The sequence below is a fragment of the Carcharodon carcharias genome, chromosome 39 (assembly GCF_017639515.1).
Source record: "Carcharodon carcharias isolate sCarCar2 chromosome 39, sCarCar2.pri, whole genome shotgun sequence".
NCBI lineage: Eukaryota > Metazoa > Chordata > Chondrichthyes > Lamniformes > Lamnidae > Carcharodon > Carcharodon carcharias.
Genome location: NC_054505.1, coordinates 270 through 65520, shown reverse-complemented (window position 1 = coordinate 65520; position 65251 = coordinate 270).

Sequence of the window (65251 nt, the reverse complement as noted above, 5' to 3'; positions counted from 1 at the left end):
AAATTATAAAGTTGTGGTGAGATTCCTCGCAAAGTGACTATATCTCCATCCCAATTTTCCACATCCCATTTTGCGCAGTTCCCCTGTGATAGTCTACTGCAACCCTTTGTTTGACCCCAAGATGAGCTTTTGACATAACATCACCTGATTCTGCCCCCCCCGGCCCCCAACCTCCCACCCCCGCCCTCCTCCGGCCCAAGCTTAGCTCATCCGCTGCTAAAACTCTCATCTTCACCTTTGTCCCCGCTAGTCTCGACCATTCCAATGCCCTCCCCCCCAGCCTCCCATCTCCCTCCCTCTGTAAACTTCACCTTGTCCGTAACTCTGCTGCCCCCATGTCCTGACTCACGCTGGGACTAGTTCTCTCCCTCTGTAACCCTCCTCCAGCCCCTACAGCTCTCCTCATCTCTCTAACCTCCTCCATTCCCTACAACCCTCCCTATCTCTCTAACCTCTTGCAACCCTCCGAGATCTCTGTGCTCCTCCGAATCCAGCCTCTCAAGCTTTCCAATGCTGTGCCATTGGAGGCCGTGCCTTCAGCTGCCTGGGGAGGGGGTGCGGCATAAGCTCTGGAATTCCCTCCCTAAACCTCTCTGCCTTGCTCTCCTTTCAGAGGGTGGAAGGCTTCTGAGGTTAAGCAGGTGTGTGTCACCCTGGGAGCCTTTCCTTCTGCAAAGCATTCCCATCCCACCACCCCCACCCATACCACACCAAGGAGGTAACTATGACACTTAGACGATGGGGTTCAGGCTAAATCTAACATTGGGATTTATTTACACGTAAGATAGACACGGAGTCAGGAACAATCGTAACTGTCTTCGAAGCAGTGAAGGAGGGAGACTGGAGTGCGCGTAGATCCTTCCAGCAGATGTTCTGATTTTTATTTGTGAGGCGGGTCTTTGAGAGCACAGCCTGAAGCAGCAAACAGACGGGAGGTCTGCAGGGAGAATCCGATAAACAGATCTGTCTGGAGACAGCCATAGGTCAAAAAGAGGGACTATGTTGTTTTATTCAGCCCTGTCGCCATTATTTGCACGGGGAACGTGTGGGACAGACATTATCTGAAGATATCTATCGTATCAAGAAGGAGTTAGATATCGCTCTTGGGAGTGAAAGGGTTAGAAGGGCATGGGAGAGAAAGCGGGAGCAGGGTATTGAGTTGGATGATCAGCCATGATCATAACATATGGGGGAGCAGTATCGAGGGGCTGAATGGCCTCCTCCTGCTCCTAATTTCTATGTTTCTATATTGAGGAGGGAGCAAGAGTTTGTGATATATGTTCTGAGAATCCATGTATAGTTGTGTGTGCTTCCTGGAGAGAGATTTTACACAGCCTCTGTCAGGCATTTTCCTGTCTGTCTGAGTGTCTGTCTGTCTATCTCTCTAAAACTCCCTCCCTCTATCTCTCTCTCTCTCTAAATACCCCTCCCTCTTTCTGTCTGTCTGTCTGTCTCTAAAACTCCCTCCTTCTATCTCTCTCTCTCTAAATACCCCTCCCTCTTTCTGTCTGTCTGTCTCTCTCTAAAACTCCCTCCTTCTATCTCTCTCTCTCTCACTAAATACCCCTCCCTCTTTCTGTATGTCTGTCTGTCTCTCTCTAAAACTCCATCCTTCTATCTCTCTCTCTCTAAATACCCCTCCCTCTTTCTGTATTTCTGTCTCTCTCTCTCTCTCTAAAACTCCCTCCCTCTATCTCTCTCTCTCTCTCTCTCTAAATACCCCTCCCTCTTTCTGTCTGTCTGTCTCTCTCTCTCTAAAACTCCCTCCCTCTATCTCTCTCTCTCTAAATACCCCTCCCTCTTTCTGTCTGTCTGTCTCTCTCTCTCTAAAACTCCCTCCCTCTATCTCTCTCTCTCTAAATACCCCTCCCTCTTTCTGTATGTCTGTCTCTCTCTCTCTAAAACTCCCTCCCTCTATCTCTCTCTCTCTCTCTCTAAATACCCCTCCCTCTTTCTGTATGTCTGTCTCTCTCTCTCTAAAACTCCCTCCTTCTATATCTCTCTCTCTCTCTCTAACTACTCCTCCCTCTTTCTGTATGTCTGTCTCTCTCTCTCTCTAAAACTCCCTCCCTCTCTCTCTCTCTCTCTCTCTCTAAATACCCCTCCCTCTTTCTGTCTGTCTGTCTCTTTCTCTAAAACTCCCTCCCTCTATCTCTCTCTCTCTCTCTAAATACCCCCCCCTCTTTCTGTCTGTCTGTCTCTCTCTAAAACTCCCTCCTTCTATCTCTCTCTCTCTCTCTCTAAAACTCCCTCCCTCTTTCTGTCTATTTCTTTCTAACTCTTCCTCCCTAGACCTCTGTCTCTGTCTCCCTCTCTCTAAATATCCCTCCCTCTATCTGTCTCTCTCTGTCTCCTCTTTGTCTCTCTCCCTCTATCATGCTCGATCTGTCTTTCTCCATCTCACCATCTTGCCATCTCTCCCCCTGTCCCTCTGCCCCTCCACCTCTATCTCTCACACTCTCTCTCTATCTTTCTCTGCATCTCTACCTTTCTGTCTCTCTCACTCTTTCTCTCTCTATCTCTCTCTATCATTCTGTCTCTCTCTTTCTGTCTATTTGTCTCTCTTTATATCAGTCTCTCTATCTATCATTCAATTGCTCCCCCTCTGTCTCTCACTCTCTTTCTATCTCTATCTCTCTGTATCCCTTTCTACCTCTCTCTCTGTCTCTGTCTCTATCTCACTGTCTCGCTCCCTCTTTGTATATCACGGTCTGTTTCAGTGTGTTTGCCTCTCTAATTAGCTGCCTCTGAGTGAGTGAGTGTGTCTGTGTGTGTGTGTGTGTGAATGAGGGTGAGTGAGTGTGTCTGTATGTGAGTGTGTGTGAATGAGGGTGAGTGAGTGTGTCTGTGTGTGAGTGTGTGTGAATGAGGGTGTGAGTGTGTGTCTGTGAGTGTGTGTGAATGAGGGTGAGTATATGTGTGTGAATGAGGGGGAGTGAGTGTCTGTGTGTGTGAGGGTGAGTGAGTAGGTGTGAGTGAGTGTGCCTGTGTGTGAGTGTGTGTGAATGAGGGTGAGTATGTGTGTGTGAATGAGGGTGAGTGAGTGTGTCTGTGTGTGAGTGTGTGTGAATGAGAGTGAGCGAGTGTGTCAGTGTGTGTGTGTGTGAATGAGTGAGTGAGTGAATCTGTGTGAATGAGGGTGAGTGACTGTGTCTGTGTGTGTGTGAATGAGAGTGAGCGAGTGTGTCTGTGTGTGAGTGTGTGTGAATGAGGGTGAGTATGGGTGTGTGAATGAGGGTGAGTGAGTGTGTGTGTGTGTGAATGAGGGTGACTGGGTGTCTCTTGTGTGAGTGAGGGTGAGTGAGTAGGTGTGAGTGAGTGTGTCTGTATGTGAGTGTGTGTGAATGAAGGTGAATATGTGTGTGAATGAGGGTGAGTGAGTGTGTCTGTGTGAGTGAGGGTGAGTGAGTAGGTGTGAGTGAGTGTGTCTGTGTGTGTGTGTCTGTGGGTGAGTGAGTAGGTGTGAGTGAGAGTGTCTGTGTGTGAGTGAGGGTGAGTGAGTAGCTGTGATTGAGTGTGTGTGTGTGTGTGTGTGAATGAGGGTGAGTAAGTGTGTGTGTGTGTGTGTGTGTGTGTGAATGAGGGTGAGCGAGTGTGTCTGTGTGTGTGTGAATGAGGGTGTGAGTGTGTCTGTGTGTGTGTGTGTATGAATGAGGGTGATTGAGTGTGTCTGTGTGTGTGAGTGAATGAGCGTGAGCGAGTGTGTCTGTGTGTGAATGAGGGTGGTTGAGTGTGTCTGTGTGTGTGTGTGAATGAGGGTGAGTGAGTGTGTCTGTGTGTGTGTGTGAATGAGGGTGATTGAGTCTGTGTGTGTGTGTGTATGAATGAGGGTGATTGAGTCTGTGTGTGTGTGTGTATGAATGAGGGTGATTGAGTCTGTGTGTGTGTGTGTATGAATGAGGGTGATTGAGTGTGTCTGTGTGTGTGTGTGTGTGTGTGAATGAGTGTGAGTGTGTGTGTATGAGTGTGTGTGAATTAGGATGAGTGAGTGTGTCTGTGTGTGTGTGTGTGTGTGTGTGTGTGTGTGTGTGAATGAGGGTGAGCGAGTGTGTGTGTGAGTGTGTGTGAATGAGGGTGATTGAGTGTGTCTGTGTGCATGTGTATGAATGAGGGTGATTGAGTGTGTCTGTGTGTGTGAGTGAATGAGGGTGAGCGAGTGTGTCTGTGTGTGAATGAGGGTGGTTGAGTGTGTCTGTGTGTGTGTGTGTGAATGAGGGTGAGTGAGTGTGTCTGTGTGTGTGTGAATGAGGGTGATTGAGTCTGTGTGTGTGTGTATGAATGAGGGTGATTGAGTGTGTCTGTGTGTGTGTGTGTGAATGAGTGTGAGTGAGTGAGTGTGTGTGTGTGTGAATGAGGGTGTGTGTGTGAATGAGGGTGAGTGAGCGTGTATTAGTGTGTGAATGAGGGTGAGTGAGTGAGTGTGTCTGTGTGTGAGTGTGTGTGAATGAGGGTGAGTATATGTGTGTGAATGAGGGTATGTGTGTGAATGAGGGTGAGTGAGCGTGTATTAGTGTGTGAATGAGGGTGTGTGATTGTGTGTGTGAATGAGGGTGAGTGAGTGTGTCTGTGTGTGTGTGTGTGAATGAGGGTGAGTGAGTGTGTCTGTGTGTGTGTGAATGAGGGTGATTGAGTCTGTGTGTGTGTGTGTATGAATGAGGGTGATTGAGTGTGTGTGTGTGTGTGTGTGTGTGAATGAGTGAGTGTGTCTGTGTGTGAATGAGGGTATGTGTGTGAATGAGGGTGAGTGAGTGAGTGTGTCTGTGTGTGAGTGTGTGTGAATGAGGGTGAGTATATGTGTGTGAATGAGGGTATGTGTGTGAATGAGGGTGAGTGAGCGTGTATTAGTGTGTGAATGAGGGTGTGTGATTGTGTGTGAATGAGAGTGAGTGAGTGTGTCTGTGTGTGTGTGAATGAGGGTGTGTGTCTGTGTATGTATGTGTGTGAATGAGGGTATGTGCGTGAATGATGGTGAGTGAGAGTGTGAGTGTGTGTGAATGAGGGTGAGTGGGAGTGTGAATGTGTGTGAATGAGGGTGAGTGGGAGTGTGAATGAGGGTGAGTGGGAGTGTGAATGTGTGTAAGGGTGAGTGGAAGTGTGAATGTGTGTGAATGAGGGTGAGTGGGAGTGTGAATATGTGTGAGTGAGGGTGAGTGGGAGTGTGAATATGTGTGAGTGAGGGTGAGTGGGAGTGTGAATATGTGTGAGTGAGGGTGAGTGGGCGTGTGAATGTGTGTGAATGAGAGTGAGTGAGTAGGTGTGAGGGTGTGTGAATGAGGGTGAGTGAGTAGGTCTGTGTGTGTGAATGAGGGTGTGAGTAGGTATGAGTGTGTGTGACTGAGGGTGTGAGTAGATGTGAGTGTGTGTGAGTGAGGGTGAGTGAGCAGGTGTGTGTGTGTGTGGGTGAGGGTGAGTACGTGTGAGTGGGTGTGAGGGTGAGTGAGTAGGTGTGAGTGTGTGTGTGTCAGGGTGAGTGAGTAGGTGCGAGTGAGGGTGAGTGAGTAGGTGTGTGTGTATGTGAGGGTGAGTGAGTAGGTGTGAGTGTGTGTGGGTGAGGGTGAGTAGGTGTGAGTGAGGGTGAGTGAGTAGCTGTGAGTGTGTGAGTGAGGGTGAGTGAGTAGGTGTGAGTGTGTGTGTGAGGGTGAGTGAGAGTGTGTGTGTGTGTGAGGGAGGGTGAGTGAGTAGGTGTGAGTGTGTGTGAATGTGGGTGAGTGAATAGGTGTGAGTGTGTGTGAATGAGGGTGGGTGAGTGAGTAGGTGTGAGTGAGGGTGAGTGAGTAGGTGTGAGTGTGTGTGAATGAGGGTGAGTGAGTAGGTGTGAGGTAGTGTGAGTGAGGGTGAGTGAGTAGGTGTGAGTGTGTGTGTGAGGGTGTGAGTAGGTGTGTGTGTGTGTGTGAGGGTGTGAGTAGGTGTGAGTGTGTGTGAGTGAGGGTGAGCAAGTGTGTGTGGGAGTGAGAGTGAGTGTGTGTGCGAGTGAGGGTGAGTGAGTAGGTGTGAGTGTGTGTGAATGAGGGTGTGAGTAGGTGTGAGTGTGTGTGTGTGAGGGTGAGTGAGTGTGTGGGTATGAGTAAGGGTGTGAGTAGGTGTGAGTGTGTGTGAGTGAGGGTGTGAGTAGGTGTGAGTGTGTGTGAGTGAGGGTGTGAGTAGGTGTGAGTGTGTGTGTGAGGGTGAGTGAGTAGGTGTGAGTGTATGTGAGAGTGTGAGAAGGTGTGTGTGTGTGTGTGAGGGTGAGTGAGAGTGTGTGTGTGAGTGAGGGTGAGTGAGTAGGTGTGTGTGTGTGGTTGAGGGTGAGTGAGTAGGTGTGAGTGTGTGTGTGAGGGTATGAGTAGGTGTGAGTGTGTGTGAGTGAGGGTGAGTGAGTAGGTGTGAGTGTGTGTGAATGAGGGTGAGTGAGTAGGTGTGAGTGTGTGTGAATGAGGGTGGGTGAGTGAATAGGTGTGAGTGTGTGTGAGTGAGTAGGTGTGAGTGAGGGTGAGTGAGTAGGTGTGAGTGTGTGTGAATGAGGGTGAGTGAGTAGGTGTGAGTGTGTGTGTGAGGGTGAGTGAGTAGGTGTGAGTGTGTGTTTGTGAGGGTGAGTGAGTAGGTGTGAGTGTGTGTGTGTGAGGGTGAGTGAGTTGGTGTGAGTGTGTGTGAGTGAGGGTGAGTGAGTAGGTGTGTGTGAGTGAGGGTGAGTGAGTGTGAGTGAGGAGGTATGTGTGAGTGTGGGTGAGGGTGAGTGAGTTGGTGTGAGTGTGTGTGAATGAGGGTGTGAGTAGGTGTGAGTGTGTGTGAATGAGGGTGAGTGAGTAGGTGTGAGTGTGTGTGAATGAGGGTGGGTGAGTGAGTAGGGGTGAGTGTGTGTGAGTGAGTAGGTGTGAGTGAGGGTGAGTGAGTAGGTGTGAGTGTGTGTGAATGAGGGTGAGTGAGTAGGTGTGAGTGAGGGTGAGTGAGTAGGTGTGAGTGTGTGTGTGTGAGGGTGAGTGAGTAGGTGTGAGTGTGTGTGTGTGTGAGGGTGAGTGAGTAGGTGTGAGTGTGTGTGAGTGAGGGTGAGTGAGTAGGTGTGAGTGAGGTTGAGTGAGTGTGTGTGTGAGTGAGGGTGAGTGAGTGTGTGTGTGAATGAGGGTGAGTGAGTAGGTGTGATTGTGTGTGAATGAGGGTGAGTGAGTAGGTGTGTGTGTGTGTGTGAGGGTGAGTGAGTGTGTGGGTGTGAGTGAGGGTGTGAGTAGGTGTGAGTGTGTGTGTGTGAGGGTGAGTGAGTGTGTGGGTGTCAGTGAAGGTGAGTGAGTAGGTGAGAGTGTGTGTGAGGTTGTGAGTAGGTGTGTGTGTGTGAGGGTGTGAGTAGGTGAGTGTGTGTGTGAGGTGTTAGTAGGTGTGAGTGTGTGTGTGAGGGTTGTTAGTAGGTGTGAATGTGTGTGTGAGGGTGAGTAAGTAGGTGTGAGTGTGTGTGAATGAGGGTGAGCGAATAGGTGTGAGTATGAGTGAGGGTGAGTGAGTAGGTGAGTGTGTGTGTGTGAGGTTGTGAGTAGGTGTGAGTGTGTGTGAATGAGGTTCTGAGTAGGTGAGTGTGTGTGTGTGAGGTTGTGAGTAGGTGTGAGTGTGTGTGTGAGGGTGTGAGTAGGTGTGAGTGTGTGTGAGTGAGGGTGAATGAGTAGGTGAGTGTGTGTGTGTGAGGTTGTGAGTAGGTGTGAGTGTGTGTGAGTGAGGGTGTGATTAGGTGAGTGTGTGTGTGTGAGGTTGTGAGTAGGTGTGAGTGTGTGTGAGTGAGGGTGTGAGTAGGTAAGTGTGTGTGTGTGAGATTGTGAGTTGGTGTGAGTGTGTGTGAGTGAGGGTGTGAGTAGGTGAGTGTGTGTGTGAGGTTGTGAGTAGATGTGAGTGTGTGTGTGAGGGTGAAAGTAGGTGAGTGTGTGTGTGTGAGGTTGTGAGTAGGTGTTAGTGCGTGTGAGTGATGGTGTGAGTAGGTGAGTGTGTGTGTGTGAGGTTGTGAGTAGGTGAAAGTGTGTGTGAGTGATGGTGTGAGTAGGTGTGAGTGTGTGTGAGTGAGGGTGAGTGAGTAGGTGTGTGCGTGTGTGAGTGAGTAGGTGTGAGTGTGTGTGTGTGAGGCTGTGAGTAGGTGTGTGTGTGTGTGACTGAGGGTGAGTGAGCTGGTGTGAGTGTGTGTGAGTGAGGGTGAGTGAGTAGGTGTGTGTGTGAGTGAGGGTGTGAATAAGTGTGAGTGTGTGTGACTGAGGGTGTGAGTAGGTGTGAGTGTGTGTGAGGGTGTGAGTAGGTGTGAGTGTGAGTGAGGGTGAGTGAGTAGGTGTGAGTGAGGGTGTGTGAGTAGGTGTGTGTGTGTGTGTGAGGGTGAGTGAGTAGGTGTGAGGGAGTGTGAGTGAGGGTGAGTGAGTAGGTGTGAGTGTGTGTGTGTGAGGTTGTGAGTAGATGTGAGGGAGTGTGAGTGAGCGTGAGTGAGTAGGTGTGAGTGTGTGTGAATGAGGGTGAGTGAGTAGGTGTGAGTGTGTGTGTGAGGGTATGAGTAGGTGTGAGTGTGTGTGAGTGAGGGTGAGTGAGTAGGTGTGAGTGTGTGTGAGTGAGTAGGTGTGAGTGAGGGTGAGTGAGTAGGTGTGAGTGTGTGTGAATGAGGGTGAGTGAGTAGGTGTGAGTGTGTGTGTGAGGGTGAGTGAGTAGGTGTGAGTGGGTGTTTGTGAGGGTGAGTGAGTAGGTGTGAGTGTGTGTGTGTGTGTGAGGGTGAGTGATTAGGTGTGAGTGTGTGTGAATGAGGGTGGGTGAGTGAGTAGGTGTGAGTGTGTGTGAGTGAGTAGGTGTGAGTGAGGGTGAGTAGGTGTGAGTGTGTGTGAATGAGGGTGAGTGAGTAGGTGTGAGTGTGTGTGAATGAGGGTGGGTGAGTGAGTAGGTGTGAGTGTGTGTGAGTGAGTAGGTGTGAGTGAGGGTGAGTGAGTAGGTGTGAGTGTGTGTGAATGAGGGTGAGTGAGTAGGTGTGAGTGTGTGAGTGAGGGTGAGTGAGTGTGAGTGAGGAGGTATGTGTGAGTGTGGTTGAGGGTGAGTGAGTTGGTGTGAGTGTGTGTGAATGAGGGTGTGAGTAGGTGTGTGTGTGTGAATGAGGGTGTGAGTAGGTGTGAGTGAGGGTGAGTGAGTAGGTGTGAGTGTGTGTGAATGAGTGTGAGTGAGTAGGTGTGAGTGTGTGTGAATGAGGGTGGGTGAGTGAGTAGGTGTGAGTGTGTGTGAGTGAGTAGGTGTGAGTGAGGGTGAGTGAGTAGGTGTGAGTGTGTGTGAATGAGGGTGAGTGAGTAGGTGTGAGTGTGTGAGTGAGGGTGAGTGAGTGTGAGTGAGGAGGTATGTGTGAGTGTGGGTGAGGGTGAGTGAGTTGGTGTGAGTGTGTGTGAATGAGGGTGTGAGTAGGTGTGAGTGTGTGTGAATGAGGGTGAGAGTAGGTGTGAGTGTGTGTGTGAGGGTATGAGTAGATGTGAGTGTGTGTGAGTGAGGGTGAGTGAGTAGGTGTGAGTGTGTGTGAATGAGGGTGTGAGTAGGGGTGAGTGTGTGTGAGTGAGTAGGTGCGAGTGTGTGTGAGTGAGTAGGTGTGAGTGTGTGTGAGGGTGAGTGAGTAGATGTGAGTGAGGGTGAGTGAGTAGGTGTGAGTGTGTGTGTGAGGGTGAGTGAGTAGGTGTGAGGGTGTGTGTGTGAGGGTGAGTGAGTTGGTGTGAGGGTGAGTGAGTAGGTGTGTGTGAGTGAGGGTGAGTGAGTGTGAGTGAGGAGGTATGTGTGAGTGTGGGTGAGGGTGAGTGAGTTGGTGTGAGTGTGTGTGAATGAGGGTGTGAGTAGGTGTGAGTGTGTGTGAATGAGGGTGAGTGAGTAGGTGTGAGTGTGTGTGAATGAGGGTGAGTGAGTAGGTGTGAGTGTGTGTGAATGAGGGTGGGTGAGTGAGTAGGGGTGAGTGTGTGTGAGTGAGTAGGTGTGAGTGAGGGTGAGTGAGTAGGTGTGAGTGTGTGTGAATGAGGGTGAGTGAGTAGGTGTGAGTGAGGGTGAGTGAGTAGGTGTGAGTGTGTGTGTGAGGGTGAGTGAGTAGGTGTGAGTGTGTGTGTGTGAGGGTGAGTGAGTAGGTGTGAGTGAGGGTGAGTGAGTAGGTGTGAGTGAGGATGAGTGAGTGTGTGTGTGTGAGTGAGGGTGAGTGAGTGTGTGTGTGAATGAGGGTGAGTGAGTAGGTGTGATTGTGTGTGAATGAGGGTGAGTGAGTAGGTGTGAGTGTGTGTGAGTGAGGGTGTGAGTAGGTGAGTGTGTGTGTGAGGTTGTGAGTAGATGTGAGTGTGTGTGTGAGGGTGAAAGTAGGTGAGTGTGTGTGTGTGAGGTTGTGAGTAGGTGTTAGTGCGTGTGAGTGATGGTGTGAGTAGGTGAGTGTGTGTGTGTGAGGTTGTGAGTAGGTGAAAGTGTGTGTGAGTGATGGTGTGAGTAGGTGTGAGTGTGTGTGAGTGAGGGTGAGTGAGTAGGTGTGTGCGTGTGTGAGTGAGTAGGTGTGAGTGTGTGTGTGTGAGGCTGTGAGTAGGTGTGTGTGTGTGTGACTGAGGGTGAGTGAGCTGGTGTGAGTGTGTGTGAGTGAGGGTGAGTGAGTAGGTGTGTGTGTGAGTGAGGGTGTGAATAAGTGTGAGTGTGTGTGACTGAGGGTGTGAGTAGGTGTGAGTGTGTGTGAGGGTGTGAGTAGGTGTGAGTGTGAGTGAGGGTGAGTGAGTAGGTGTGAGTGAGGGTGTGTGAGTAGGTGTGTGTGTGTGTGAGGGTGAGTGAGTAGGTGTGAGGGAGTGTGAGTGAGCGTGAGTGAGTAGGTGTGAGTGTGTGTGAATGAGGGTGAGTGAGTAGGTGTGAGTGTGTGTGTGAGGGTATGAGTAGGTGTGAGTGTGTGTGAGTGAGGGTGAGTGAGTAGGTGTGAGTGTGTGTGAGTGAGTAGGTGTGAGTGAGGGTGAGTGAGTAGGTGTGAGTGTGTGTGAATGAGGGTGAGTGAGTAGGTGTGAGTGTGTGTGTGAGGGTGAGTGAGTAGGTGTGAGTGGGTGTTTGTGAGGGTGAGTGAGTAGGTGTGAGTGTGTGTGTGTGTGTGAGGGTGAGTGAGTAGGTGTGAGTGTGTGTGAATGAGGGTGGGTGAGTGAGTAGGTGTGAGTGTGTGTGAGTGAGTAGGTGTGAGTGAGGGTGAGTAGGTGTGAGTGTGTGTGAATGAGGGTGAGTGAGTAGGTGTGAGTGTGTGTGAATGAGGGTGGGTGAGTGAGTAGGTGTGAGTGTGTGTGAGTGAGTAGGTGTGAGTGAGGGTGAGTGAGTAGGTGTGAGTGTGTGTGAATGAGGGTGAGTGAGTAGGTGTGAGTGTGTGAGTGAGGGTGAGTGAGTGTGAGTGAGGAGGTATGTGTGAGTGTGGTTGAGGGTGAGTGAGTTGGTGTGAGTGTGTGTGAATGAGGGTGTGAGTAGGTGTGTGTGTGTGAATGAGGGTGTGAGTAGGTGTGAGTGAGGGTGAGTGAGTAGGTGTGAGTGTGTGTGAATGAGTGTGAGTGAGTAGGTGTGAGTGTGTGTGAATGAGGGTGGGTGAGTGAGTAGGTGTGAGTGTGTGTGAGTGAGTAGGTGTGAGTGAGGGTGAGTGAGTAGGTGTGAGTGTGTGTGAATGAGGGTGAGTGAGTAGGTGTGAGTGTGTGAGTGAGGGTGAGTGAGTGTGAGTGAGGAGGTATGTGTGAGTGTGGGTGAGGGTGAGTGAGTTGGTGTGAGTGTGTGTGAATGAGGGTGTGAGTAGGTGTGAGTGTGTGTGAATGAGGGTGAGAGTAGGTGTGAGTGTGTGTGTGAGGGTATGAGTAGATGTGAGTGTGTGTGAGTGAGGGTGAGTGAGTAGGTGTGAGTGTGTGTGAATGAGGGTGTGAGTAGGGGTGAGTGTGTGTGAGTGAGTAGGTGCGAGTGTGTGTGAGTGAGTAGGTGTGAGTGTGTGTGAGGGTGAGTGAGTAGATGTGAGTGAGGGTGAGTGAGTAGGTGTGAGTGTGTGTGTGAGGGTGAGTGAGTAGGTGTGAGGGTGTGTGTGTGAGGGTGAGTGAGTTGGTGTGAGGGTGAGTGAGTAGGTGTGTGTGAGTGAGGGTGAGTGAGTGTGAGTGAGGAGGTATGTGTGAGTGTGGGTGAGGGTGAGTGAGTTGGTGTGAGTGTGTGTGAATGAGGGTGTGAGTAGGTGTGAGTGTGTGTGAATGAGGGTGAGTGAGTAGGTGTGAGTGTGTGTGAATGAGGGTGAGTGAGTAGGTGTGAGTGTGTGTGAATGAGGGTGGGTGAGTGAGTAGGGGTGAGTGTGTGTGAGTGAGTAGGTGTGAGTGAGGGTGAGTGAGTAGGTGTGAGTGTGTGTGAATGAGGGTGAGTGAGTAGGTGTGAGTGAGGGTGAGTGAGTAGGTGTGAGTGTGTGTGTGAGGGTGAGTGAGTAGGTGTGAGTGTGTGTGTGTGAGGGTGAGTGAGTAGGTGTGAGTGAGGGTGAGTGAGTAGGTGTGAGTGAGGATGAGTGAGTGTGTGTGTGAGTGAGGGTGAGTGAGTGTGTGTGTGAATGAGGGTGAGTGAGTAGGTGTGATTGTGTGTGAATGAGGGTGAGTGAGTAGGTGTGAGTGTGTGTGTGTGAGGGTGAGTGAGTGTGTGGGTGTGAGTGAGGGTGAGTGAGTAGGTGTGAGTGTGTGTGTGTGAGGGTGAGTGAGTGTGTGGGTGTCAGTGAAGGTGAGTGAGTAGGTGTGAGTGTGTGTGAGTGAAGGTGAGTGAGTAGGTGTGAGTGTGTGTGAGTGAGGGTGAGTGAGTAGGTGAGAGTGTGTGTGAGGTTGTGAGTAGGTGTGTGTGTGTGAGGGTGTGAGTAGGTGAGTGTGTGTGTGTGAGGTTGTTAGTAGGTGTGAATGTGTGTGTGTGAGGGTGTGAGTAGGTGTGAGTGTGTGTGAATGAGGGTGAGCGAATAGGTGTTAGTGTGAGCGAGGGTGAGTGAGTAGGTGAGTGTGTGTGTGTGAGGTTGTGAGTAGGTGTGAGTGTGTGTGAATGAGGTTCTGAGTAGGTGTGAGTGTGTGTGAGTGAGGGTGTGAGTAGGTGAGTGTGTGTGTGTGAGGTTGTGAGTAGGTGTGAGTGTGTGTGTGAGGGTGTGAGTAGGTGTGAGTGTGTGTGAGTGAGGGTGAATGAGTAGGTGAGTGTGTGTGTGTGAGGTTGTGAGTAGGTGTGAGTGTGTGTGAGTGAGGGTGTGATTAGGTGAGTGTGTGTGTGTGAGGTTGTGAGTAGGTGTGAGTGTGTGTGAGTGAGGGTGTGAGTAGGTAAGTGTGTGTGTGTGAGATTGTGAGTTGGTGTGAGTGTGTGTGAGTGAGGGTGTGAGTAGGTGAGTGTGTGTGTGAGGTTGTGAGTAGATGTGAGTGTGTGTGTGAGGGTGAAAGTAGGTGAGTGTGTGTGTGTGAGGTTGTGAGTAGGTGTTAGTGCGTGTGAGTGATGGTGTGAGTAGGTGAGTGTGTGTGTGTGAGGTTGTGAGTAGGTGTGAGTGTGTGTGTGAGGGTGTGAGTAGGTGTGAGTGTGTGTGAGTGAGGGTGAATGAGTAGGTGAGTGTGTGTGTGTGAGGTTGTGAGTAGGTGTGAGTGTGTGTGAGTGAGGGTGTGATTAGGTGAGTGTGTGTGTGTGAGGTTGTGAGTAGGTGTGAGTGTGTGTGAGTGAGGGTGTGAGTAGGTAAGTGTGTGTGTGTGAGATTGTGAGTTGGTGTGAGTGTGTGTGAGTGAGGGTGTGAGTAGGTGAGTGTGTGTGTGAGGTTGTGAGTAGATGTGAGTGTGTGTGTGAGGGTGAGAGTAGGTGAGTGTGTGTGTGTGAGGTTGTGAGTAGGTGTTAGTGCGTGTGAGTGATGTTGTGAGTAGGTGAGTGTGTGTGTGTGAGGTTGTGAGTAGGTGAAAGTGTGTGTGAGTGATGGTGTGAGTAGGTGTGAGTGTGTGTGAGTGAGGGTGAGTGAGTAGGTGTGTGTGTGTGTGAGTGAGTAGGTGTGAGTGTGTGTGTGTGAGGCTGTGAGTAGGTGTGTGTGTGTGTGACTGAGGGTGAGTGAGCTGGTGTGAGTGTGTGTGAGTGAGGGTGAGTGAGTAGGTGTGTGTGTGAGTGAGGGTGTGAATAAGTGTGAGTGTGTGTGACTGAGGGTGTGAGTAGGTGTGAGTGTGTGTGAAGGTGTGAGTAGGTGTGAGTGTGAGTGAGGGTGAGTGAGTAGGTGTGAGTGAGGGTGTGTGAGTAGGTGTGTGTGTGTGTGTGAGGGTGTGAGTAGGTGTGAGGGAGTGTGAGTGAGGGTGAGTGAGTAGGTGTGAGTGTGTGTGTGTGAGGTTGTGAGTAGATGTGAGGGAGTGTGAGTGAGCGTGAGTGAGTAGGTGTGAGTGTGTGTGAATGAGGGTGAGTGAGTAGGTGTGAGTGTGTGTGTGAGGGTATGATTAGGTGTGAGTGTGTGTGAGTGAGGGTGTGAATAAGTGTGAGTGTGTGTGACTGAGGGTGTGAGTAGGTGTGAGTGTGTGTGAAGGTGTGAGTAGGTGTGAGTGTGAGTGAGGGTGTGTGAGTAGGTGTGTGTGTGTGTGTGAGGGTGAGTGAGTAGGTGTGAGGGAGTGTGAGTGAGGGTGAGTGAGTAGGTGTGAGTGTGTGTGTGTGAGGTTGTGAGTAGATGTGAGGGAGTGTGAGTGAGCGTGAGTGAGTAGGTGTGAGTGTGTGTGAATGAGGGTGAGTGAGTAGGTGTGAGTGTGTGTGTGAGGGTATGAGTAGGTGTGAGTGTGTGTGAGTGAGGGTGAGTGAGTAGGTGTGAGTGTGTGTGAGTGAGTAGGTGTGAGTGAGGGTGAGTGAGTAGGTGTGAGTGTGTGTGAATGAGGGTGAGTGAGTAGGTGTGAGTGTGTGTGTGAGGGTGAGTGAGTAGGTGTGAGTGGGTGTTTGTGAGGGTGAGTGAGTAGGTGGGAGTGTGTGTGTGTGTGTGAGGGTGAGTGAGTAGGTGTGAGTGTGTGTGAATGAGGGTGGGTGAGTGAGTAGGTGTGAGTGTGTGTGAGTGAGTAGGTGTGAGTGAGGGTGAGTGAGTAGGTGTGAGTGTGTGTGAATGAGGGTGAGTGAGTAAGTGTGAGTGTGTGTGAATGAGGGTGGGTGAGTGAGTAGGTGTGAGTGTGTGTGAGTGAGTAGGTGTGAGTGAGGGTGAGTGAGTAGGTGTGAGTGTGTGTGAATGAGGGTGAGTGAGTAGGTGTGAGTGTGTGAGTGAGGGTGAGTGAGTGTGAGTGAGGAGGTATGTGTGAGTGTGGGTGAGGGTGAGTGAGTTGGTGTGAGTGTGTGTGAATGAGGGTGTGAGTAGGTGTGAGTGTGTGTGAATGAGGGTGAGAGTAGGTGTGAGTGTGTGTGTGAGGGTATGAGTAGATGTGAGTGTGTGTGAGTGAGGGTGAGTGAGTAGGTGTGAGTGTGTGTGAATGAGGGTGTGAGTAGGGGTGAGTGTGTGTGAGTGAGTAGGTGCGAGTGTGTGTGAGTGAGTAGGTGTGAGTGTGTGTGAGGGTGAGTGAGTAGATGTGAGTGAGGGTGAGTGAGTAGGTGTGAGTGTGTGTGTGAGGGTGAGTGAGTAGGTGTGAGGGTGTGTGTGTCAGGGTGAGTGAGTAGGTGTGAGTGTGTGTGTGTGAGGGTGAGTGAGTAGGTGTGAGTGTGTGTGTGAGGGTGAGTGAGTAGGTGTGAGTGAGGATGAGTGAGTGTGTGTTTGTGTGAGTGAGGGTGAGTGAGTGTGTGGGTGTCAGTGAGGGTGAGTGAGTAGGTGTGAGTGTGTGTGAGTTAGGGTGAGTGAGCAGGTGTGAGTGTGTGTGAGTGAGGGTGAGTGAGTAGGTGTGAGTGTGTGTGAGTGAGGGTGAGTGAGTCGGTGTGAGTGTGTGTGTGAGGGTGAGTGAGTAGGTGTGAGGGTGTGTGTGTGAGGGTGAGTGAGTAGGTGTGAGTGTGTGTGTGTGAGGGTGAGTGAGTAGGTGTGAGTGTGTGTGAGTGAGTAGGTGTGAGTGAGGATGAGTGAGTGTGTGTTTGTGTGAGTGAGGGTGAGTGAGTGTGTGGGTGTCAGTGAGGGTGAGTGAGTAGGTGTGAGTGTGTGTGAGTAAGGGTGAGTGAGCAGCTGTGAGTGTGTGTGAGTGAGGGTGAGTGAGTAGGTGTGAGTGTGTGTGAGTGAGGGTGAGTGAGTAGGTGTGAGTGTGTGTGAGTGAGGGTGTGAGTACGTGTGAGTGAGGGTGAGTGAGTAGGTGAGGGTGTGTGTGAGGTTGTGAGTAGGTGTGTGTGTGAGTGTGAGAGGAGGTGTGAATGTGTGTGTGAGGGTGAGTGAGTAGGTGTGAGAGTGTGTGAATGAGGGTGAGTGAATAGGTGTGAGTGTGAGTGAGGGTGAGTGAGTAGGTGAGTGTGTGTGTGTGATGTTGTGAGTAGGTGTGAGTGTGTGTGAGTGAGGGTGTGAGTAGGTGTGAGTGTGTGTGAGTGAGGGTGTGAGTAGGTGAGTGTGTGTGTGTGAGGTTGTGAGTAGGTGTGAGTGTGTGTGAGTGAGGGTGTGAGTAGGTGTGAGTGTGTGTGAGTGAGGGTGAATGAGTAGGTGAGTGTGTGTGTGTGAGGTTGTGAGTAGGTGTGAGTGTGTGTGAGTGAGGGTGTGAGTAGGTGTGAGTGTGTGTGAGTGAGGGTGTGAGTAGGTGAGTGTGTGTGTGTGAGGTTGTGAGTAGGTGTGAGTGTGTGTGAGTGAGGGTGTGAGTAGGTAAGTGTGTGTGTGTGAGGTTGTGAGTAGGTGTGAGTGTGTGTGAGTGAGGGTGTGAGTAGGTGAGTTTGTGTGTGATGTTGTGAGTTGGTGTGAGTGTGTGTGAGTGAGGGTGTAAGTAGGTGAGTGTGTGTGTGTGTGAGATTGTGAGTTGGTGTGAGTGTGTGTGAGTGAGGGTGTGGGTAGATGAGTGTGTGTGTGAGGTTGTGAGTAGATGTGAGTGTGTGTGTGAGGGTGAGTAGGTGAGTGTGTGTGTGTGAGGTTGTGAGTAGGTGTGAGTGCATGTGAGTGATGGTGTGAGTAGGTGAGTGTGTGTGTGTGAGGTTGTGAGTAGGTGTGTGTGTGTGAGTGACGGTGAGTGAGTAGGTGAGTGTGTGTGTGAGGTTGTGAGTAGGTGAAAGTGTGTGTGATTGATGGTGAGAGTAGGTGTGAGTGTGTGTGAGTGAGGGTGTGAGTAGGTGTGTGTGTGTGAGTGAGTAGGTGTGAGTGTGTGTGAGTGAGGGTGAGTGAGTAGGTGTGTGTGTGTGAGTGAGGGTGAGTGAGCTGGTGTGAGTGTGTGTGAGTGAGGGTGAGTGAGTAGGTGTGAGGGTGAGTGAGCAGGTGTGAGGGTGTGTGTGTGAGGCTGTGAGTAGGTGTGTGTGTGTGTGAGTGAGGGTGAGTGAGCTGGTGTGAGTGTGTGTGAATGAGGGTGAGTGATTAGGTGTGTGAGGGTGAGTGAGTAGGTGTGTGTGTGAGTGAGGGTGTGAATAGGTGTGAGTGTGTGTGAGTGAGGGTGTGAGTAGGTGTGAGTGTGTGTGAATGAGGGTGAGTGAGTAGGTGTGAGTGTGTGTGTGTGAGGGTGAGTGAGTGTGTGGGTGGGGGTGAGGGTGAGTGAGTAGGTGTGAGTGTGTGTGTGTGAGGGTGAGTGAGTGTGTGGGTGTCAGTGAGGGTGAGTGAGTAGGTGTGAGTGTGTGTGAGTAAGGGTGAGTGAGCAGGTGTGAGTGTGTGTGAGTGAGGGTGAGTGAGTAGGTGTGTGTGTGTGAGTGAGGGTGTGAGTACGTGTGAGTGAGGGTGTGTGAGTAGGTGTGAGTGTGTGTGAATGAGGGTGGGTGAGTAGGTGTGAATGTGTGTGTGAGGGTGAGTGAGTAGGTGTGAGTGTGTGTGAATGAGGGTGAGTGAGTAGGTGAGTGTGTGTGTGTGATGTTGTGAGTAGGTGTGAGTGTGTGTGAGTGAGGGTGTGAGTAGGTGTGAGTGTGTGTGAGTGAGGGTGTGAGTAGGTGAGTGTGTGTGTGTGAGGTTGTGAGTAGGTGTGAGTGTGTGTGAGTGAGGGTGTGAGTAGGTGTGAGTGTGTGTGAGTGAGGGTGAGTGAGTAGGTGTGAGTGAGGGTGTGTGAGTAGGTGTGTGTGTGTGTGTGAGGGTGTGAGTAGGTGTGAGGGAGTGTGAGTGAGGGTGAGTGAGTAGGTGTGAGTGTGTGTGTGTGAGGTTGTTGAGTAGGATGAGAGTCGAGTGTGGGTGAGGGTGATTGAGAAGGTGTGAGTGTGTGTGAATGCGGGTGAGTGCTGATTAGGTGTGAGTGTAGTGTTTGAGGGTATGAATTGGTGTGTAGTGTGTGTGAGTGAGGGTGTGAATAAGTGTGAGTGTGTGTTGACTGAGGGTGTGAGTAGGTGTGAGTGTGTGTGAAGGTGTGAGTAGGTGTGTGTGTGAGTGAGGGTGTGTGAGTAGGTGTGTGTGTGTGTGTGAGGGTGAGTGAGTAGGTGTGAGGGAGTGTGAGTGAGGGTGAGTGAGTAGGTGTGAGTGTGTGTGTGTGAGGTTGTGAGTAGATGTGAGGGAGTGTGAGTGAGCGTGAGTGAGTAGGTGTGAGTGTGTGTGAATGAGGGTGAGTGAGTAGGTGTGAGTGTGTGTGTGAGGGTATGAGTAGGTGTGAGTGTGTGTGAGTGAGGGTGAGTGAGTAGGTGTGAGTGTGTGTGAGTGAGTAGGTGTGAGTGAGGGTGAGTGAGTAGGTGTGAGTGTGTGTGAATGAGGGTGAGTGAGTAGGTGTGAGTGTGTGTGTGAGGGTGAGTGAGTAGGTGTGAGTGGGTGTTTGTGAGGGTGAGTGAGTAGGTGGGAGTGTGTGTGTGTGTGTGAGGGTGAGTGAGTAGGTGTGAGTGTGTGTGAATGAGGGTGGGTGAGTGAGTAGGTGTGAGTGTGTGTGAGTGAGTAGGTGTGAGTGAGGGTGAGTGAGTAGGTGTGAGTGTTGTGTGAATGAGGGTGAGTGAGTAAGTGTGAGTGTGTGTGAATGAGGGTGGGTGAGTGAGTAGTGTGAGTGTGTGTGAGTGAGTAGGTGTGAGCGAGGGTGAGTGAGTAGGTGTGAGTGTGTGTGAATGAGGGTGTGAGTAGGTGTGAGTGTGTGTGAATGAGGGTGAGAGTAGGTGTGAGTGTGTGTGTGAGGGTATGAGTAGATGTGAGTGTGTGTGAGTGAGGGTGAGTGAGTAGGTGTGAGTGTGTGTGAATGAGGGTGTGAGTAGGGGTGAGTGTGTGTGAGTGAGTAGGTGCGAGTGTGTGTGAGTGAGTAGGTGTGAGTGTGTGTGAGGGTGAGTGAGTAGATGTGAGTGAGGGTGAGTGAGTAGGTGTGAGTGTGTGTGTGAGGGTGAGTGAGTAGGTGTGAGGGTGTGTGTGTCAGGGTGAGTGAGTAGGTGTGAGTGTGTGTGAGTGAGTAGGTGTGAGTGTGTGTGTGAGGGTGAGTGAGTAGGTGTGAGGGTGTGTGTGTCAGGGTGAGTGAGTAGGTGTGAGTGTGTGTGTGTGAGGGTGAGTGAGTAGGTGTGAGTGTGTGTGTGAGGGTGAGTGAGTAGGTGTGAGTGAGGATGAGTGAGTGTGTGTTTGTGTGAGTGAGGGTGAGTGAGTGTGTGGGTGTCAGTGAGGGTGAGTGAGTAGGTGTGAGTGTGTGTGAGTAAGGGTGAGTGAGCAGGTGTGAGTGTGTGTGAGTGAGGGTGAGTGAGTAGGTGTGAGTGTGTGTGAGTGAGGGTGAGTGAGTCGGTGTGAGTGTGTGTGTGAGGGTGAGTGAGTAGGTGTGAGGGTGTGTGTGTGAGGGTGAGTGAGTAGGTGTGAGTGTGTGTGTGTGAGGGTGAGTGAGTAGGTGTGAGTGTGTGTGAGTGAGTAGGTGTGAGTGAGGATGAGTGAGTGTGTGTTTGTGTGAGTGAGGGTGAGTGAGTGTGTGGGTGTCAGTGAGGGTGAGTGAGTAGGTGTGAGTGTGTGTGAGTAAGGGTGAGTGAGCAGCTGTGAGTGTGTGTGAGTGAGGGTGAGTGAGTAGGTGTGAGTGTGTGTGAGTGAGGGTGAGTGAGTAGGTGTGAGTGTGTGTGAGTGAGGGTGTGAGTACGTGTGAGTGAGGGTGAGTGAGTAGGTGAGTGTGTGTGTGAGGTTGTGAGTAGGTGTGTGTGTGAGTGTGAGAGGAGGTGTGAATGTGTGTGTGAGGGTGAGTGAGTAGGTGTGAGAGTGTGTGAATGAGGGTGAGTGAATAGGTGTGAGTGTGAGTGAGGGTGAGTGAGTAGGTGAGTGTGTGTGTGTGATGTTGTGAGTAGGTGTGAGTGTGTGTGAGTGAGGGTGTGAGTAGGTGTGAGTGTGTGTGAGTGAGGGTGTGAGTAGGTGAGTGTGTGTGTGTGAGGTTGTGAGTAGGTGTGAGTGTGTGTGAGTGAGGGTGTGAGTAGGTGTGAGTGTGTGTGAGTGAGGGTGTGAGTAGGTGAGTGTGTGTGTGTGAGGTTGTGAGTAGGTGTGAGTGTGTGTGAGTGAGGGTGTGAGTAGGTAAGTGTGTGTGTGTGAGGTTGTGAGTAGGTGTGAGTGTGTGTGAGTGAGGGTGTGAGTAGGTGAGTTTGTGTGTGATGTTGTGAGTTGGTGTGAGTGTGTGTGAGTGAGGGTGTAAGTAGGTGAGTGTGTGTGTGTGTGAGATTGTGAGTTGGTGTGAGTGTGTGTGAGTGAGGGTGTGGGTAGATGAGTGTGTGTGTGAGGTTGTGAGTAGATGTGAGTGTGTGTGTGAGGGTGAGTAGGTGAGTGTGTGTGTGTGAGGTTGTGAGTAGGTGTGTGTGTGTGAGTGACGGTGAGTGAGTAGGTGAGTGTGTGTGTGAGGTTGTGAGTAGGTGAAAGTGTGTGTGATTGATGGTGAGAGTAGGTGTGAGTGTGTGTGAGTGAGGGTGTGAGTAGGTGTGTGTGTGTGAGTGAGTAGGTGTGAGTGTGTGTGAGTGAGGGTGAGTGAGTAGGTGTGTGTGTGTGAGTGAGGGTGAGTGAGCTGGTGTGAGTGTGTGTGAGTGAGGGTGAGTGAGTAGGTGTGAGGGTGAGTGAGCAGGTGTGAGGGTGTGTGTGTGAGGCTGTGAGTAGGTGTGTGTGTGTGTGAGTGAGGGTGAGTGAGCTGGTGTGAGTGTGTGTGAATGAGGGTGAGTGATTAGGTGTGTGAGGGTGAGTGAGTAGGTGTGTGTGTGAGTGAGGGTGTGAATAGGTGTGAGTGTGTGTGAGTGAGGGTGTGAGTAGGTGTGAGTGTGTGTGAATGAGGGTGAGTGAGTAGGTGTGAGTGTGTGTGTGTGAGGGTGAGTGAGTGTGTGGGTGGGGGTGAGGGTGAGTGAGTAGGTGTGAGTGTGTGTGTGTGAGGGTGAGTGAGTGTGTGGGTGTCAGTGAGGGTGAGTGAGTAGGTGTGAGTGTGTGTGAGTAAGGGTGAGTGAGCAGGTGTGAGTGTGTGTGAGTGAGGGTGAGTGAGTAGGTGTGTGTGTGTGAGTGAGGGTGTGAGTACGTGTGAGTGAGGGTGTGTGAGTAGGTGTGAGTGTGTGTGAATGAGGGTGGGTGAGTAGGTGTGAATGTGTGTGTGAGGGTGAGTGAGTAGGTGTGAGTGTGTGTGAATGAGGGTGAGTGAGTAGGTGAGTGTGTGTGTGTGATGTTGTGAGTAGGTGTGAGTGTGTGTGAGTGAGGGTGTGAGTAGGTGTGAGTGTGTGTGAGTGAGGGTGTGAGTAGGTGAGTGTGTGTGTGTGAGGTTGTGAGTAGGTGTGAGTGTGTGTGAGTGAGGGTGTGAGTAGGTGTGAGTGTGTGTGAGTGAGGGTGAATGAGTAGGTGAGTGTGTGTGTGTGAGGTTGTGAGTAGGAGTGAGTGTGTGTGTGAGGGTGAGTGAGTAGGTGTGTGTGTGAATGAGGGTGAGTGAGTAGGTGTGAGGGAGGGTGAGTGAGTTGGTGTGACTGTGTTTGTGTGAGGGCGTGAGTAGATGTGAGCGAGTGTGAGTGAGGGTGAGTGAGTAGGTGTGAGTGTGTGTGAATGAGGGTGAGTGAGTAGGTGTGAGGGAGTGTGAGTGAGGGTGAGTGAGTAGGTGTGAGTGTGTGTGAATGAGGGTGAGTGAGTAGGTGTGAGGGAGTGGGTGTGAGGGTGAGTGAGTAAGTGTGTGTGTGTGTGTGAGGGTGAGTGAGTAGGTGTGAGTGTGTGTGTGAGGGTGAGTGAGTAGGTGTGAGTGTGTGTGTGAGGCTGTGAGTAGGTGTGAGGTTGTGGGAGTGAGGGTGAGTGAGTAGGTGTGTGTTTGTGAGTGAGGGTGTGAGTAGGTGTGAGTGTGTGTGTGAGGGTGTGAGTAGGTGAGTGTGTGTGTGTGAGGTTGTGAGCAGGTGTGTGTGTGAGTGAGGGTGAGAAAGTAGGTGAGTGTGTGTGTGAGGTTGTGAGTAGGTATGAGTGTGTGTGAGTGAGGGTGTGAGTAGGTGAGTGTGTGTGTGTGAGGTGGTGAGTAGGTGTGAAGGTGTGTGAGTGAGGGTGTGAGTAGGTGAGTGTGTGTGTGTGAGGTTGTGAGTAGATGTGAGTGTGTGTGAGTGAGGGTGAGAGTAGGTGAGTGTGTGTGTGTGAGTTTGTGAGTAGATGTGAGTGTGTGTGAGTGAGGGTGAGAGTAGGTGAGCGTGTGTGTGTGAGTTTGTGAGTAGATGTGAGTGTGTGTGAGTGAGGGTGAGAGTAGGTGAGTGTGTGTGTGTGAGTTTGTGAGTAGATGTGAGTGTGTGTGAGTGAGGGTGAGAGTAGGTGAGTGTGTGTGTGTGAGGTTGTGAGTAGGTGTGTGTGTGTGAGTGATGGTGAGTGAGTAGGTGAGTGTGTGTGTGAGGTTGTGAGTAGGTGAAAGTGTGTGTGAGTGATGGTGTGAGTAGGTGTGTGTGTGTGTGACTGAGGGTGAGTGAGCTGGTGTGAGTGTGTGAGTGAGGGTGAGTGAGTAGGTGTGTGTGAGTGAGGGTGGGTGAGTAGGCATGAGTGTGTGTGAGTGAGGGTGTGAGTAGGTGTGAGTGTGTGTGAGTGAGGGTGAGTGAGTAGGTGTGAGTGAGGGTGAGTGAGTAGGTGTGAGTGTGTGTGTGAGGGTGAGTGAGTAGCTGTGTGTGTGTGAGGGTGTGAGCAGGTGTGAGCGAGTGTGAGTGAGGGTGAGTGAGTAGGTGTGAGTGTGTGTGTGCGAGGGCGTGAGTAGATGTGAGGGAGTGTGAGTGAGGGTGAGTGAGTAGGTGTGAGTGTGTGTGAATGAGGGTGAGTGAGTAGGTGTGAGGGAGTGTGAGTGAGGGTGAGTGAGTAGGTGTGAGTGTGTGTGAGTGAGGGTGAGTCAGTAGGTGTGTGTGTGTGTGAGTGAGTAGGTGTGAGTGAGGGTGAGTGAGTAGGTGTGAGTGTGTGTGTGAGGGTGAGTGAGTAGGTGTGAGTGTGTGTGTGAGTGTGAGTGAGTAGGTGTGAGTGTGTGTGAGTGAGGGTGTGAGTAGGTGTGAGTGTGTGTGTGTGTGAGGGTGAGTGAGTAGGTGTGAGTGTTTGTGTGTGATGGTGAGTGAGTTGGTGTGAGTGTGTGTGTGTGAGGGTGAGTGAGCAGGTGTGAGGGAGTGTGAGTGAGGGTGAGTGAGTAGGTGTGAGTGTGTGTGTGTGTGAGGGTGTGAGTAGGTGTGAGGTACTGTGAGTGAGGGTGAGTGAGTAGGTGTGAGTGTGTGTGAGTGAGGGTGAATGAGTAGGTGTGAGGGAGTGTGAGTGTGAGTGAGTAGGTGTGAGTGTGTGTGTGAGAGTGAATGAGTAGGTGTGAGTGTGTGTGAGAGAGGGTGAGTGAGTAGGTGTGAGTGTGTGTGAGTGAGGGTGAATGAGTAGGTGTGAGGGAGTGTGAGTGTGAGTGAGTAGGTGTGAGTGTGTGTGTGAGAGTGAATGAGTAGGTGTGAGTGTGTGTGAGAGAGGGTGAGTGAGTAGGTGTGAGTGTGTGTGATTGAGGGTGTGAGTAGGTGTGAGTGTGTGTGAGTGAGGGTGTGAGTAGGTGTGAGGGTGTGTTTGAGGGTGTGAGTAGGTGTGAGTGTGTGTGAGTGAGGGTGAGTGAGTAGGTGTGAGTGAGGGTGAGTGAGTAGGTGTGAGTGTGTGTGTGAGGGTGAGTGAGTAGGTCTGTGTGTGTGTGTGAGGGTGAGTGTGTAGGTGTGAGTGTGTGTGTGAGGGTGAGTGAGTAGGTGTGAGTGTGTGTGTGAGGGTGAGTGTGTAGGTGTGAGTGTGTGTGTGAGGGTGAGTGAGTAGGTGTGATTGTGTGCGAGTGAGTGTGTGAGTAGGTGTGAGTGTGTGTGAGTGAGGGTGAGTGAGTAGCTGTGAATGTGTGTGTGTGTGTGTGTGTGAGTAGGTGTGAGTGTGTGTGAGTGAGGGTGAGTGAGTAGGTGTGAGTGTGTGTGTGTGATGGTGAGTGAGTCGGTGTGAGTGTGTGTGTGAGGGTGAGTGAGCAGGTGTGAGGGAGTGTGAGTGACGGTGAGTGAGTAGGTGTGAGTGTGTGTGTGTGAGGGTGTGAGTAGGTGTGAGGTACTGTGAGTGAGGGTGAGTGAGTAGGTTTGAGTGCGTGTGAGTGAGGGTGAGTGAGTAGGTCTGTGTGTGTGTGAGGGTGAATGAGTAGGTGTGAGGGAGTGTGAGTGAGTAGGTGTGAGTGTGTGTGTGAGGGTGAGTGAGTAGGTGTGAGTGTGTGTGAGTGAGGGTGAATGAGTAGGTGTGACTGTGTGAATGTGAGGGTGAATGAGTAGGTGTGTGTGTGTGTGAGTGAGTAGGTGTGAGGGAGGGTGAGTGAGTAGGTGTGAGTTTGTGTGAGTGAGGGTGAATGAGTAGGTGTGAGTGTGTGTGAGTGAGGGTGAGTGAGGGTGAGTGAGTAGCTGTGAATGTGTGTGTGTGATGGTGAGTGAGTAGGTGTGAGTGAGGGTGAGTGAGTAGGTGTGAGTGTGTGTGAATGAGGGTGAGTGAGTAGGACTGAGGGAGTGTGAGTGATGGTGAGTGAGTAGGTGTGAGTGAGGGTGAGTGAGTAGGTGTGAGTGTGTGTGAGGGTGAGTGAGTAGCTGTGAGTGCGTGTGGGTGAGGGTGAGTGAGTAGGTGTGAGTGAGGATGAGTGAGTGTGTGTGTGAGTGAGGGTGTGAGTAGGTGTGTGTGTGTGAGGGTGAATGAGTAGTTGTGAGGGAGTGTGAGTGAGGGTGAGTGAGTAGGTGTGAGTGTGTGTGTGAGGGTGAGTAAGTAGGTGTGAGAGTGTGTGAGTGAGGGTGAATGAGTAGGTGTGAGTGTGTGTGAATGAGGGTGAGTGAGTAGGTGTTAGTGCGGGTGAGTGAGTAGCTTTGAGTGTGCGTGAATGAGGGTGAGTGAGTAGGTGTGAGTGTGTGTGAGTGAGGGTTTGTGAGTTGGTGTGAGATAGTGTGAGTGAGGGTGAGTGAGCAGGTGTGAGTGTGTGTGAATGAAGGTGAGTGAGTAGGTGTGAGTGCGGGTGAGTGAGTAGCTTTGAGTGTTTGTGTGTGAGGGTGAGTGAGTAGGTGTGAGTGTGTGTGAGTGAGGGTGAGTGAGTAGGTGTGAGTGAGGATGAGTGAGTGTGTGTGTGAGGGTGAGTGATTAGGTTTGAGTGTGTGTGAATGAGGGTGTGAGTAGGTGTGAGTGTGTGTGAATGAGGGTGAGTGAGTTGGTGTGAGTGTGTGTGTGTGAGGGTGAGTGAGTGTATGGGTGTGAGTGAGGGTGAGTGAGTAGGTGTGAGTGTGTGTGTGTGAGGTTGAGTGAGTGTGTGGGTGTCAATGAGGGTGAGTGAGTAGGTGTTAGTGTGTGTGAGTGAGGGTGAGTGAGGAGGTGTGTGTGTGTGTGAGTGAGGGTGAGTGAGTAGGTGTGAGTGTGTGTGTGTGAGGGTGAGTGAGTAGGTGTGAGTGTGTGTGAGTGAGGGTGAGTGAGTAGGTGTGAGTGTGTGTGAGTGAGGGTGAGTGAGTAGGTGTGAGTGTGTGTGAGTGAGGGTGTGAGTACATGTGAGTGAGGGTGAGTGAGTAGGTGAGTGTGTGCGTGAGGTTGTGAGTAGGTGTGTGTTTGTGAGGGTGTGAGTAGGTGAGTGTGTGTGTGTGAGGTTGTTAGTAGGTGTGAGTGTGTGTTAGTGAGTAGGTGTGAGTGTGTGTGAATGAGGGTGAGTGAGTAGGTGTGAGTGTGAGTGAGGGTGAGTGAGTAGGTGAGTGTGTGTGAGGTTGTGAGTAGGTGTGAGTGTGTGTGAGCGAGGGTGTGAGTAGGTGAGTGTATGTGTGTGAGGTTGTGAGTAGGTGTGAGTGTGTGTGAGTGAGGGTGTGAGTAGGTAAGTGTGTGTGTGTGAGGTTTAGATGTGAGTGTGTGTGAGTGATGGTGTGAGTAGGTGAGTATGTGTGTGTGAGGTTGTGAGTAAATGTGAGTGAGGGTGAGAGTAGGTGAGTGTGTGTGTGTGAGGTTGTGAGTAAATGTGAGTGTGTGTGAGTGAGGGTGAGAGTAGGTGAGTGTGTGTGTGTGAGGTTGTGTGTAGGTGTGTGTGTGTTTGAGGGTGAATGAGTAGTTGTGAGGGAGTGTGAGTGAGGGTGAGTGAGTAGGTGTGAGTGTGTGTGTGCGGGTGAGTAAGTAGGAGTGAGTGTGTGTGAGTGAGGGTGAATGAGTAGGTGTGAGTGTGTGTGAGTGAGGGTGAGTGAGTAGGTGTGAGTGAGGATGAGTGAGTGTGTGTGTGAGTGAGGCTGAGTGAGTGTGTGTGTGAGTGAGGGTGAGTGATTAGGTTTGAGTGTGTGTGAATGAGGGTGTGAGTAGGTGTTAGTGTGTGTGAATGAGGGTGAGTGAGTTGGTGTGAGTGTGTGTGTGTGAGGGTGAGTGAGTGTATGGGTGTGAGTGAGGGTGAGTGAGTAGGTGTGAGTGTGTGTGTGTGAGGGTGAGTGAGTGTGTGGGTGTCAGTGAGGGTGAGTGAGTAGGTGTTAGTGTGTGTGAGTGAGGGTGAGTGAGGAGGTGTGTGTGTGTGTGTGAGGGTGAGTGAGTAGGTGTGAGTGTGTGTGAGTGTGGGTGAGTGAGTAGGTGTGAGTGTGTGTGAGTGAGGGTGAGTGAGTAGGTGTGAGTGTGTGTGAGTGAGGGTGTGAGTACATGTGAGTGAGGGTGAGTGAGTAGGTGAGTGTGTGCGTGAGGTTGTGAGTAGGTGTGTGTGTGTGAGGGTGTGAGTAGGTAATTGTGTGTGTGAGGTTGTTAGTAGGTGTGAGAATGTGTTAGTGAGTAGGTGTGAGTGTGTGTGAATGAGGGTGAGTGAGTAGGTGTGAGTGTGAGTGAGGGTGAGTGAGTAGGTGAGTGTGTGTGTGTGATGTGAGTAGGTGTGAGTGTGTGTGAGTGAGGGTGAGTGAGTAGGTGTGAGTGTGTGAGTGAGGGTGTGAGTAGGTGAGTGTGTGTGTGTGAGGTTGTGAGTAGGTGTGAGTGCATGTGAGTGAGGCTGTGAGTAGGTGTGTGTGTGTGACTGAGGGTGAGTGAGCTGGTGTGAGTGTGTGTGAGTGAGGGTGAGTGAGTAGGTGTGTGTGTGTGTGAGTGAGGGTGAGTGAGTAGGTGTGAGTGAGTGTGAGTGAGGGTGTGAGTAGGTGTGAGTGAGTGTGAGTGAGGGAGTGAGTAGGTGTGAGGGTGTAATTGAGGGTGTGAGTAGGTGTGAGTGTGTGTGAGTGAGGGTGAGTGAGTAGGTGTGAGTGAGGGTGTGAGTAGGTGCGTGTGTGTGTGTGAGGTTGTGAGTAGGTGTGAGTGTGTGTGAGCGAGGGTGTGAGTAGGTGTGAGTGCGTGTGAGTGAGGGTGTGATAGGTGAGTGTGTGTGTGTGAGGTTGTGAATAGGTGTGAGTGTGTGTGAGTGAGGGTATGAGTAGGTGTGAGTGTGTGTGAGTGAGCGTGAATGAATAGGTGAGTGTGTGCGTGTGAGGTTGTGAGTAGGTGTGAGTGTGTGTGTGAGGGTGTGAGTAGGTGAGTGTGTGTGTGTGAGGTTGTGAGTAGGTGTAAGTTTGTGTGAGTGAGGGTGTGTGTAGGTAAGTGTGTGTGTATGAGGTTGTGAGTCGGCGTGACTGTGTGTGAGTGAGGGTGTGAGTAGGTGAGTGTGTGTGTGAGGTTGTGAGTTGGTGTGAGTGTGTGTGTGTGAGGGTGAGAGTAGGTGAGTGTGTGTGTGTGAGATTGTGAGTAGGTGTGAGTGTGTGTGAGTGATGGTGAGTGAGTAGGTGAGTGTGTGTGTGAGGTTGTGAGTAGGTGAAAGTGTGTGTGAGTGAGGCTGTGAGTAGGTGTGAGTGTGTGTGAGTGAGGGTGTGAGTAGGTGTGAGGGTGTGTGTGAGGGTGAGTGAGTAGGTGTGAGGGAGTGTGAGTGAGAGTGAGTGAGTTGGTGTGAGTGTGTGTGTGTGTGAGGGCGTGAGTAGGTGTGAGTGTGTGTGAGTGAGGGTGTGAGTAGGTGAGTGTGTGTGTGAGGTTGTGAGTAGGTGTAAGTGTGTGTGAGTGAGGGTGTGAGTAGGTGAGTGTGTGTGTGAGGTTGTGAGTTGGTGTGAGTGTGTGTGTGAGGGTGTGAGTAGATGAGTGTGTGTGTGTGAGGTTGTGAGGAGATGTGAGTATGCATGAGTGAGGGTGAGAGTAGGTGAGTGTGTGTGTGTGAGGGTGAGTGAGTAGGTGTGAGTGCGTGTGTGTGAGGCTGTGAGTAGGTGTGAGGTTGTGTGAGTGAGGGTGAGTGAGAAGGTGTGTGTGTGTGAGTGATGGTGTGTGTAGGTGTGTGTGTGAGTGAGGGTGAGTGAGTAGGTGAGTGTGTGTGTGAGGTTGTGAGTAGGTGAAAGTGTGTGTGAGTGAGGGTGTGAGTAGGTGTGAGGGTGTGTGATTGAGGGTGAGTGAGTAGGTGTGAGTGTGTGTGTGTGTGAGGATGTGAGCGTGTGTGTGAGTGAGGGTGAGTGAGTAGGTGTGAGTGTGTGAGTGTGAGGCTGTGAGTAGGTGTGAGTGTGTGTGAGTGAGGGTGAGTGAGTAGGTGTGTGTGTGTGAGAGTGAGGGTGAGTGAGTAGGTGCGAATGTGTGTGAGTGAGGGTGTGTGTAGGTGTGAGTGTGTGTGTGTGAGGATGTGAGTAGGTGTGAGGGAGTATGAGTAAGGGTGAGTGAGTAGGTGTGAGTGAGGGTGAGTGAGTAGGTGTGAGTGTGTGTGAATGAGGGTGAGTGAGTAGGTGTGAGGAAGTGTGAGGGAGGGTGAGTGAGTAGGTGTGAGTGTGTGTGTGTGAGGGTGTGAGTAGGTGTGAGTGTGTGTGTGAGGGTGAGTGAGTAGATGTGAGTGTTAGTGAGTGAGGGTGAGTAAGTGTGTGTGTGAGTGAGGGTGAGTGAGTGTGTGTGTGAGTGTGGGTGAGTGAGTAGGTGTGAGTGTGTGTGAATGAGGGTGTATGAGTAGTTGTGAGTGTGTTTGTAGAGTGTGAGTGAGTGTGTGGGTGTGAGTGAGGGTCAGTGAGTAGGTGTGAGTGTGTGTGCGTGAGGGTGAGAGTAGGTGTGTGTGTGAGGGTGAGTAAGTGTGTGAGTGTGTGTGAGTGAGGGTGAGTGAGCAGGTGTGAGTGTGTGTGAGTGAGGATGTGAGTAGGTGTGTGTGTGTGTGAGTGAGGATGTGAGTAGGTGTGTATGTGTGTGTGTGTGAGGGTGAGTGAGACTGTGTGTGTGTGAGTGAGGGTGAGTGAGTAGGTGTGAGGGTGAGTGAGTAGGTGTGTGTGTGAGTGAGGGTGAGCGAGTAGGTGTGTGCGTGTGTAGGTGAGGGTGTGAGTAGGTGTGAGTGTGTGAGTGAGGGTGTGAGTAGGTGTGAGGGTGTGTGTGAGAGTGTGAGTAGGTGTGAGTGTGTGTGAGTGAGGGTGTGAGTAGGTGTGAGTGAGGGTGAGTGAGTAGGTGTGAGTGTGTGAGTGAGGGTGATTGAGTGTGGGTGTGTGAGTGAGGGTGAGTGAGTGTGTGTGTGAGTGAGGGTGAGTGAGTAGGTGTGAGTGTGTGTGAGTGAGGGTGAGTGAGTAGGTGTGAGTGTGTGTGAGTGAGGGTGTGAGTAGGTGTGAGTGTGTGTGAGTGAGGGTGTGAGTAGGTGTGAGGGTGTGTGTGAGGGTGTGAGTAGGTGTGAGTGTGTGTGAGTGAGGGTGACTGAGTAGATGTGAGTGAGGGTGAGTGAGTAGGTGTGAGTGTGTGTGAGGGTGAGTGAGTAGGTGTGTGTGTGTGTGAGGGTGAGTGAGTAGGTGTGAGTGTGTGTGTGTGAGGGCGTGAGTAGATGTGAGGGAGTGTGAGTGAGGGTGAGTGAGTAGGTGTGAGTGTGTGTGAATGAGGGTGGGTGAGTAGGTGTGAGGGAGTGTGAGTGAGGGTGAGTGAGTAGGTGTGAGTGTGTGTGAGTGTGTGTGAGTGAGTAGGTGTGAGTGAGGGTGAGTGAGTCGGTGTGAGGGAGTGTGAGTGAGGGTGAGTGAGTTGGTGTGAGTGTGTGTGAGTGAGGGTGTAAGTAGGTGAGTGTGTGTGTGTGAGGTTGTGAATTGGTGTGTGTGTGAGTGAGTGTGTGAGTAGGTGAGTGTGTGTGTGTGAGATTGTGAGTAGGTGTGAGTGTGTGTGAGTGATGGTGAGTGAGTAGGTGAGTGTGTGTGTGAGGTTGTGAGTAGGTGAAAGTGTGTGTGAGTGAGGCTGTGAGTAGGTGTGAGTGTGTGTGAGTGAGGGTGTGAGTAGGTGTGAGGGTGTGTGTGAGGGTGTGAGTAGGTGTGAGGGAGTGTGAGTGAGGGTGAGTGAGTTGGTGTGAGTGTGTGTGTGTGTGAGGGCGTGAGTAGGTGTGAGTGTGTGTGAGTGAGGGTGTGAGTAGGTGAGTGTGTGTGTGTGAGGTTGTGAGTTGGTGTAAGTGTGTGTGAGTGAGGGTGTGAGTAGGTGAGTGTGTGTGAGGTTGTGAGTTGGTGTGTGTGTGTGTGAGTGAGGGTGTGAGTAGGTGAGTGTGTGTGTGTGAGGTTGTGAGGAGATGTGAGTATGCATGAGTGAGGGTGAGAGTAGGTGAGTGTGTGTGAGTGAGGGTGAGTGAGAAGGTGTGTGTGTGTGAGTGATGGTGTGAGTAGGTGTGTGTGTGAGTGAGGGTGAGTGAGTAGGTGAGTGTGTGTGTGAGGTTGTGAGTAGGTGAAAGTGTGTGTGAGTGAGGGTGTGAGTAGGTGTGAGGGTGTGTGATTGAGGGTGAGTGGGTAAGTGTGAGTGTGTGTGTGTGTGAGGATGTGAGAAGGTGTGAGTGTGTGTGAGTGAGGGTGAGTGAGTAGGTGTGTGTGTGTGTGAGTGAGTAGGTGTGCGTGTGTGTGAGTGAGGGTGAGTGAGTAGGTGTGAGTGTGTGAGTGTGAGGCTGTGAGTAGGTGTGAGTGTGTGTGAGTGGGGGTGAGTGAGTAGGTGTGTGTGTGTATGAGTGAGGGTGAGTGAGTAGGTGCGAATGTGTGTGAGTGAGGGTGTGAGTAGGTGTGAGTGTGTGTGAGTGAGGGTGAGTGAGTAGGTATGAGTGTGTGTGTGTGAGGATGTGAGTAGGTGTGAGGGAGTATGAGTGAGGGTGAGTGAGTAGGTGTTTGTGTGTGGGTGAGGGTGAGTGAGTAGGTGTGAGTGAGGGTGAGTGAGTAGGTGTGAGTGTGTGTGAATGAGGGTGAGTGAGTAGGTGTGAGGAAGTGTGAGGGAGGGTGAGTGAGTAGGTGTGAGTGTGTGTGTGTGAGGGTGTGAGTAGGTGTGAGTGTGTGTGTGAGGGTGAGTGAGTAGATGTGAGTGTGTGTGAGTGAGGGTGAGTAAGTGTGTGTGTGAGTGAGGGTGAGTGAGTGTGTGTGTGAGTGAGGGTGAGTGAGTAGGTGTGAGTGTGTGTGAATGAGGGTGTGTGAGTAGTTGTGAGTGTGTTTGTGAGTGTGAGTGAGTGTGTGGGTGTGAGTGAGGGTGAGTGAGTGTGTGAGTGTGTGTGAGTGAGGGTGAGTTAGCAGGTGTGAGTGTGTGTGAGTGAGGATGTGAGTAGGTGTGTGTGTGTGTGAGTGAGGATGTGAGTAGGTGTGTGTGTGTGTGTGAGTGATGGTGAGTGAGTAGGTGAGTGTGTGTGTGAGGTTGTGAGTAGGTGAAAGTGTGTGTGGGTGAGGGTGTGAGTAGGTGTGAGTGTGTGTGAGTGAGGGTGTGAGTAGGTGTGAGGGTGTGTGTGAGAGTGTGAGTAGGTGTGAGTGTGTGTGAGTGAGGGTGAATGAGTAGGTGTGAGTGTGTGAGTGAGGGTGATTGAGTGTGGGTGTGTGAGTGAGGGTGTTAGTAGGTGTGTGTGTGTGAGTGAGGGTGTGAGTAGGTGTGAGGGTGTGTGTGAGGGTGTGAGTAGGTGTGAGTGTGTGTGAGTGAGGCTGTGAGTAGGTGTGAGTGTGTGTGAGTGAGGGTGTGAGTAGGTGTGAGGGTGTGTGTGAGGGTGTGAGTAGGTGTGAGGGAGTGTGAGTGAGGGTGAGAGAGTTGGTGTGAGTGTGTGTGTGTGTGAGGGCGTGAGTAGGTGTGAGTGTGTGTGAGTGAGGGTGTGAGTAGGTGAGTGTGTGTGTGTGAGGTTGTGAGTAGGTGTAAGTGTGCGTGAGTGAGGGTGTGAGTAGGTGAGTGTGTGTGAGGTTGTGAGTTGGTGTGAGTGTGTGTGAGTGAGGGTGTGAGTAGGTGAGTGTGTGTGTGTGAGGTTGTGAGGAGATGTGAGTATGCATGAGTGAGGGTGAGAGTAGGTGAGTGTGTGTGAATGAGGGTGAGTGAGAAGGTGTGTGTGTGTGAGTGATGGTGTGAGTAGGTGTGTGTGTGAGTGAGGGTGAGTGAGTAGGTGAGTGTGTGTGTGAGGTTGTGAGTAGGTGAAAGTGTGTGTGAGTGAGGGTGTGAGTAGGTGTGAGGGTGTGTGATTGAGGGTGAGTGAGTAGGTGTGAGTGTGTGTGTGAGGATGTGAGAAGGTGTGAGTGTGTGTGAGTGAGGGTGAGTGAGTAGGTGTGTGTGTGTGTGAGTGAGTAGGTGTGCGTGTGTGTGAGTGAGGGTGAGTGAGTAGGTGTGAGTGTGTGAGTGTGAGGCTGTGAGTAGGTGTGAGTGTGTGTGAGTGAGGGTGAGTGAGTAGGTGTGTGTGTGTGTGAGTGAGGGTGAGTGAGTAGGTGCGAATGTGTGTGAGTGAGGGTGTGAGTAGGTGTGAGTGTGTGTGAGTGAGGGTGAGTGAGTAGGTATGAGTGTGTGTGTGTGAGGATGTGAGTAGGTGTGAGGGAGTATGAGTGAGGGTGAGTGAGTAGGTGTTTGTGTGTGGGTGAGGGTGAGTGAGTAGGTGTGAGTGAGGGTGAGTGAGTAGGTGTGAGTGTGTGTGAATGAGGGTGAGTGAGTAGGTGTGAGGAAGTGTGAGGGAGGGTGAGTGAGTAGGTGTGAGTGTGTGTGTGTGAGGGTGTGAGTAGGTGTGAGTGTGTGTGTGAGGGTGAGTGAGTAGATGTGAGTGTGTGTGAGTGAGGGTGAGTAAGTGTGTGTGTGAGTGAGGGTGAGTGAGTGTGTGTGTGAGTGAGGGTGAGTGAGTAGGTGTGAGTGTGTGTGAATGAGGGTGTGTGAGTAGTTGTGAGTGTGTTTGTGAGTGTGAGTGAGTGTGTGGGTGTGAGTGAGGGTGAGTGAGTGTGTGAGTGTGTGTGAGTGATGGTGAGTTAGCAGGTGTGAGTGTGTGTGAGTGAGGATGTGAGTAGGTGTGTGTGTGTGTGAGTGAGGATGTGAGTAGGTGTGTGTGTGAGGGTGTTAGTAGGTGTGTGTGTGTGAGTGAGGGTGTGAGTAGGTGTGAGGGTGTGTGTGAGGGTGTGAGTAGGTGTGAGTGTGTGTGAGTGAGGGTGAGTGAGTAGGTGTGAGTGAGGGTGAGTGAGTAGGTGTGAGTGTGTGTGTGAGGGTGAGTGAGTAGGTGTGTGTGTGTGTGAGGGTGAGTGAGTAGGTGTGAGTGTGTGTGTGTGTGAGGGCGTGAGTAGATGTGAGGGAGTGTGAGTGAGGGTGAGTGAGTAGGTGTGAGTGTGTGTGAATGAGGGTGAGTGAGTAGGTGTGAGGGAGTGTGCGTGAGGGTGAGTGAGTAGGTGTGAGTGTGTGTGAGTGTGTATGAGTGAGTAGGTGTGAGTGAGGGTGAGTGAGTCGGTGTGAGGGAGTGTGAGTGAGGGTGAGTGAGTTGGTGTGAGTGTGTGTGTGTGAGGGCGTGAGTAGGTGTGAGTGTGTGTGAGTGAGGGTGTGAGTAGGTGAGTGTGTGTGTGTGAGGTTGTGATTAGGTGTAAGTGTGTGTGAGTGAGGGTGTGAGTAGGTAAGTGTGTGTGTGTGAGGTTGTGAGTAGCTGTAAGTGTGTGTGTGAGGGTGAGTGAGTAGGTGTGAGTGTGTGTGTGAGGGTGAGTGAGTAGGTGTGTGTGTGTGTGTGTGAGGGTGAGTGAGTAGGTGTGTGTGTGTGTGTGAGGGTGAGTGAGTAGGTGTGAGTGTGTGTGAGTGAGGGTGAGTGAGTAGGTGTGAGGGAGTGTGTGAGGGTGAGTGAGAGTGTGTGTGTGTGAGTGAGGGTGAGTGAGTAGGTGTGAGGGTGTGTGAGTGAGGGTGAGTGAGTAGGTGTTTGTGTGTGGGTGAGGGTGAGTGAGTAGGTGTGAGTGTGTGTGAATGAGTAGGTGTGAGTGAGGGTGAGTACTGTGAGTGTGTGTGAATGAGTGTGAGTGAGTAGGTGTGAGGAAGTGTGAGGGAGGGTGAGTGAGTAGGTGTGAGTGTGTGTGTGTGAGGGTGTGAGTAGGTGTGAGTGTGTGTGTGAGGGTGAGCGAGTAGATGTGAGTGTGTGTGAGTGAGGGTGGGTGAGTGTGTGTGTGAGTGAGGGTGAGTGAGTAGGTGTGAGTGTGTGTGAATGAGGGTGTGTGAGTAGTTGTGAGTGTGTTTGAGAGCGTGAGTGAGTGTGTGGGTGTGAGTGAGGGTGAGTGAGTAGGTGTGAGTGTGTGTGAGTGAGGGTGTGAGTAGGTGTGAGTGTGTGTGAGTGAGGGTGAGTGAGTAGGTGTGTGTGTGTGAGGGTGAGTAAGTGTGTGAGTGTGTATGAGTGCGGGTGAGTGAGAAGGTGTGAGTGTGTGTGAGTGAGGATGTGAGTAGGTGTGTGTGTGTGTGTGTGTGAGGGTGAGTGAGACTGTGTGTGTGTGAGTGAGGGTGAGTGAGTAGGTGTGAGTGTGTGTGTGAGGGTGTGAGTAGGTGTGAGTGTGTGTGTGAGGGTGAGTGAGTAGATGTGAGTGTGTGTGAGTGAGGGTGAGTAAGTGTGTGTGTGAGTGAGGGTGAGTGAGTGTGTGTGTGAATGAGGGTGTGTGAGTAGTTGTGAGTGTGTTTGTGAGTGTGAGTGAGTGTGTGGGTGCGAGTGAGGGTGAGTGAGTGTGTGAGTGTGTGTGAGTGAGGGTGAGTTAGCAGGTGTGAGTGTGTGTGAGTGAGGATGTGAGTAGGTGTGTGTGTGTGTGAGTGAGGATGTGAGTAGGTGTGTGTGTGTGTGAGGGTGATTGAGACTGTGTGTGTGTGAGTGAGGGTGAGTGAGTAGGTGTGTGTGTGAGTGAGGGTGAGCGAGTAGGTGTGTGTGTGTGTGTGGGTGAGGGTGTGAGTAAGTGTGAGTGTGTGTGAGTGAGGGTGTGTGTGAGAGTGTGAGTAGGTGTGAGTGTGTGCGAGTGAGGGTGTGAGTATGTGTGAGTGAGGGTGAGTGAGTAGGTGTGAGTGTGTGAGTGAGGGTGATTGAGTGTGGGTGTGTGAGTGAGGGTGAGTGAGTGTGTGTGTGTGAGGATGAGTGAGTAGGTGTGAGTGTGTGTGAGTGAGGGTGTGAGTGTGTGTGAGTGAGGGTGTGAGTAGGTGTGAGGGTGTGTGTGAGGGTGTGAGTAGGTGTGAGTGTGTGTGAGTGAGGGTGAGTGAGTAGATGTGAGTGAGGATGAGTGAGTAGGAGTGAGTGTGTGTGTGAGGGTGAGTGAGTAGGTGTGAGTGTGTGTGTGTGAGGGCGTGAGTAGATGTGAGGGAGTGTGAGTGAGGGTTAGTGAGTAGGTGTGAGTGTGTGTGAATGAGGGTGGGTGAGTAGGTGTGAGTGAGGGTGAGTGAGTCGGTGTGAGGGAGTGTGAGTGAGGGTGAGTGAGTTGGTGTGAGTGTGTGTGAGTGAGGGTGTAAGTAGGTGAGTGTGTGTGTGTGAGGTTGTGAATTGGTGTGTGTGTGAGTGAGTGTGTGAGTAGGTGAGTGTGTGTGTGTGAGATTGTGAGTAGGTGTGAGTGTGTGTGAGTGATGGTGAGTGAGTAGGTGAGTGTGTGTGTGAGGTTGTGAGTAGGTGAAAGTGTGTGTGAGTGAGGCTGTGAGTAGGTGTGAGTGTGTGTGAGTGAGGGTGTGAGTAGGTGTGAGGGTGTGTGTGAGGGTGAGTGAGTAGGTGTGAGGGAGTGTGAGTGAGGGTGAGTGAGTTGGTGTGAGTGTGTGTGTATGTGAGGGCGTGAGTAGGTGTGAGTGTGTGTGAGTGAGGGTGTGAGTAGGTGAGTGTGTGTGTGTGAGGTTGTGAGTAGGTGTAAGTGTGTGTGAGTGAGGGTGTGAGTAGGTGAGTGTGTGTGAGGTTGTGAGTTGGTGTGAGTGTGTGTGAGTGAGGGTGTGAGTAGGTGAGTGTGTGTGTGTGAGGTTGTGAGGAGATGTGAGTATGCATGAGTGAGGGTGAGAGTAGGTGAGTGTGTGTGTGTGAGGGTGAGTGAGTAGGTGTGAGTGCGTGTGTGTGAGGCTGTGAGTAGGTGTGAGGTTGTGTGAGTGAGGGTGAGTGAGAAGGTGTGTGTGTGTGAGTGATGGTGTGAGTAGGTGTGTGTGTGAGTGAGGGTGAGTGAGTAGGTGAGTGTGTGTGTGAGGTTGTGAGTAGGTGAAAGTGTGTGTGAGTGAGGGTGTGAGTAGGTGTGAGGGTGTGTGATTGAGGGTGAGTGAGTAGGTGTGAGTGTGTGTGTGTGAGGATGTGAGAAGGTGTGAGTGTGTGTGAGTGAGGGTGAGTGAGTAGGTGTGTGTGTGTGTGAGTGAGTAGGTGTGCGTGTGTGTGAGTGAGGGTGAGTGAGTAGGTGTGAGTGTGTGAGTGTGAGGCTGTGAGTAGGTGTGAGTGTGTGTGAGTGAGGGTGAGTTAGTAGGTGTGTGTGAGTGAGGGTGAGTGAGTAGGTGCGAATGTGTGTGAGTGAGGGTGTGAGTAGGTGTGAGTGTGTGTGAGTGAGGGTGAGTGAGTAGCTATGAGTGTGTGTGTGTGAGGATGTGAGTAGGTGTGAGGGAGTATGAGTGAGGGTGAGTGAGTAGGTGTTTGTGTGTGGGTGAGGGTGAGTGAGTAGGTGTGAGTGAGGGTGAGTGAGTAGGTGTGAGTGTGTGTGAATGAGGGTGAGTGATTAGGTGTGAGGAAGTGTGAGGGAGGGTGAGTGAGTAGGTGTGAGTGTGTGTGTGTGAGGGTGTGAGTAGGTGTGAGTGTGTGTGTGAGGGTGAGTGAGTGGATGTGAGTGTGTGTGAGTGAGGGTGAGTAGGTGTGTGTGTGAGTGAGGGTGAGTGAGTGTGTGTGTGAGTGAGGGTGAGTGAGTAGGTGTGAGTGTGTGTGAATGAGGGTGTGTGAGTAGTTGTGAGTGTGTTTGTGAGTGTGAGTGAGTGTGTGGGTGTGAGTGAGGGTGATTGAGTGTGTGAGTGTGTGTGTGAGGGTGAGTTAGCAGGTGTGAGTGTGTGTGAGTGAGGATGTGAGTAGGTGTGTGTGTGTGTGAGTGAGGATGTGAGTAGGTGTGTGTGTGTGAGTGATGGTGAGTGAGTAGGTGAGTGTGTGTGTGAGGTTGTGAGTAGGTGAAAGTGTGTGTGGGTGAGGGTGTGAGTAGGTGTGAGTGTGTGTGAGTGAGGGTGTGAGTAGGTGTGAGGGTGTGTGTGAGAGTGTGAGTAGGTGTGAGTGTGTGTGAGTGAGGGTGAGTGAGTAGGTGTGAGTGTGTGAGTGAGGGTGATTGAGTGTGGGTGTGTGAGTGAGGGTGTTAGTAGGTGTGTGTGTGTGAGTGAGGGTGTGAGTAGGTGTGAGGGTGTGTGTGAGGGTGTGAGTAGGTGTGAGTGTGTGTGAGTGAGGGTGAGTGAGTAGGTGTGAGTGAGGGTGAGTGAGTAGGTGTGAGTGTGTGTGTGAGGGTGAGTGAGTAGGTGTGTGTGTGTGTGTGAGGGTGAGTGAGTAGGTGTGAGTGTGTGTGTGTGAGGGCGTGAGTAGATGTGAGGGAGTGTGAGTGAGGGAGAGTGAGTAGGTGTGAGTGTGTGTGAATGAGGGTGAGTGAGTAGGTGTGAGGGAGTGTGCGTGAGGGTGAGTGAGTAGGTGTGAGTGTGTGTGAGTGTGTATGAGTGAGTAGGTGTGAGTGAGGGTGAGTGAGTCGGTGTGAGGGAGTGTGAGTGAGGGTGAGTGAGTTGGTGTGAGTGTGTGTGTGTGTGAGGGCGTGAGTAGGTGTGAGTGTGTGTGAGTGAGGGTGTGAGTAGGTGAGTGTGTGTGTGTGAGGTTGTGAGTAGGTGTGAGTGTGTGTGAGTGAGGGTGTGTGAGTAGGGGTGTGTGTGTGTGTGAGTGAGGGTGAGTGAGTAGGTGTGAGTGTGTGTGAGTAAGGGTGAGTGAGTAGGTGTGAGTGTGTGTGAATGAGGGTGAGTGAGTAGGTGTGAGTGTGTGTGAGTGAGGGTGAGTGAGTAGGGGTGGGTGTGTGTGTGTGAGTGAGGGTGAGTGAGTAGGTGTGAGTGTGTGTGAGTAAGGGTGAGTGAGTAGGTGTGAGTGTGTGTGAATGAGGGTGAGTGAGTAGGTATGAGGGAGTGTGAGTGAGGGTGAGTGAGTAGGTGTGAGTGTGTGTGTGAGGGTGAGTGAGTAGGTGTGTGTGAGGGTGAGTGAGTAGGTGTGAGTGTGTGAGTGAGGGTGAGTGAGTAGGTGTGAGGGAGTGTGTGAGGGTGAGTGAGAGTGTGTGTGTGTGAGTGAGGGTGAGTGAGTAGGTGTGAGGGTGTGTGAGTGAGGGTGAGTGAGTAGGTGTTTGTGTGTGGGTGAGGGTGAGTGAGTAGGTGTGAGTGTGTGTGAATGAGTAGGTGTGAGTGAGGGTGAGTACTGTGAGTGTGTGTGAATGAGTGTGAGTGAGTAGGTGTGAGGAAGTGTGAGGGAGGGTGAGTGAGTAGGTGTGAGTGTGTGTGTGTGAGGGTGTGAGTAGGTGTGAGTGTGTGTGTGAGGGTGAGCGAGTAGATGTGAGTGTGTGTGAGTGAGGGTGAGAAAGTGTGTGTGTGAGTGAGGGTGAGTGAGACTGTGTGTGTGTGAGTGAGGGTGAGTGAGTAGGTGTGAGGGTGTGTGAGTGAGGGTGAGCGAGTAGGTGTGTGTGTGGGTGAGGGTGAGTGAGTAGATGTGTGTGTGTGAGTGAGGGTGATTGAGTGTGGGTGTGTGAGTGAGGGTGAGTGAGTGTGTGTGTGAGTGAGGGTGAGTGAGTAGGTGTGAGTGTGTGTGTGAGGGTGTGAGTAGGTGTGAGTGTGTGTGAGTGATGGTGTGAGTAGGTGTGAGGGTGTGAGTAGGTGTGAGTGTGTGTGAGTGAGGGTGAGTGAGTAGGTGTGAGTGAGGGTGAGTGAGTAGGTGTGAGTGTATGTGTGAGGGTGAGTGAGTAGGTGTGTGTGTGAGTGAGGGTGAGTGAGTAGGTGTGAGTGTGTGTGTGTGAGGGCGTGAGTAGATGTGAGGGAGTGTGAGTGAGGGTGAGTGAGTAGGTGTGAGTGTGTGTGAATGAGGGTGAGTGAGTAGGTGTGAGGGAGTGTGAGTGAGGGTGAGTGAGTAGGTGTGAGTGTGTGTGAGTGATGGTGAGTGAGTAGGTGTTTGTATGTGTGTTTGTGTGAGTGAGTAGGTGTGAGTGAGGGTGAGTGAGTAGGTGTGAGGGAGTGTGTGTGAGGGTGAGTGAGTAGGTGTGTGTGTGTGAGGGTGAGTGAGTAGGTGTGAATGCGTGTGTGTGAGGCTGTGAGTAGGTGTGAGGTTGTGTGAGTGAGGGTGAGTGAGAAGGTGTGTGTGTGTGAGTGATGGTGTGAGTAGGTGTGTGTGTGAGTGAGGGTGAGTGAGTAGGTGAGTGTGTGTGTGAGGTTGTGAGTAGGTGAAAGTGTGTGTGAGTGAGGGTGTGAGTAGGTGTGAGGGTGTGTGATTGAGGGTGAGTGAGTAGGTGTGAGTGTGTGTGTGTGAGGATGTGAGAAGGTGTGAGTGTGTGTGAGTGAGGGTGAGTGAGTAGGTGTGTGTGTGTGTGAGTGAGTAGGTGTGCGTGTGTGTGAGTGAGGGTGAGTGAGTAGGTGTGTGTGTGTGTGAGTGAGTAGGTGTGCGTGTGTGTGAGTGAGGGTGAGTGAGTAGGTGTGAGTGTGTGAGTGTGAGGCTGTGAGTAGGTGTGAGTGTGTGTGAGTGAGGGTGAGTTAGTAGGTGTGTGTGAGTGAGGGTGAGTGAGTAGGTGCGAATGTGTGTGAGTGAGGGTGTGAGTAGGTGTGAGTGTGTGTGAGTGAGGGTGAGTGAGTAGCTATGAGTGTGTGTGTGTGAGGATGTGAGAAGGTGTGAGTGTGTGTGAGTGAGGGTGAGTGAGTAGGTGTGTGTGTGTGTGAGTGAGTAGGTGTGCGTGTGTGTGAGTGAGGGTGAGTGAGTAGGTGTGAGTGTGTGAGTGTGAGGCTGTGAGTAGGTGTGAGTGTGTGTGAGTGAGGGTGAGTTAGTAGGTGTGTGTGAGTGAGGGTGAGTGAGTAGGTGCGAATGTGTGTGAGTGAGGGTGTGAGTAGGTGTGAGTGTGTGTGAGTGAGGGTGAGTGAGTAGCTATGAGTGTGTGTGTGTGAGGATGTGAGTAGGTGTGAGGGAGTATGAGTGAGGGTGAGTGAGTAGGTGTTTGTGTGTGGGTGAGGGTGAGTGAGTAGGTGTGAGTGAGGGTGAGTGAGTAGGTGTGAGTGTGTGTGAATGAGGGTGAGTGAGTAGGTGTGAGGAAGTGTGAGGGAGGGTGAGTGAGTAGGTGTGAGTGTGTGTGTGTGAGGGTGTGAGTAGGTGTGAGTGTGTGTGTGAGGGTGAGTGAGTAGATGTGAGTGTGTGTGAGTGAGGGTGAGTAAGTGTGTGTGTGAGTGAGGGTGAGTGAGTGTGTGTGTGAGTGAGGGTGAGTGAGTAGGTGTGAGTGTGTGTGAATGAGGGTGTGTGAGTAGTTGTGAGTGTGTTTGTGAGTGTGAGTGAGTGTGTGGGTGTGAGTGAGGGTGAGTGAGTGTGTGAGTGTGTGTGAGTGATGGTGAGTTAGCAGGTGTGAGTGTGTGTGAGTGAGGATGTGAGTAGGTGTGTGTGTGTGTGAGTGAGGATGTGAGTAGGTGTGTGTGTGAGGGTGTTAGTAGGTGTGTGTGTGTGAGTGAGGGTGTGAGTAGGTGTGAGGGTGTGTGTGAGGGTGTGAGTAGGTGTGAGTGTGTGTGAGTGAGGGTGAGTGAGTAGGTGTGAGTGAGGGTGAGTGAGTAGGTGTGAGTGTGTGTGTGAGGGTGAGTGAGTAGGTGTGTGTGTGTGTGAGGGTGAGTGAGTAGGTGTGAGTGTGTGTGTGTGTGTGAGGGCGTGAGTAGATGTGAGGGAGTGTGAGTGAGGGTGAGTGAGTAGGTGTGAGTGTGTGTGAATGAGGGTGAGTGAGTAGGTGTGAGGGAGTGTGCGTGAGGGTGAGTGAGTAGGTGTGAGTGTGTGTGAGTGTGTATGAGTGAGTAGGTGTGAGTGAGGGTGAGTGAGTCGGTGTGAGGGAGTGTGAGTGAGGGTGAGTGAGTTGGTGTGAGTGTGTGTGTGTGAGGGCGTGAGTAGGTGTGAGTGTGTGTGAGTGAGGGTGTGAGTAGGTGAGTGTGTGTGTGTGAGGTTGTGATTAGGTGTAAGTGTGTGTGAGTGAGGGTGTGAGTAGGTAAGTGTGTGTGTGTGAGGTTGTGAGTAGCTGTAAGTGTGTGTGTGAGGGTGAGTGAGTAGGTGTGAGTGTGTGTGAGTGAGGGTGAGTGAGTAGGGGTGTGTGTGTGTGAGTGAGGGTGAGTGAGTAGGTGTGAGTGTGTGTGAGTAAGGGTGAGTGAGTAGGTGTGAGTGTGTGTGAATGAGGGTGAGTGAGTAGGTATGAGGGAGTGTGAGTGAGGGTGAGTGAGTAGGTGTGAGTGTGTGTGTGAGGGTGAGTGAGTAGGTGTGTGTGTGTGTGTGAGGGTGAGTGAGTAGGTGTGTGTGTGTGTGTGAGGGTGAGTGAGTAGGTGTGAGTGTGTGTGAGTGAGGGTGAGTGAGTAGGTGTGAGGGAGTGTGTGAGGGTGAGTGAGAGTGTGTGTGTGTGAGTGAGGGTGAGTGAGTAGGTGTGAGGGTGTGTGAGTGAGGGTGAGTGAGTAGGTGTTTGTGTGTGGGTGAGGGTGAGTGAGTAGGTGTGAGTGTGTGTGAATGAGTAGGTGTGAGTGAGGGTGAGTACTGTGAGTGTGTGTGAATGAGTGTGAGTGAGTAGGTGTGAGGAAGTGTGAGGGAGGGTGAGTGAGTAGGTGTGAGTGTGTGTGTGTGAGGGTGTGAGTAGGTGTGAGTGTGTGTGTGAGGGTGAGCGAGTAGATGTGAGTGTGTGTGAGTGAGGGTGGGTGAGTGTGTGTGTGAGTGAGGGTGAGTGAGTAGGTGTGAGTGTGTGTGAATGAGGGTGTGTGAGTAGTTGTGAGTGTGTTTGAGAGCGTGAGTGAGTGTGTGGGTGTGAGTGAGGGTGAGTGAGTAGGTGTGAGTGTGTGTGAGTGAGGGTGTGAGTAGGTGTGAGTGTGTGTGAGTGAGGGTGAGTGAGTAGGTGTGTGTGTGTGAGGGTGAGTAAGTGTGTGAGTGTGTATGAGTGCGGGTGAGTGAGAAGGTGTGAGTGTGTGTGAGTGAGGATGTGAGTAGGTGTGTGTGTGTGTGTGTGTGAGGGTGAGTGAGACTGTGTGTGTGTGAGTGAGGGTGAGTGAGTAGGTGTGAGTGTGTGTGTGAGGGTGTGAGTAGGTGTGAGTGTGTGTGTGAGGGTGAGTGAGTAGATGTGAGTGTGTGTGAGTGAGGGTGAGTAAGTGTGTGTGTGAGTGAGGGTGAGTGAGTGTGTGTGTGAATGAGGGTGTGTGAGTAGTTGTGAGTGTGTTTGTGAGTGTGAGTGAGTGTGTGGGTGCGAGTGAGGGTGAGTGAGTGTGTGAGTGTGTGTGAGTGAGGGTGAGTTAGCAGGTGTGAGTGTGTGTGAGTGAGGATGTGAGTAGGTGTGTGTGTGTGTGAGTGAGGATGTGAGTAGGTGTGTGTGTGTGTGAGGGTGATTGAGACTGTGTGTGTGTGAGTGAGGGTGAGTGAGTAGGTGTGTGTGTGAGTGAGGGTGAGCGAGTAGGTGTGTGTGTGTGTGTGGGTGAGGGTGTGAGTAAGTGTGAGTGTGTGTGAGTGAGGGTGTGTGTGAGAGTGTGAGTAGGTGTGAGTGTGTGCGAGTGAGGGTGTGAGTATGTGTGAGTGAGGGTGAGTGAGTAGGTGTGAGTGTGTGAGTGAGGGTGATTGAGTGTGGGTGTGTGAGTGAGGGTGAGTGAGTGTGTGTGTGTGAGGATGAGTGAGTAGGTGTGAGTGTGTGTGAGTGAGGGTGTGAGTGTGTGTGAGTGAGGGTGTGAGTAGGTGTGAGGGTGTGTGTGAGGGTGTGAGTAGGTGTGAGTGTGTGTGAGTGAGGGTGAGTGAGTAGATGTGAGTGAGGATGAGTGAGTAGGAGTGAGTGTGTGTGTGAGGGTGAGTGAGTAGGTGTGAGTGTGTGTGTGTGAGGGCGTGAGTAGATGTGAGGGAGTGTGAGTGAGGGTTAGTGAGTAGGTGTGAGTGTGTGTGAATGAGGGTGGGTGAGTAGGTGTGAGTGAGGGTGAGTGAGTCGGTGTGAGGGAGTGTGAGTGAGGGTGAGTGAGTTGGTGTGAGTGTGTGTGAGTGAGGGTGTAAGTAGGTGAGTGTGTGTGTATGAGGTTGTGAATTGGTGTGTGTGTGAGTGAGTGTGTGAGTAGGTGAGTGTGTGTGTGTGAGATTGTGAGTAGGTGTGAGTGTGTGTGAGTGATGGTGAGTGAGTAGGTGAGTGTGTGTGTGAGGTTGTGAGTAGGTGAAAGTGTGTGTGAGTGAGGCTGTGAGTAGGTGTGAGTGTGTGTGAGTGAGGGTGTGAGTAGGTGTGAGGGTGTGTGTGAGGGTGAGTGAGTAGGTGTGAGGGAGTGTGAGTGAGGGTGAGTGAGTTGGTGTGAGTGTGTGTGTATGTGAGGGCGTGAGTAGGTGTGAGTGTGTGTGAGTGAGGGTGTGAGTAGGTGAGTGTGTGTGTGTGAGGTTGTGAGTAGGTGTAAGTGTGTGTGAGTGAGGGTGTGAGTAGGTGAGTGTGTGTGAGGTTGTGAGTTGGTGTGAGTGTGTGTGAGTGAGGGTGTGAGTAGGTGAGTGTGTGTGTGTGAGGTTGTGAGGAGATGTGAGTATGCATGAGTGAGGGTGAGAGTAGGTGAGTGTGTGTGTGTGAGGGTGAGTGAGTAGGTGTGAGTGCGTGTGTGTGAGGCTGTGAGTAGGTGTGAGGTTGTGTGAGTGAGGGTGAGTGAGAAGGTGTGTGTGTGTGAGTGATGGTGTGAGTAGGTGTGTGTGTGAGTGAGGGTGAGTGAGTAGGTGAGTGTGTGTGTGAGGTTGTGAGTAGGTGAAAGTGTGTGTGAGTGAGGGTGTGAGTAGGTGTGAGGGTGTGTGATTGAGGGTGAGTGAGTAGGTGTGAGTGTGTGTGTGTGAGGATGTGAGAAGGTGTGAGTGTGTGTGAGTGAGGGTGAGTGAGTAGGTGTGTGTGTGTGTGAGTGAGTAGGTGTGCGTGTGTGTGAGTGAGGGTGAGTGAGTAGGTGTGAGTGTGTGAGTGTGAGGCTGTGAGTAGGTGTGAGTGTGTGTGAGTGAGGGTGAGTTAGTAGGTGTGTGTGAGTGAGGGTGAGTGAGTAGGTGCGAATGTGTGTGAGTGAGGGTGTGAGTAGGTGTGAGTGTGTGTGAGTGAGGGTGAGTGAGTAGCTATGAGTGTGTGTGTGTGAGGATGTGAGTAGGTGTGAGGGAGTATGAGTGAGGGTGAGTGAGTAGGTGTTTGTGTGTGGGTGAGGGTGAGTGAGTAGGTGTGAGTGAGGGTGAGTGAGTAGGTGTGAGTGTGTGTGAATGAGGGTGAGTGATTAGGTGTGAGGAAGTGTGAGGGAGGGTGAGTGAGTAGGTGTGAGTGTGTGTGTGTGAGGGTGTGAGTAGGTGTCAGTGTGTGTGTGAGGGTGAGTGAGTGGATGTGAGTGTGTGTGAGTGAGGGTGAGTAGGTGTGTGTGTGAGTGAGGGTGAGTGAGTGTGTGTGTGAGTGAGGGTGAGTGAGTAGGTGTGAGTGTGTGTGAATGAGGGTGTGTGAGTAGTTGTGAGTGTGTTTGTGAGTGTGAGTGAGTGTGTGGGTGTGAGTGAGGGTGATTGAGTGTGTGAGTGTGTGTGTGAGGGTGAGTTAGCAGGTGTGAGTGTGTGTGAGTGAGGATGTGAGTAGGTGTGTGTGTGTGTGAGTGAGGATGTGAGTAGGTGTGAGTGTGTGAGTGATGGTGAGTGAGTAGGTGAGTGTGTGTGTGAGGTTGTGAGTAGGTGAAAGTGTGTGTGGGTGAGGGTGTGAGTAGGTGTGAGTGTGTGTGAGTGAGGGTGTGAGTAGGTGTGAGGGTGTGTGTGAGAGTGTGAGTAGGTGTGAGTGAGGGTGAGTGAGTAGGTGTGAGTGTGTGAGTGAGGGTGATTGAGTGTGGGTGTGTGAGTGAGGGTGTTAGTAGGTGTGTGTGTGTGAGTGAGGGTGTGAGTAGGTGTGAGGGTGTGTGTGAGGGTGTGAGTAGGTGTGAGTGTGTGTGAGTGAGGGTGAGTGAGTAGGTGTGAGTGAGGGTGAGTGAGTAGGTGTGAGTGTGTGTGTGAGGGTGAGTGAGTAGGTGTGTGTGTGTGTGTGAGGGTGAGTGAGTAGGTGTGAGTGTGTGTGTGTGAGGGCGTGAGTAGATGTGAGGGAGTGTGAGTGAGGGAGAGTGAGTAGGTGTGAGTGTGTGTGAATGAGGGTGAGTGAGTAGGTGTGAGGGAGTGTGCGTGAGGGTGAGTGAGTAGGTGTGAGTGTGTGTGAGTGTGTATGAGTGAGTAGGTGTGAGTGAGGGTGAGTGAGTCGGTGTGAGGGAGTGTGAGTGAGGGTGAGTGAGTTGGTGTGAGTGTGTGTGTGTGTGAGGGCGTGAGTAGGTGTGAGTGTGTGTGAGTGAGGGTGTGAGTAGGTGAGTGTGTGTGTGTGAGGTTGTGAGTAGGTGTAAGTGTGTGTGAGTGAGGGTGTGAGTAGGTAAGTGTGTGTGTGTGAGGTTGTGAGTAGCTGTAAGTGTGTGTGTGAGGGTGAGTGAGTAGGTGTGAGTGTGTGTGAGTGAGGGTGTGTGAGTAGGGGTGTGTGTGTGTGTGAGTGAGGGTGAGTGAGTAGGTGTGAGTGTGTGTGAGTAAGGGTGAGTGAGTAGGTGTGAGTGTGTGTGAATGAGGGTGAGTGAGTAGGTGTGAGTGTGTGTGAGTGAGGGTGAGTGAGTAGGGGTGGGTGTGTGTGTGAGTGAGGGTGAGTGAGTAGGTGTGAGTGTGTGTGAGTAAGGGTGAGTGAGTAGGTGTGAGTGTGTGTGAATGAGGGTGAGTGAGTAGGTATGAGGGAGTGTGAGTGAGGGTGAGTGAGTAGGTGTGAGTGTGTGTGTGAGGGTGAGTGAGTAGGTGTGTGTGAGGGTGAGTGAGTAGGTGTGAGTGTGTGAGTGAGGGTGAGTGAGTAGGTGTGAGGGAGTGTGTGAGGGTGAGTGAGAGTGTGTGTGTGTGAGTGAGGGTGAGTGAGTAGGTGTGAGGGTGTGTGAGTGAGGGTGAGTGAGTAGGTGTTTGTGTGTGGGTGAGGGTGAGTGAGTAGGTGTGAGTGTGTGTGAATGAGTAGGTGTGAGTGAGGGTGAGTACTGTGAGTGTGTGTGAATGAGTGTGAGTGAGTAGGTGTGAGGAAGTGTGAGGGAGGGTGAGTGAGTAGGTGTGAGTGTGTGTGTGTGAGGGTGTGAGTAGGTGTGAGTGTGTGTGTGAGGGTGAGCGAGTAGATGTGAGTGTGTGTGAGTGAGGGTGATAAAGTGTGTGTGTGAGTGAGGGTGAGTGAGACTGTGTGTGTGTGAGTGAGGGTGAGTGAGTAGGTGTGAGGGTGTGTGAGTGAGGGTGAGCGAGTAGGTGTGTGTGTGGGTGAGGGTGAGTGAGTAGATGTGTGTGTGTGAGTGAGGGTGATTGAGTGTGGGTGTGTGAGTGAGGGTGAGTGAGTGTGTGTGTGAGTGAGGGTGAGTGAGTAGGTGTGAGTGTGTGTGTGAGGGTGTGAGTAGGTGTGAGTGTGTGTGAGTGATGGTGTGAGTAGGTGTGAGGGTGTGAGTAGGTGTGAGTGTGTGTGAGTGAGGGTGAGTGAGTAGGTGTGAGTGAGGGTGAGTGAGTAGGTGTGAGTGTATGTGTGAGGGTGAGTGAGTAGGTGTGTGTGTGTGTGAGGGTGAGTGAGTAGGTGTGAGTGTGTGTGTGTGAGGGCGTGAGTAGATGTGAGGGAGTGTGAGTGAGGGTGAGTGAGTAGGTGTGAGTGTGTGTGAATGAGGGTGGGTGAGTAGGTGTGAGGGAGTGTGAGTGAGGGTGAGTGAGTAGGTGTGAGTGTGTGTGAGTGAGGGTGAGTGAGTAGGTGTTTGTATGTGTGTTTGTGTGAGTGAGTAGGTGTGAGTGAGGGTGAGTGAGTAGGTGTGAGGGAGTGTGTGTGAGGGTGAGTGAGTAGGTGTGTGTGTGTGAGGGTGAGTGAGTAGGTGTGAATGCGTGTGTGTGAGGCTGTGAGTAGGTGTGAGGTTGTGTGAGTGAGGGTGAGTGAGAAGGTGTGTGTGTGTGAGTGATGGTGTGAGTAGGTGTGTGTGTGTGAGTGAGGGTGAGTGAGTAGGTGAGTGTGTGTGTGAGGTTGTGAGTAGGTGATAGTGTGTGTGAGTGAGGGTGTGAGTAGGTGTGAGGGTGTGTGTGTGAGGGTGAGTGAGTAGGTGTGAGTGTGTGTGTGTTTGAGGATGTGAGAAGGTGTGAGTGTGTGTGAGTGAGGGTGAGTGAGTAGGTGTGTGTGTGTGAGTGAGTAGGTGTGCGTGTGTGTGAGTGAGGGTGTGAGTAGGTGTGAGTGTGTGTGAGTGTGTAGGTGTGAGTGTGTGTGAGTGAGGGTGAGTGAGTAGGTGTGAGGGAGTGTGAGTGAGGGTGAGTGAGTAGGTGTGAGTGTGTGTGTGAGGGTTTGTGAGAGTGTGTGTGTGTGAGGGTGAGTTGGTGTGAGGGTGTGTGAGTGAGGGTGAGTGAGTAGGTGTGTGTGCGTGGGTGAGGGTGAGTGAGTAGGTGTGTGTGTTTGTGTAGGTGTGTGTGTGAGGGTGAGTGAGTAGGTGTGAGGGAGTGTGAGTGAGGGTGAGTGAGTAGGTGTGAGTGTGTGTGCGAGGTGAGTGAGTAGGTGTGTGTGTGTGTGAGGGTGAGTGAGTATGTGTGAGTGTGTGTGTGTTTGGGTGAGTGAGTAGGTGTGAGGGTGTGTGTGTGTGAGGGTGAGTGTGTAGGTGTGTGTGTGTGTGTGTGAGGGTGAGTGAGTAGGTGTGAGTGTGTGTGAGTTAGGGTGAGTGAGTAGGTGTGAGGGTGTGTGTGTGTGAGGGTGAGTGAGTAGGTGTGAGTCTGTGTGAATGAGGGTGGGTGAGTGAGCAGGTGTGATTGTGTGTGAGTGAGTAGGTGTGAGTGTGTGTGAATGAGGGTGAGTGAGTAGGTATGAGGAAGTGTGAGTGAGGGTGAGTGAGTAGGTGTGAGTGTGTGTGTGTGAGGGTGTGAGTAGGTGTGAGTGTGTGTGAGCGTGAGTGATTGTGTGTGTGAGTGAGGGTGAGTGAGTAGGTGTGAGTGTGTGTGAATGAGGGTGAGTGAGTAGGTGTGAGTGTGTTTGTGAGGGTGAGTGAGTGTGTGGGTGTGAGTGAGGGTGAGTGAGTAGGTGTGAGTGTGTGTGAGTGAGGGTGTGAGTAGGTGTGAGTGTGTGTGAGTGAGGGTGAGTGAGTAGGTGAGTGTGTGTGAGGGTGAGTGAGCAAGTGTGTGAGTGTGTGTGAGTGAGGGTGAGTGAGTAGGTGTGAGTCTGTGTGAGTGAGGGTGTGAGTAGGTGTGAGTGTGTGTGAGGGTGAGTGATTGTGTGTGTGAGTGAGGGTGAGTGAGTAGGTGTGAGTGTGTGTGAATGAGGGTGAGTGAGTAGGTGTGAGTGTGTGTGTGTGAGGGTGTGAGTAGGTGTGAGTGTGTGTGAGGGTGAGTGATTGTGTGTGTGAGTGAGGGTGAGTGAGTAGGTGTGAGTGTGTGTGAATGAGGGTGAGTGAGTAGGTGTGAGTGTGTGTGTGTGAGGGTGAGTGAGTAGGTGTGAGGGAGTGTGAGTGAGGGTGAGTGAGTAGGTGTGAGTGTGAGTGTGAGGGTTTGTGAGAGTGTGTGTGTGTGAGGGTGAGTGAGTTGGTGTGAGGGTGTGTGAGTGAGGGTGAGTGAGTAGGTGTGTGTGCGTGGGTGAGGGTGAGTGAGTAGGTGTGTGTGTTTGTGTAGGTGTGTGTGTGAGGGTGAGTGAGTAGGTGTGAGGGAGTGTGAGTGAGGGTGAGTGAGTAGGTGTGAGGGTGTGTGCGAGGTGAGTGAGTAGGTGTGTGTGTGTGTGAGGGTAAGTGAGTAGATGTGAGTGTGTGTGAGTTAGGGTGAGTGAGTAGGTGTGAGGGTGTGTGTGTGTGAGGGTGATTGAGTAGGTGTGTGTGTGTGTGTGTGAGGGTGAGTGAGTAGGTGTGAGTGTGTGTGAGTTAGGGTGAGTGAGTAGGTGTGAGGGTGTGTGTGTGTGAGGGTGAGTGAGTAGGTGTGAGTCTGTGTGAATGAGGGTGGGTGAGTGAGCAGGTGTGATTGTGTGTGAGTGAGTAGGTGTGAGTGTGTGTGAATGAGGGTGAGTGAGTAGGTATGAGGAAGTGTGAGTGAGGGTGAGTGAGTAGGTGTGAGTGTGTGTGTGTGAGGGTGTGAGTAGGTGTGAGTGTGTGTGAGCGTGAGTGATTGTGTGTGTGAGTGAGGGTGAGTGAGTAGGTGTGAGTGTGTGTGAATGAGGGTGAGTGAGTAGGTGTGAGTGTGTTTGTGAGGGTGAGTGAGTGTGTGGGTGTGAGTGAGGGTGAGTGAGTAGGTGTGAGTGTGTGTGAGTGAGGGTGTGAGTAGGTGTGAGTGTGTGTGAGTGAGGGTGAGTGAGTAGGTGTGTGTGTGTGAGGGTGAGTGAGCAAGTGTGTGAGTGTGTGTGAGTGAGGGTGAGTGAGTAGGTGTGAGTCTGTGTGAGTGAGGGTGTGAGTAGGTGTGAGTGTGTGTGAGGGTGAGTGATTGTGTGTGTGAGTGAGGGTGAGTGAGTAGGTGTGAGTGTGTGTGAATGAGGGTGAGTGAGTAGGTGTGAGTGTGTGTGTGTGAGGGTGTGAGTAGGTGTGAGTGTGTGTGAGGGTGAGTGATTGTGTGTGTGAGTGAGGGTGAGTGAGTAGGTGTGAGTGTGTGTGAATGAGGGTGAGTGATTAGGTGTGAGTGTGTTTGTGAGGGTGAGTGAGTGTGTGGGTGTGAGTGAGGGTGAGTGAGTAGGTGTGAGTGTGTGTGAGTGAGGGTGTGAGTAGGTGTGAGTGTGTGTGAGTGAGGGTGAGTGAGTAGGTGTGTGTGTGTGAGGGTGAGTGAGCAAGTGTGTGAGTGTGTGTGAGTGAGGGTGAGTGAGTAGGTGTGAGTCTGTGTGAGTGAGGGTGTGAGTAGGTGTGTGTGTGTGTATGTGTGAGGGTGAGTGAGAGTGTGTGTGTGTGAGTGAGGGTGAGTGAGTAGGTGTGAGGGTGTGTGAGTGAGGGTGAGCGAGTAGGTGTGTGTGTGTGGGTGAGGGTGAGTGAGTAGGTGTGAGTGTGTGTGAGTGAGGGTGATTGAGTGTGGGTGTGTGAGTGAGGGTGAGTGAGTGTGTGTGTGAGTGAGGGTGAGTGAGTAGGTGTGAGTGTGTGTGAGTGAGGGTGTGAGTAGGTGTGAGTGTGTGTGAGTGATGGTGTGAGTAGGTGTGAGGGTGTGAGTAGGTGTGTGTGTGTGAGTGAGGGTGAGTGAGTAGGTGTGAGTGAGGGTGAGTGAGTAGGTGTGAGTGTATGTGTGAGGGTGAGTGAGTAGGTGTGTGTGTGTGTGAGGGTGAGTGAGTAGGTGTGTGTGTGTGTGAGGGTGAGTGAGTAGGTGTGAGTGTGTGTGTGAGAGGGCGTGAGTAGATGTGAGGGAGTGTGAGTGAGGGTGAGTGAGTAGGTGTGAGTGAGTGTGAATGAGGGTGGGTGAGTAGGTGTGAGGGAGTGTGAGTGAGGGTGAGTGAGTAGGTGTGAGTGTGTGTGAGTGAGGGTGAGTGAGTAGGTGTTTGTGTGTGTGTTTGTGTGAGTGAGTAGGTGTGAGTGAGGGTGAGTGAGTTGGTGTGAGGGAGTGTGTGTGAGGGTGAGTGAGTAGTTGTGTGTGTGTGAGGGTGAGTGAGTAGGTGTGAATGCGTGTGTGTGAGGCTGTGAGTAGGTGTGAGGTTGTGTGAGTGAGGGTGAGTGAGAAGGTGTGTGTGTGTGAGTGATGGTGTGAGTAGGTGTGTGTGTGTGAGTGAGGGTGAGTGAGTAGGTGAGTGTGTGTGTGAGGTTGTGAGTAGGTGATAGTGTGTGTGAGTGAGGGTGTGAGTAGGTGTGAGGGTGTGTGAGTGAGGGTGAGTGAGTAGGTGTGAGTGTGTGTGTGTTTGAGGATGTGAGAAGGTGTGAGTGTGTGTGAGTGAGGGTGAGTGAGTAGGTGTGTGTGTGTGAGTGAGTAGGTGTGCGTGTGTGTGAGTGAGGGTGTGAGTAGGTGTGAGTGTGTGTGAGTGTGTAGGTGTGAGTGTGTGTGAGTGAGGGTGAGTGAGTAGGTGTGAGGGAGTGTGAGTGAGGGTGAGTGAGTAGGTGTGAGTGTGTGTGTGAGGGTTTGTGAGAGTGTGTGTGTGTGAGGGTGAGTGAGTTGGTGTGAGGGTGTGTGAGTGAGGGTGAGTGAGTAGGTGTGTGGGCGTGGGTGAGGGTGAGTGAGTAGGTGTGTGTGTTTGTGTAGGTGTGTGTGTGAGGGTGAGTGAGTAGGTGTGAGGGAGTGTGAGTGAGGGTGAGTGAGTAGGTGTGAGTGTGTGTGCGAGGTGAGTGAGTAGGTGTGTGTGTGTGTGAGGGTAAGTGAGTAGATGTGAGTGTGTGTGAGTTAGGGTGAGTGAGTAGGTGTGAGGGTGTGTGTGTGTGAGGGTGATTGAGTAGGTGTGTGTGTGTGTGTGTGAGGGTGAGTGAGTAGGTGTGAGTGTGTGTGAGTTAGGGTGAGTGAGTAGGTGTGAGGGTGTGTGTGTGTGAGGGTGAGTGAGTAGGTGTGAGTCTGTGTGAATGAGGGTGGGTGAGTGAGCAGGTGTGATTGTGTGTGAGTGAGTAGGTGTGAGTGTGTGTGAATGAGGGTGAGTGAGTAGGTATGAGGAAGTGTGAGTGAGGGTGAGTGAGTAGGTGTGAGTGTGTGTGTGTGAGGGTGTGAGTAGGTGTGAGTGTGTGTGAGAGTGAGTGATTGTGTGTGTGAGTGAGGGTGAGTGAGTAGGTGTGAGTGTGTGTGAATGAGGGTGAGTGAGTAGGTGTGAGTGTGTTTGTGAGGGTGAGTGAGTGTGTGGGTGTGAGTGAGGGTGAGTGAGTAGGTGTGAGTGTGTGTGAGTGAGGGTGTGAGTAGGTGTGAGTGTGTGTGAGTGAGGGTGAGTGAGTAGGTGTGTGTGTGTGAGGGTGAGTGAGCAAGTGTGTGAGTGTGTATGAGTGAGGGTGAGTGAGTAGGTGTGAGGCTGTGTGAGTGAGGGTGTGAGTAGGTGTGAGTGTGTGTGAGGGTGAGTGATTGTGTGTGTGAGTGAGGGTGAGTGAGTAGGTGTGAGTGTGTGTGAATGAGGGTGAGTGAGTAGGTGTGAGTGTGTGTGAATGAGGGTGAGTGATTAGGTGTGAGTGTGTTTGTGAGGGTGAGTGAGTGTGTGGGTGTGAGTGAGGGTGAGTGAGTAGGTGTGAGTGTGTGTGAGTGAGGGTGTGAGTAGGTGTGAGTGTGTGAGTGAGGGTGAGTGAGTAGGTGTGTGTGTGTGAGGGTGAGTGAGCAAGTGTGTGAGTGTGTGTGAGTGAGGGTGAGTGAGTAGGTGTGAGTCTGTGTGAGTGAGGGTGTGAGTAGGTGTGTGTGTGTGTATGTGTGAGGGTGAGTGAGAGTGTGTGTGTGTGAGTGAGGGTGAGTGAGTAGGTGTGAGGGTGTGTGAGTGAGGGTGAGCGAGTAGGTGTGTGTGTGTGGGTGAGGGTGAGTGAGTAGGTGTGAGTGTGTGTGAGTGAGGGTGATTGAGTGTGGGTGTGTGAGTGAGGGTGAGTGAGTGTGTGTGTGAGTGAGGGTGAGTGAGTAGGTGTGAGTGTGTGTGAGTGAGGGTGTGAGTAGGTGTGAGTGTGTGTGAGTGATGGTGTGAGTAGGTGTGAGGGTGTGAGTAGGTGTGTGTGTGTGAGTGAGGGTGAGTGAGTAGGTGTGAGTGAGGGTGAGTGAGTAGGTGTGAGTGTATGTGTGAGGGTGAGTGAGTAGGTGTGTGTGTGTGAGGGTGAGTGAGTAGGTGTGTGTGTGTGTGAGGGTGAGTGAGTAGGTGTGAGTGTGTGTGTGTGAGGGCGTGAGTAGATGTGAGGGAGTGTGAGTGAGGGTGAGTGAGTAGGTGTGAGTGTGTATGAGTGAGGGTGAGTGAGTAGGTGTTTGTGTGTGTGTTTGTGTGAGTGAGTAGGTGTGAGTGAGGGTGAGTGAGTTGGTGTGAGGGAGTGTGTGTGAGGGTGAGTGAGTAGGTGTGTGTGTGTGAGGGTGAGTGAGTAGGTGTGAATGCGTGTGTGTGAGGCTGTGAGTAGGTGTGAGGTTGTGTGAGTGAGGGTGAGTGAGAAGGTGTGTGTGTGTGAGTGATGGTGTGAGTAGGTGTGTGTGTGTGAGTGAGGGTGAGTGAGTAGGTGAGTGTGTGTGTGAGGTTGTGAGTAGGTGATAGTGTGTGTGAGTGAGGGTGTGAGTAGGTGTGAGGGTGTGTGAGTGAGGGTGAGTGAGTAGGTGTGAGTGTGTGTGTGTTTGAGGATGTGAGAAGGTGTGAGTGTGTGTGAGTGAGGGTGAGTGAGTAGGTGTGTGTGTGTGAGTGAGTAGGTGTGCGTGTGTGTGATTGAGGGTGTGAGTAGGTGTGAGTGTGTGTGAGTGTGTAGGTGTGAGTGTGTGTGAGTGAGGGTGAGTGAGTAGGTGTGAGGGAGTGTGAGTGAGGGTGAGTGAGTAGGTGTGAGTGTGTGTGTGAGGGTTTGTGAGAGTGTGTGTGTGTGAGGGTGAGTTGGTGTGAGGGTGTGTGAGTGAGGGTGAGTGAGTAGGTGTGTGTGCGTGGGTGAGGGTGAGTGAGTAGGTGTGTGTGTTTGTGTAGGTGTGTGTGTGAGGGTGAGTGAGTAGCTGTGAGGGAGTGTGAGTGAGGGTGAGTGAGTAGGTGTGAGTGTGTGTGCGAGGTGAGTGAGTAGGTGTGTGTGTGTGTGAGGGTAAGTGAGTAGATGTGAGTGTGTGTGAGTTAGGGTGAGTGAGTAGGTGTGAGGGTGTGTGTGTGTGAGGGTGATTGAGTAGGTGTGTGTGTGTGTGTGTGAGGGTGAGTGAGTAGGTGTGAGTTTGTGTGAGTTAGGGTGAGTGAGTAGGTGTGAGGGTGTGTGTGTGTGAGGGTGAGTGAGTAGGTGTGAGTCTGTGTGAATGAGGGTGGGTGAGTGAGCAGGTGTGATTGTGTGTGAGTGAGTAGGTGTGAGTGTGTGTGAATGAGGGTGAGTGAGTAGGTATGAGGAAGTGTGAGTGAGGGTGAGTGAGTAGGTGTGAGTGTGTGTGTGTGAGGGTGTGAGTAGGTGTGAGTGTGTGTGAGCGTGAGTGATTGTGTGTGTGAGTGAGGGTGAGTGAGTAGGTGTGAGTGTGTGTGAATGAGGGTGAGTGAGTAGGTGTGAGTGTGTTTGTGAGGGTGAGTGAGTGTGTGGGTGTGAGTGAGGGTGAGTGAGTAGGTGTGAGTGTGTGTGAGTGAGGGTGTGAGTAGGTGTGAGTGTGTGTGAGTGAGGGTGAGTGAGTAGGTGTGTGTGTGTGAGGGTGAGTGAGCAAGTGTGTGAGTGTGTGTGAGTGAGGGTGAGTGAGTAGGTGTGAGTCTGTGTGAGTGAGGGTGTGAGTAGGTGTGAGTGTGTGTGAGGGTGAGTGATTGTGTGTGTGAGTGAGGGTGAGTGAGTAGGTGTGAGTGTGTGTGAATGAGGGTGAGTGAGTAGGTGTGAGTGTGTGTGTGTGAGGGTGTGAGTAGGTGTGAGTGTGTGTGAGGGTGAGTGATTGTGTGTGTGAGTGAGGGTGAGTGAGTAGGTGTGAGTGTGTGTGAATGAGGGTGAGTGATTAGGTGTGAGTGTGTTTGTGAGGGTGAGTGAGTGTGTGGGTGTGAGTGAGGGTGAGTGAGTAGGTGTGAGTGTGTGTGAGTGAGGGTGTGAGTAGGTGTGAGTGTGTGTGAGTGAGGGTGAGTGAGTAGGTGTGTGTGTGTGAGGGTGAGTGAGCAAGTGTGTGAGTGTGTGTGAGTGAGGGTGAGTGAGTAGGTGTGAGTCTGTGTGAGTGAGGGTGTGAGTAGGTGTGTGTGTGTGTATGTGTGAGGGTGAGTGAGAGTGTGTGTGTGTGAGTGAGGGTGAGTGAGTAGGTGTGAGGGTGTGTGAGTGAGGGTGAGCGAGTAGGTGTGTGTGTGTGGGTGAGGGTGAGTGAGTAGGTGTGAGTGTGTGTGAGTGAGGGTGATTGAGTGTGGGTGTGTGAGTGAGGGTGAGTGAGTGTGTGTGTGAGTGAGGGTGAGTGAGTAGGTGTGAGTGTGTGTGAGTGAGGGTGTGAGTAGGTGTGAGTGTGTGTGAGTGATGGTGTGAGTAGGTGTGAGGGTGTGAGTAGGTGTGTGTGTGTGAGTGAGGGTGAGTGAGTAGGTGTGAGTGAGGGTGAGTGAGTAGGTGTGAGTGTATGTGTGAGGGTGAGTGAGTAGGTGTGTGTGTGTGTGAGGGTGAGTGAGTAGGTGTGTGTGTGTGTGAGGGTGAGTGAGTAGGTGTGAGTGTGTGTGTGTGAGGGCGTGAGTAGATGTGAGGGAGTGTGAGTGAGGGTGAGTGAGTAGGTGTGAGTGTGTGTGAATGAGGGTGGGTGAGTAGGTGTGAGGGAGTGTGAGTGAGGGTGAGTGAGTAGGTGTGAGTGTGTGTGAGTGAGGGTGAGTGAGTAGGTGTTTGTGTGTGTGTTTGTGTGAGTGAGTAGGTGTGAGTGAGGGTGAGTGAGTTGGTGTGAGGGAGTGTGTGTGAGGGTGAGTGAGTAGGTGTGTGTGTGTGAGGGTGAGTGAGTAGGTGTGAATGCGTGTGTGTGAGGCTGTGAGTAGGTGTGAGGTTGTGTGAGTGAGGGTGAGTGAGAAGGTGTGTGTGTGTGAGTGATGGTGTGAGTAGGTGTGTGTGTGTGAGTGAGGGTGAGTGAGTAGGTGAGTGTGTGTGTGAGGTTGTGAGTAGGTGATAGTGTGTGTGAGTGAGGGTGTGAGTAGGTGTGAGGGTGTGTGAGTGAGGGTGAGTGAGTAGGTGTGAGTGTGTGTGTGTTTGAGGATGTGAGAAGGTGTGAGTGTGTGTGAGTGAGGGTGAGTGAGTAGGTGTGTGTGTGTGAGTGAGTAGGTGTGCGTGTGTGTGAGTGAGGGTGTGAGTAGGTGTGAGTGTGTGTGAGTGTGTAGGTGTGAGTGTGTGTGAGTGAGGGTGAGTGAGTAGGTGTGAGGGAGTGTGAGTGAGGGTGAGTGAGTAGGTGTGAGTGTGTGTGTGAGGGTTTGTGAGAGTGTGTGTGTGTGAGGGTGAGTGAGTTGGTGTGAGGGTGTGTGAGTGAGGGTGAGTGAGTAGGTGTGTGTGCGTGGGTGAGGGTGAGTGAGTAGGTATGTGTGTTTGTGTAGGTGTGTGTGTGAGGGTGAGTGAGTAGGTGTGAGGGAGTGTGAGTGAGTAGGTGTGAGTGTGTGTGCGAGGTGAGTGAGTAGGTGTGTGTGTGTGTGAGGGTAAGTGAGTAGATGTGAGTGTGTGTGAGTTAGGGTGAGTGAGTAGGTGTGAGGGTGTGTGTGTGTGAGGGTGATTGAGTAGGTGTGTGTGTGTGTGTGTGAGGGTGAGTGAGTAGGTGTGAGTTTGTGTGAGTTAGGGTGAGTGAGTAGGTGTGAGGGTGTGTGTGTGTGAGGGTGAGTGAGTAGGTGTGAGTCTGTGTGAATGAGGGTGGGTGAGTGAGCAGGTGTGATTGTGTGTGAGTGAGTAGGTGTGAGTGTGTGTGAATGAGGGTGAGTGAGTAGGTATGAGGAAGTGTGAGTGAGGGTGAGTGAGTAGGTGTGAGTGTGTGTGTGTGAGGGTGTGAGTAGGTGTGAGTGTGTGTGAGCGTGAGTGATTGTGTGTGTGAGTGAGGGTGAGTGAGTAGGTGTGAGTGTGTGTGAATGAGGGTGAGTGAGTAGGTGTGAGTGTGTTTGTGAGGGTGAGTGAGTGTGTGGGTGTGAGTGAGGGTGAGTGAGTAGGTGTGAGTGTGTGTGAGTGAGGGTGTGAGTAGGTGTGAGTGTGTGTGAGTGAGGGTGAGTGAGTAGGTGTGTGTGTGTGAGGGTGAGTGAGCAAGTGTGTGAGTGTGTGTGAGTGAGGGTGAGTGAGTAGGTGTGAGTCTGTGTGAGTGAGGGTGTGAGTAGGTGTGAGTGTGTGTGAGGGTGAGTGATTGTGTGTGTGAGTGAGGGTGAGTGAGTAGGTGTGAGTGTGTGTGAATGAGGGTGAGTGAGTAGGTGTGAGTGTGTGTGTGTGAGGGTGTGAGTAGGTGTGAGTGTGTGTGAGGGTGAGTGATTGTGTGTGTGAGTGAGGGTGAGTGAGTAGGTGTGAGTGTGTGTGAATGAGGGTGAGTGATTAGGTGTGAGTGTGTTTGTGAGGGTGAGTGAGTGTGTGGGTGTGAGTGAGGGTGAGTGAGTAGGTGTGAGTGTGTGTGAGTGAGGGTGTGAGTAGGTGTGAGTGTGTGAGTGAGGGTGAGTGAGTAGGTGTGTGTGTGTGAGGGTGAGTGAGCAAGTGTGTGAGTGTGTGTGAGTGAGGGTGAGTGAGTAGGTGTGAGTCTGTGTGAGTGAGGGTGTGAGTAGGTGTGTGTGTGTGTATGTGTGAGGGTGAGTGAGAGTGTGTGTGTGTGAGTGAGGGTGAGTGAGTAGGTGTGAGGGTGTGTGAGTGAGGGTGAGCGAGTAGGTGTGTGTGTGTGGGTGAGGGTGAGTGAGTAGGTGTGAGTGTGTGTGAGTGAGGGTGATTGAGTGTGGGTGTGTGAGTGAGGGTGAGTGAGTGTGTGTGTGAGTGAGGGTGAGTGAGTAGGTGTGAGTGTGTGTGAGTGAGGGTGTGAGTAGGTGTGAGTGTGTGTGAGTGATGGTGTGAGTAGGTGTGAGGGTGTGAGTAGGTGTGTGTGTGTGAGTGAGGGTGAGTGAGTAGGTGTGAGTGAGGGTGAGTGAGTAGGTGTGAGTGTATGTGTGAGGGTGAGTGAGTAGGTGTGTGTGTGTGTGAGGGTGAGTGAGTAGGTGTGTGTGTGTGTGAGGGTGAGTGAGTAGGTGTGAGTGTGTGTGTGTGAGGGCGTGAGTAGATGTGAGGGAGTGTGAGTGAGGGTGAGTGAGTAGGTGTGAGTGTGTATGAGTGAGGGTGAGTGAGTAGGTGTTTGTGTGTGTGTTTGTGTGAGTGAGTAGGTGTGAGTGAGGGTGAGTGAGTTGGTGTGAGGGAGTGTGTGTGAGGGTGAGTGAGTAGGTGTGTGTGTGTGAGGGTGAGTGAGTAGGTGTGAATGCGTGTGTGTGAGGCTGTGAGTAGGTGTGAGGTTGTGTGAGTGAGGGTGAGTGAGAAGGTGTGTGTGTGTGAGTGATGGTGTGAGTAGGTGTGTGTGTGTGAGTGAGGGTGAGTGAGTAGGTGAGTGTGTGTGTGAGGTTGTGAGTAGGTGATAGTGTGTGTGAGTGAGGGTGTGAGTAGGTGTGAGGGTGTGTGAGTGAGGGTGAGTGAGTAGGTGTGAGTGTGTGTGTGTTTGAGGATGTGAGAAGGTGTGAGTGTGTGTGAGTGAGGGTGAGTGAGTAGGTGTGTGTGTGTGAGTGAGTAGGTGTGCGTGTGTGTGAGTGAGGGTGTGAGTAGGTGTGAGTGTGTGTGAGTGTGTAGGTGTGAGTGTGTGTGAGTGAGGGTGAGTGAGTAGGTGTGAGGGAGTGTGAGTGAGGGTGAGTGAGTAGGTGTGAGTGTGTGTGTGAGGGTTTGTGAGAGTGTGTGTGTGTGAGGGTGAGTTGGTGTGAGGGTGTGTGAGTGAGGGTGAGTGAGTAGGTGTGTGTGCGTGGGTGAGGGTGAGTGAGTAGGTGTGTGTGTTTGTGTAGGTGTGTGTGTGAGGGTGAGTGAGTAGGTGTGAGGGAGTGTGAGTGAGGGTGAGTGAGTAGGTGTGAGTGTGTGTGCGAGGTGAGTGAGTAGGTGTGTGTGTGTGTGAGGGTAAGTGAGTAGATGTGAGTGTGTGTGAGTTAGGGTGAGTGAGTAGGTGTGAGGGTGTGTGTGTGTGAGGGTGATTGAGTAGGTGTGTGTGTGTGTGTGTGAGGGTGAGTGAGTAGGTGTGAGTTTGTGTGAGTTAGGGTGAGTGAGTAGGTGTGAGGGTGTGTGTGTGTGAGGGTGAGTGAGTAGGTGTGAGTCTGTGTGAATGAGGGTGGGTGAGTGAGCAGGTGTGATTGTGTGTGAGTGAGTAGGTGTGAGTGTGTGTGAATGAGGGTGAGTGAGTAGGTATGAGGAAGTGTGAGTGAGGGTGAGTGAGTAGGTGTGAGTGTGTGTGTGTGAGGGTGTGAGTAGGTGTGAGTGTGTGTGAGAGTGAGTGATTGTGTGTGTGAGTGAGGGTGAGTGAGTAGGTGTGAGTGTGTGTGAATGAGGGTGAGTGAGTAGGTGTGAGTGTGTTTGTGAGGGTGAGTGAGTGTGTGGGTGTGAGTGAGGGTGAGTGAGTAGGTGTGAGTGTGTGTGAGTGAGGGTGTGAGTAGGTGTGAGTGTGTGTGAGTGAGGGTGAGTGAGTAGGTGTGTGTGTGTGAGGGTGAGTGAGCAAGTGTGTGAGTGTGTGTGAGTGAGGGTGAGTGAGTAGGTGTGAGTCTGTGTGAGTGAGGGTGTGAGTAGGTGTGAGTGTGTGTGAGGGTGAGTGATTGTGTGTGTGAGTGAGGGTGAGTGAGTAGGTGTGAGTGTGTGTGAATGAGGGTGAGTGAGTAGGTGTGAGTGTGTGTGTGTGAGGGTGTGAGTAGGTGTGAGTGTGTGTGAGGGTGAGTGATTGTGTGTGTGAGTGAGGGTGAGTGAGTAGGTGTGAGTGTGTGTGAATGAGGGTGAGTGATTAGGTGTGAGTGTGTTTGTGAGGGTGAGTGAGTGTGTGGGTGTGAGTGAGGGTGAGTGAGTAGGTGTGAGTGTGTGTGAGTGAGGGTGTGAGTAGGTGTGAGTGTGTGTGAGTGAGGGTGAGTGAGTAGGTGTGTGTGTGTGAGGGTGAGTGAGCAAGTGTGTGAGTGTGTGTGAGTGAGGGTGAGTGAGTAGGTGTGAGTCTGTGTGAGTGAGGGTGTGAGTAGGTGTGTGTGTGTATGTGTGAGGGTGAGTGAGAGTGTGTGTGTGTGAGTGAGGGTGAGTGAGTAGGTGTGAGGGTGTGTGAGTGAGGGTGAGCGAGTAGGTGTGTGTGTGTGGGTGAGGGTGAGTGAGTAGGTGTGAGTGTGTGTGAGTGAGGGTGATTGAGTGTGGGTGTGTGAGTGAGGGTGAGTGAGTGTGTGTGTGAGTGAGGGTGAGTGAGTAGGTGTGAGTGTGTGTGAGTGAGGGTGTGAGTAGGTGTGAGTGTGTGTGAGTGATGGTGTGAGTAGGTGTGAGGGTGTGAGTAGGTGTGTGTGTGTGAGTGAGGGTGAGTGAGTAGGTGTGAGTGAGGGTGAGTGAGTAGGTGTGAGTGTATGTGTGAGGGTGAGTGAGTAGGTGTGTGTGTGTGTGAGGGTGAGTGAGTAGGTGTGTGTGTGTGTGAGGGTGAGTGAGTAGGTGTGAGTGTGTGTGTGTGAGGGCGTGAGTAGATGTGAGGGAGTGTGAGTGAGGGTGAGTGAGTAGGTGTGAGTGTGTGTGAATGAGGGTGGGTGAGTAGGTGTGAGGGAGTGTGAGTGAGGGTGTGAGTAGGTGTGAGTGTGTGTGAGTGAGGGTGAGTGAGTAGGTGTTTGTGTGTGTGTTTGTGTGAGTGAGTAGGTGTGAGTGAGGGTGAGTGAGTTGGTGTGAGGGAGTGTGTGTGAGGGTGAGTGAGTAGGTGTGTGTGTGTGAGGGTGAGTGAGTAGGTGTGAATGCGTGTGTGTGAGGCTGTGAGTAGGTGTGAGGTTGTGTGAGTGAGGGTGAGTGAGAAGGTGTGTGTGTGTGAGTGATGGTGTGAGTAGGTGTGTGTGTGTGAGTGAGGGTGAGTGAGTAGGTGAGTGTGTGTGTGAGGTTGTGAGTAGGTGATAGTGTGTGTGAGTGAGGGTGTGAGTAGGTGTGAGGGTGTGTGAGTGAGGGTGAGTGAGTAGGTGTGAGTGTGTGTGTGTTTGAGGATGTGAGAAGGTGTGAGTGTGTGTGAGTGAGGGTGAGTGAGTAGGTGTGTGTGTGTGAGTGAGTAGGTGTGCGTGTGTGTGAGTGAGGGTGTGAGTAGGTGTGAGTGTGTGTGAGTGTGTAGGTGTGAGTGTGTGTGAGTGAGGGTGAGTGAGTAGGTGTGAGGGAGTGTGAGTGAGGGTGAGTGAGTAGGTGTGAGTGTGTGTGTGAGGGTTTGTGAGAGTGTGTGTGTGTGAGGGTGAGTGAGTTGGTGTGAGGGTGTGTGAGTGAGGGTGAGTGAGTAGGTGTGTGTGCGTGGGTGAGGGTGAGTGAGTAGGTGTGTGTGTTTGTGTAGGTGTGTGTGTGAGGGTGAGTGAGTAGATGTGAGGGAGTGTGAGTGAGGGTGAGTGAGTAGGTGTGAGTGTGGGTGCGAGGTGAGTGAGTAGGTGTGTGTGTGTGTGAGGGTAAGTGAGTAGATGTGAGTGTGTGTGAGTTAGGGTGAGTGAGTAGGTGTGAGGGTGTGTGTGTGTGAGGGTGATTGAGTAGGTGTGTGTGTGTGTGTGTGAGGGTGAGTGAGTAGGTGTGAGTGTGTGTGAGTTAGGGTGAGTGAGTAGGTGTGAGGGTGTGTGTGTGTGAGGGTGAGTGAGTAGGTGTGAGTCTGTGTGAATGAGGGTGGGTGAGTGAGCAGGTGTGATTGTGTGTGAGTGAGTAGGTGTGAGTGTGTGTGAATGAGGGTGAGTGAGTAGGTATGAGGAAGTGTGAGTGAGGGTGAGTGAGTAGGTGTGAGTGTGTGTGTGTGAGGGTGTGAGTAGGTGTGAGTGTGTGTGAGCGTGAGTGATTGTGTGTGTGAGTGAGGGTGAGTGAGTAGGTGTGAGTGTGTGTGAATGAGGGTGAGTGAGTAGGTGTGAGTGTGTTTGTGAGGGTGAGTGAGTGTGTGGGTGTGAGTGAGGGTGAGTGAGTAGGTGTGAGTGTGTGTGAGTGAGGGTGTGAGTAGGTGTGAGTGTGTGTGAGTGAGGGTGAGTGAGTAGGTGTGTGTGTGTGAGGGTGAGTGAGCAAGTGTGTGAGTGTGTGTGAGTGAGGGTGAGTGAGTAGGTGTGAGTCCTGTGTGAGTGAGGGTGTGAGTAGGTGTGAGTGTGTGTGAGGGTGAGTGATTGTGTGTGTGAGTGAGGGTGAGTGAGTAGGTGTGAGTGTGTGTGAATGAGGGTGAGTGAGTAGGTGTGAGTGTGTGTGTGTGAGGGTGTGAGTAGGTGTGAGTGTGTGTGAGGGTGAGTGATTGTGTGTGTGAGTGAGGGTGAGTGAGTAGGTGTGAGTGTGTGTGAATGAGGGTGAGTGATTAGGTGTGAGTGTGTTTGTGAGGGTGAGTGAGTGTGTGGGTGTGAGTGAGGGTGAGTGAGTAGGTGTGAGTGTGTGTGAGTGAGGGTTGTGAGTAGGTGTGAGTGTGTGAGTGAGGGTGAGTGAGTAGGTGTGTGTGTGTGAGGGTGAGTGAGCAAGTGTGTGAGTGTGTGTGAGTGAGGGTGAGTGAGTAGGTGTGAGTCTGTGTGAGTGAGGGTGTGAGTAGGTGTGTGTGTGTGTATGTGTGAGGGTGAGTGAGAGTGTGTGTGTGTGAGTGAGGGTGAGTGAGTAGGTGTGAGGGTGTGTGAGTGAGGGTGAGCGAGTAGGTGTGTGTGTGTGGGTGAGGTGTGAGTGAGTAGTGTGAGTGTGTGTGAGTGAGGGTGATTGAGTGTGGGTGTGTGAGTGAGGGTGAGTGAGTGTGTGTGTGAGTGAGGGTGAGTGAGTAGGTGTGAGTGTGTGTGAGTGAGGGTGTGAGTAGGTGTGAGTGTGTGTGAGTGATGGTGTGAGTAGGTGTGAGGGTGTGAGTAGGTGTGTGTGTGTGAGTGAGGGTGAGTGAGTAGGTGTGAGTGAGGGTGAGTGAGTAGGTGTGAGTGTATGTGTGAGGGTGAGTGAGTAGGTGTGTGTGTGTGTGAGGGTGAGTGAGTAGGTGTGTGTGTGTGTGAGGGTGAGTGAGTAGGTGTGAGTGTGTGTGTGTGAGGGCGTGAGTAGATGTGAGGGAGTGTGAGTGAGGGTGAGTGAGTAGGTGTGAGTGTGTATGAGTGAGGGTGAGTGAGTAGGTGTTTGTGTGTGTGTTTGTGTGAGTGAGTAGGTGTGAGTGAGGGTGAGTGAGTTGGTGTGAGGGAGTGTGTGTGAGGGTGAGTGAGTAGGTGTGTGTGTGTGAGGGTGAGTGAGTAGGTGTGAATGCGTGTGTGTGAGGCTGTGAGTAGGTGTGAGGTTGTGTGAGTGAGGGTGAGTGAGAAGGTGTGTGTGTGTGAGTGAGGGTGAGTGAGTAGGTGAGTGTGTGTGTGAGGTTGTGAGTAGGTGATAGTGTGTGTGAGTGAGGGTGTGAGTAGGTGTGAGGGTGTGTGAGTGAGGGTGAGTGAGTAGGTGTGAGTGTGTGTGTGTTTGAGGATGTGAGAAGGTGTGAGTGTGTGTGAGTGAGGGTGAGTGAGTAGGTGTGTGTGTGTGAGTGAGTAGGTGTGCGTGTGTGTGAGTGAGGGTGTGAGTAGGTGTGAGTGTGTGTGAGTGTGTAGGTGTGAGTGTGTGTGAGTGAGGGTGAGTGAGTAGGTGTGAGGGAGTGTGAGTGAGGGTGAGTGAGTAGGTGTGAGTGTGTGTGTGAGGGTTTGTGAGAGTGTGTGTGTGTGAGGGTGAGTTGGTGTGAGGGTGTGTGAGTGAGGGTGAGTGAGTAGGTGTGTGTGCGTGGGTGAGGGTGAGTGAGTAGGTGTGTGTGTTGTGTAGGTGGTGTGTGTGAGGGGAGTGAGTAGGTGTGAGGGAGTGTGAGTGAGGGTGAGTGAGTAGTGTGAGTGTGTGTGCGAGGTGAAGTGAGTAGGTGTGTGTGTGTGTGAGGGTAAGTGAGTAGATGTGAGTGTGTGTGAGTTAGGGTGAGTGAGTAGGTGTGAGGGGTGTGTGTGTTGTGAGGGTGATTGAGTAGGTGTGTGTGTGTGTGTGTGAGGGTGAGTGAGTAGGTGTGAGTTTGTGTGAGTTAGGGTGAGTGAGTAGGTGTGAGAGTGTGTGTGTGTGAGGGTGTGAGTAGGTGTGAGTGTGTGTGAATGAGGGTGGGTGAGTGAGCAGGTGTGGATTGTGTGTGAGTGAGTAGGTGTGAGTGTGTGTGAATGAGGGTGAGTGAGTAGGTATGAAGGAAGTGTGAGTGAGGGTGAGTGAGTAGGTGTGAGTGTGTGTGTGTGAGGGTGTGAGTAGGGTGAGTGTGTGTGAGCGTGAGTGATTGTGTGTGTGAGTGAGGGTGAGTGAGTAGGTGTGAGTGTGTGTGAATGAGGGTGAGTGAGTAGGTGTGAGTGTGTTTGTGAGGGTGAGTGAGTGTGTGGGTGTGAGTGAGGGTGAGTGAGTAGGTGTGAGTGTGTGTGAGTGAGGGTGTGAGTAGGTGTGAGTGTGTGTGAGTGAGGGTGAGTGAGTAGGTGTGTGTGTGTGAGGGTGAGTGAGCAAGTGTGTGAGTGTGTGTGAGTGAGGGTGAGTGAGTAGGTGTGAGTCTGTGTGAGTGAGGGTGTGAGTAGGTGTGAGTGTGTGTGAGGTGAGTGATTGTGTGTGTGAGTGAGGGTGAGTGAGTAGGTGTGAGTGTGTGTGAATGAGGGTGAGTGAGTAGGTGTGGTGTGTGTGTGTGAGGGTGTGAGTTGGTGTGAGTGTGTGTGAGGGTGAGTGATTGTGTGTGTGAGTGAGGGTGAGTGAGTAGGTGTGAGTGTGTGTGAATGAGGGTGAGTGATTAGGTGTGAGTGTGTTTGTGAGGTGAGTGAGTGTGTGGGTGTGAGTGAGGGTGAGTGAGTAGGTGTGAGTGTGTGTGAGTGAGGGTGTGAGTAGGTGTGAGTGTGTGTGAGTGAGGGTGAGTGAGTAGGTGTGTGTGTGTGAGGGTGAGTGAGCAAGTGTGTGAGTGTGTGTGAGTGAGGGTGAGTGAGTAGGTGTGAGTCTGTGTGAGTGAGGGTG